Source organism: Heteronotia binoei, chromosome 12, assembly GCF_032191835.1.
Source record: "Heteronotia binoei isolate CCM8104 ecotype False Entrance Well chromosome 12, APGP_CSIRO_Hbin_v1, whole genome shotgun sequence".
NCBI classification, from domain to species: Eukaryota; Metazoa; Chordata; class Lepidosauria; order Squamata; family Gekkonidae; genus Heteronotia; species Heteronotia binoei.
Window position 1 is genome coordinate 37,046,483 of NC_083234.1, and position 72,089 is coordinate 37,118,571.

Sequence of the window (72,089 nt, forward strand, 5' to 3'; positions counted from 1 at the left end):
GCACACAAAGGAACACAGAGAGCTCTGTGGCTCCTTCATGTGGGAGAGATACAAAGGTAAACCTGCTTCTCTGTCTCTCTGCCTCCCTCTCTCTTGTTCTCTCTCTGCTCCCACTCTCTGTTTGTCTTTCTGCCCCTCTCTCTGACCCTCTCTCTTGGCCTCTGTCTGCTTCTCTGACTCTCTCCTTTTTTGCCCCTCTCTCTTTGTCTCTTTGCCCCCTCTCTTTGCCTCTGTTTGTCTCTCTGCCCCTATCTCTGTCCCTCTTTCTTTGCCTCTCTCCCTGCCCCTCCTCTCTGTTTACCTCTCTGCCCCTCTCTCTTTGCCTCTCTCTGTCTTGGATCGCTCCTTTTAACTCTGAGTGTGGAGTGATTTCAGATGGCAGCTGATAATAACACACATGGGTAATGATGAGACAGGATAACTAGCTCTCAGTTCAGTCCAGGAGGATGCATTATCAGTTGCAGTTCAGCAGTCCCTCTTTCTAATCTCCCTTTGAAATTCCTTTGCAAGAGCACTGCCACTCTTATGTCAGCAACTGAATGTTGTGGTTTCTAATGTTAGACTTATGTCCATTTATTCTTTGCATCCTCCTGGATGTAATTGAGGCCTAGGTTTCCTGTCTCATTACCAGTGTTAAACCTAGAACCTACAACCTCTCTGCATATCACACAATCCAATCAAGCCTGCTATTTTCATTCAACATTTGAAATCACCTTTATCAAGTTTCTATCTTTGGTATCTTGTGTTACATTTTATGGCACACATGGCCCAGCCCAACAAAGTGACATTTATGTCAGATCCAGCCTTCATAACAAATGAGTTTGACACCCCTGCAAAACATATCAAGCTACAGTATCTAAAAAAGCTGTCCCCTTCAGTACTGCCTTTGACCTTATCTTCTTTACTGCAAAGGCAAACAAGGAATCTCTGTAAGATAAATTTAAATTATTTAAATGATTTTATCATGTTGTATATTGCCCAGAACCTGGCAATAGCAAGGACTGGGCAATTCGTAAGACTGATATAATAAAATAAAAATAAAGTAAAATATGCATCACATTTAATTTAAGTTAATTTATTTATTTTATTTATACCCTGCCCTATCCCACAAGCAGGTTCTGGACAGCTTACAACATTTAAAAAACCTTACAAAAACATTAAACAAAAACATTAAACACATCCAAACTAGACAATATCTTAATTACAAAATCTGTAAAATTACAGAATCACAGAATCTAGTACACTAGTACATTTTATTAATTTTAAAAATTTAATCAGAATTTTAATTAAACTGTTAAACGTAGTTTTATTCAATATTGTATAATTAATGTATGAATCATGTTGTTAGCCGCCCTGAGCCTGCTCCGGCGGGGAGGGCGGGATACAAATAAAATTTGTTGTTGTTGTTGTTGTTGTTGTTGTAGAATCTTGTTATTAGATAACGAATACAGTCTTCTCAACATCTGAGTATAGATTTATGGCAGGTAAAATTTCTGCCAGAAATTTATCTCTGAGATCATATATCTTATCATATTTTTGTATATCTTATCATATTTGTTTTAATTCCAAAAAGAAATCAATAACATCCAGTATTTAGTAAATAAATCAAGTTATGGTTTTCATTTTTATGCAGACTCTTCAGGGAACCAGACCAAGGCAACTTACAAAGTAAAACACAATAGAAACATAAAACATTAAAAGTTGTTAATTAAAACTTGATATTGAAAAGCCAACCAGACCATTAAAAACCAGGTATCTGAGAAGCTTATTATGAACACCAGTTTTCGGACTAAAAACAGACTGCAGAAATGGTGCTAAATGATCAGTCCCTTACTTAAGCCTTGTTGAACAGTATCCTGGTGCCTAAAAGAGAGCAATGTAGGTGCCAAGCAAATGTTTAGGAAAAATACATTCCATAAGCAAGGTGCCGTCACTGCAAAAAACTGTCTCTGGGTACTACTCACCTTACCTTTGATGTACAAAGCATTAAAAATATCAACTCAGAAAGCAGACTCAAGATGGGGAAGGGCAGACCTAGACAAAGTTCTGGAACATTGGAGCTAGTCCTTTCTCAAGGGGTTGGCCATATTACTTCACAAGGTGTGTAAATAGATCAAGACAGACAGCCATGTGGAAAGAAGAGGCAGGGGCTTTCAAAATAGTCCTATGTGAGCAGATGAGCAAAGAGAGATGGGAGCTGTTTCTGTTTTTTTTTTTTTTTTTTTTATCTACTGGTAATTCCGGAATATATCCAGGATTCTCTCTGGATTTCTGCTCCCCACCCCCCCAGTTTTCCTGAGAAAATTTGGATACATTTGGGAAGCCAAATATATCCCCCAAAATACCCATTAGATATTTATTGGGTATATTTTCAGCTTGGATAGATCTGAATGTGCACCCCTAGTTCAGACTGCATGGTACACATGACAGATTGTTATAATTACATTTGTATGCGTAGGCCATCTTTTCACCCCACAGAAACAATGAAAACTTGATGCAGAAACTGTTGAGACTGACTCTGAGCTTTATGTTACACATAAAGTAAACAATAGGAAGTGTGTACTAGAGAGGATTTTAAATTTCTCAAATACACCATTGCAACTCAAAAGCCCAAATTTCTTCCTTTTGCAAAGTGAACCCATGATTCCTTCATTTCCTTTTTTTAAATCTCACCAGATTTTCTCAACATTAGTTGTGATCAATATATTGGTGCTACATGCATACATTATATGAATAAACAAGGCATATGGCACATACAAAAAATGAGGATACAAACTGTACTTAATATGAGCAAGACTCTAGTAGCACCTTAAAGACTTAAAATTTCTGGCAGGGTATGAATTTTCATGAGTCACTGCACACCTCTTCAGATAAGAAGTGAGCAGTGATTAACAAAAGCTCATACCCTGCCAATTTTTTTTGTTAGCCTTTAAAGTGCTACCAGACTCTTGCTCTTTTCTACTGCTACGGGGAGCCAGTTTGATGTAGTGGTTAAGTGTGCGGACTCTTATCTGGGAGAGCCGGGTTTGATTCCCCACTCCTCCACTTGCAGCTGCTAGCATGGCCTTGGGTCAGCCATAGCTCTGGCAGAGGTTGTCCTTGAAAGGGCAGCTGCTGTGAGAGCCCTTTCCAGCCCCACCCACCTCACAGGGTGTCTGTTGTGGGGGAGGAAGGTAAAGGAGATTGTGAGCCACTCTGAGACTCTTCGGAGTGGAGGGCAGGATATAAATCCAATATCTTCATCTTATCTTCTTCTGCTACACAGACTCACATAGCTACCAATCTTGATCCATCTTGTACTTGATATGTGCACAATCCAAAAAAACCCCAAACCAAACCAAACCATCAAAATCAACAGCAGAAAACTCCATCTATAATGGATTAATCTGTCACTATATGGTAGGTTCAGTCTATGATGACCTGAAGTCAAGGGGAAGAGAGATTCATGATGCTATGGGATGAAGAGATGTATAACTAAACCATTGCATTTTCTTGTATTTATAATTTCATTATACTTTAGTAGATGGGGAAGAGGACTGGGCACTTTACTGTTGCTTGATATTTTAATTATGCATTGCAAGCCACCTTGAGCGAGGGTAAGAGATATAAATGTTCTAATCAATAAATCACTAAAAATAAACCAGAGACCAAGGGAAAAGTGGGTAAATTGGATGTAAGGAAGTCCTGACCTAACAACCAGAGGCCACAAAACCATGCAAAGTGCATCATGTTGGTGGGATGGTCTCATCCAGTTTGATTCATGCTCTCTGTCCCTGTTAACAGCCATTAAAAATTAATTCTTCATCCTGGGGTTTGGCTCTTTGTAATGGTAGCATTATGCCTGTCCAGGATCACTGGGTCATCAAAGTTTTTTTTTGTTGTAAGGTAACATAATGTCAGAATATAATGTAATGTCAGGAGCTGGAGATTTTATGTTTGCAAATTTTATTTAACATGAACCCATAATGAACTGCTTGAATTACAGAACACCACATAGAAAATACCTTTAAGTCACAGAGCTAGATATTACACTTAGACTATACTATTATTTTTTTGAAAGGGGGGAAATACCTGCAGTCAGGGAAAGCTGGTCAAAACAGCAGCATGATTAAATACAATGAAAGACTGAAAGGTCTGACCGTGCTCACGGAAAGTAAAAGAAATATTTACTGCCTCCTGGGACAAAAGTGGAAACAACCATTTCCCAAAACGTGGTTAAAAATTGATCTCTCCGTGTGGATAGAATTTCCCCCATCTGAAATGATCCTTTAACTTCACCTTCTGCCTTGCATTTGTCTCAGGCCAGAAATGTCAGGAGACAGCCTCTTGGTTTAATTCATCAGTTTCACAGATGCTGGTATGGTCTGAAAGGGGACCGAGTTGCCTGACAAGATCAATCATTTTCAGACAGCCAGTCACCATTTCATGAATATTAAGAATGATAGTCACAATGGCAATGCTTTTTTTTAAATCTGGAGTGTGGCAGAGGTGGAATTTAAAACTGCACAAGTCAAAATGTGAAGAGATCAGCATTGCAGCTTTCATTAGGACCTGAATGCCACTGTGCATAGGTGATAAGAGAGAGTCAGCTTGGCTGACAAATGGAGATGAATGGAAGGTCAGAGATCTCCGATACAAAGATCAGACAACTGTTAGCAGTGAACACTCATGAAATAGAGTGTCACTTAAAAAAAAAAAGGATGCCCACTTGATTTGGTATTTTAGAACTTGAATAAGTCTTTCCTAAACCATGTACCACAATAGGAACTGAAATGTGCCTTCCAAAATTAAAACATCCAATTGGATATACCTGTTAGGACTGTACCATCAATCAAAGAAGCTGATTTTGTGGGAACATGAGAGAGGGCCTTTTCAATGGTATCTCCATGAATATGGAAAAATCTCCCTCACTCTCGATCTTTAGGAAACAGCAGAAGACAATTTTGATTTGTTCTTCCACCTGCCAGCAGTTTTAAATTAGTAATTTTAACTAGTGGTTTTTATAACTTTGATTTATTATATTTTATGACTGTATACAGTGTAAGCCAATACATGAATATTGTCATATCCTAATGGAGAGAGTACAGATGTTTTCTGGGTTCATTCACAGAGTCTACCTCTTCAGCCCAGAAAGCACAGTTCCATCTCTGAGCTCTGATAGCTTGGGCAAATGGACAGGTTTAAGTGTAAGAGACACTATATGAGTGGTACAGCATATGCTATGCATGCAAAAGTATCCAGATTCAGTCCTGGACAACTCCAGCCAAAGTTGTTGAAGAAGACCCTTCTGTGAGAGAGACCCAGGAGGGGCACTGTTTGTCAGAATAAACAATACTGAGATAGATATGCCAACAGACTGCTTCAGTATAAGATGGCTAAGAGAGCCAGTTTGGTGTAGTGGTTAAGTGCATGGATTCTAATCTAGGAGAACTGGGTTTGATTCCTTACTTCTCCACATGCACCTGAGTGACCTTGGGTCAGTCACAGTTCTTGAAAAAGCTCTCTCAGCTCCATCTGCCTCACAGGGTGTCTTCCATGGAGAGAGAAAGGGAAGGAGATTGTAAAGCACTCTGAGACATTGAGTGAAGGGTGGGGCATAAATCCATCTCCTCCTCCTCTTCTTCTATATTCACTAGTCATCCAGCAATAGCACATTTGCAGTGCTTTTATTCATGGCTTTTATTGACACCCTAACCACCCTAACCATAACTAGGGATGGGAATGAACTGGGTCATAAATTAAAGTTTGTGGTGAATTTTGGCTGGTTTGTGGTTTGCAAGGCAAAGTTCGTATCAGGTCAACTGGCATGAACTTTCTATGAATATTCAAGCTGTGTGTGAAGGTTCATGTGGGTTTGCGAATGGATACATTTCCTGCCTCTGCTCAATCCAAATGTTGCCCAAACTTCAAACAACATGGGATAGAAACTTCAAAGCAACAGAGATGGTGGAATTCTCCAGCCTTGGACTGTGTTTTCTCTCTGTGTGTCTTCAGTTTCTGTGGGTTTCCACCAGAAGGCTTGCCCATATGTCAGTTTCAAAGCAGTCTTGCCAGTTTCAAGAGGTCCCCCCCTCCCTTTGCCAGCATTTCTTTGGGTTCCCTTCCCATTTTCTTGCACAGATGTTGCAAAATCTCCCCATCCTGCTTGAAGTGCTATTATTTGCTAGGCATCAGTCCTGTTTAGCTGGCATTGCCACAATGCCATTGAATTCTGCTAGGCAGTCTTAGATTGGACTGGTACTGCTGGGCACTCTGTACGTTGCATTGGTACTGCTGGGCTTGTAAAAATGCCCCCACCCCACCAGTACCTTCAGTTTCTACTGCAGAGATTCTCTGACTTGATCTTAGTCCTGTTGGGTTTGCATTGCCACAGTGGCACTGGTTTTGCTAGGCACATTACACTGGTTCTGCTTGGCTTGAAAAAAATCTCCCTCCTTCAGTTTGTACTGCAGGGAATCTCTGGTTTAACATTAATCCTGTTTTGCTTGCATTGCCACAGTGGCACTGGGTTCTGTTGGGTACTAGTATACTGCACTGGCCTTGCAACCCCCCTCCCGTGCTTGGAGTGTGATTCTGTACGTCACATCAGTCCTGTTAAGCTGACATTGCCAAAATGGCACCAAGTTCCACTGGGGAGATTTACTAAAAGAAATAACAGTATTGTCCATTGGAAACAATGGGAGGGCCCTGAAAGCCCACTGGAGATAATGGGAGACAGGAATGTCAACTGACTTGCATGGGCTCCATTTAAATACATTACAGCACAAAAAAAGTCACAATGAAAATACAGAGTGAACTGTAAATTAACGTCTCTAGGCCCAGATAAACTGCTCTGGGACTCAAATAACAGGTCCCAGAGTGGAAAAATGACCCCCAGAAATAGAATTAGTGCTCTGGGACTGGAATGACAGCCCTCCCAAGTGGAACAACAGCCCCTGGGAGAAGTAGTAGAAGTGTTCTGGGAGTGAAATGACAGCCTCTGGGAGTAGCAGAAGTGTTGGGTTTGCGGGTTTGCACTGCCACAGCAGCACTGGATCTGCTGAACAAATTGCATTGGTCTTGCGGGGTTTGCAAAAATGCCCCACTTCAGTTTCTATTGAAAGATTCTTTGGTTTGACCAGAGAGCCAGTTTGGTGTAGTGGTTAAGTGTGCAGACTCTTATCTGGGAGAACTGGGTTTGATTCCCCACTCCTCCACTTGCACCTGCTGGAATGGCCTTGGGTTAGCCATAGCTCTGGCAGAGGTTGTCCTTGAAAGGGCAGCTGCTGTGAGAGCCCTCTCAGCCCCACCCACCTTACAGGGTGTCTGTTGTGGGGGGAGAAGATATGGGAGATTGTAAACCGCTCTGAGTCTCTGATTCAGGGAGAAGGGTGGGGTATAAATCTGCGATTCTTCTTCTTCATAGTCCATTGTAAACAATGGAGAATGGGGAAACCTTTGGTGTGGCAAAACAGAACCCATATATCCCATCCTCACCAAACTTGGAAGGCTGGTGGAGGAGAGTGAGCTGGAGATCCCTTGTGAGATTGGTGTCTCTATTATGCGGGGGGGGGGGGGGAGGCAAGGTGTTCTATCATGTCATGAACCTTGTGGCCCCTAAAAAATTGTGATGGTTTATGGTTCATGAACTGGACATGCCATGAACCAAACTGAACCATATTTTCCTGGTTTGTGCCCATCCCTACACATAACACTATTTCAGGATCCTGTCAACTGAGCATTCCATGTTCATTGTTCCCAGCAATTTTTGACAATTATCATGCACATTGGATTGGGATTATGATGTCTTAACCTTTGCACCATTGCCTGGACCTGAAATGGTCCAAAAGAGTCATTGTTTGCTCCATTGGGGAAATTTGTTGCAGCCCATCTGTGTGGACAACATTAATCGTATTTAAACGATAAACTGCTTGGGCTTACTGAGCAGCTAACCACTGGTGTCTGAAGTTATCTTTATATAATGCACAGATAACATATGTATAAATATGGTTTGTTATACATATAAATTATCATGTTTATTGTGCGTAATACATAGACACACAATATAAATGAATCCACAAAGCCAACACTAAAACTCCGCAACATCAGCACTCAAAACCATTGACAAAAATATGAATGAGCGTAAGAAGGGAAAAAAATGGGGACATGCTCTTATTACCACTGTCACTTTAGGGTCATTTCAAAGGAAGCTTAGATCATAAACATGATGGAATACAGTCAATAGCTGTCAGATTTCTTGAGTCTCAGTACTTGGTGGGATCTGACAGAGCGGGGGGTGCAGATCCAGACAGCACTTGCTGATTTTAAAAAACAGATCTCAGGCCTCTCCTAGGAATGAATTTCCAGTACAGAATTATTTGTTGCCCACCTCGTTTCAAGACAGCTTGATTATGTTATGTCTTTTCTTGATGTTCTCTTGTCAGTCATTGTATCCTGCAGGAAGACAGTAGCTTGGGTAAAACATGTTGAGAAAAGCTGGTGGTTTAAACTTTAGAATAGCAGTGGGGGGCACATTCTAGGAATAGACATAATGGAGCAAAGTTTGCTTCCACGTTTCTGTTGTCAGAGATTTTGCCCTCCTTTTGGAGACCCTGAGAAGGATTCAATAGTAGCTTGACCAGGCTTGTTGCCCCCATAAGGCCACAAGTTACATTGCTTAATGTAAGAGCCACATAGAATAAACATCAGGTGTTTAAGAGCCACAAGACATGAGTGGCAGATGTTTGAGAGCCGGAAGGCAGACAGGCAGGAAGTCAAATAGATGAGAGGAGGGAGAAAGAGGTGAAAAGAAAGCAATTTTAACTTTAAATGTGTTCTCCAGGCTGCTGACTGGCTTCACTTGGAGAAGTGATTTAAAGAGAGAAATGCCTTCTCCAAGCCAGCCAATGTAGTGGTGGGGGCTTCAAGAGCCGCACAATATGTGTAAAAGAGCCACATGTGGCTCCTGAGCAACAGTTTGGCCACCCCTGGTTTATATTATGTCTAGGGCCATTTTGTTCTGCTGGGAACCAAGGCTGAGCTTGTTGCCTTGGACATGGGTGACAAACGTCCTTAGGTGAAGGCTGTATTAAGGACTGAGCTGAAAAGAGAAGACTGTGTTAGAAGAACAGACTGATGATGTCTGCTGCTCAGTCCTCCAAAACTACAAACACCATAGAGCTTGACAGATAGATAGGTTGATATCAATCTCCTTCCTGTCTGGTTCTGCTTTCATTCACCCTCTCTAACCAGTAGACTGTAATTTCAGGAACTTCCTTCCTGTTTGTTCTCATCCTCTTCCTTTTCCTTCTTCTTTCCTGATTGCATCAGGAGGAACAACATGGTGTCTCTCCCCCTGAACTGAACTAAGCAGATGGCCTACTCCAAAGCCATCCAATTAGTTAGAATAGTTTAGTCACTCTTTTCTCTCCACTACACTTTCATGTTATGTTCAGTGTTCCCTCTAAGCTGAATTAGCATGAGCTAGCTCACACATTTTTAGACTCCAGCTCACACATTTTTGTCTTAGCTCAGGAAGAATGACCCCAGAGCACACTAATCTATGCAGTAGCTCACAACTTTAATGCCAGTAGCTCACAAAGTAGAATTTTTGCTCACAAGACTCTGCAGTTTAGAGGAAACATGTTTTCTTTTAAATAAATACACTAGTTACAGGAGTGGCCAACGACATGGCCAATGGCTGGGGCTGATGGGAGTTGTTGGCAAAAAACATCTAGAGAGCTACCGTTGGCCACCCCTGCACTAGTATTGGTTTCTTAATTTTAAGCAAAAGCTCTCTGTGCATTTTGTGAGATAGTGTGATGACCATTAGAGAAGAAGAAGAAGTCTGCAGATTTATACCCCACCCTTCTCTCTGAATCAGAGACTCAGAGTGGCTTACAGTCTCCTATATCTTCTCCCCCCACAACAGACACCCTGTGAGGTTGGTGGGGCTGAGAGGGCTTTCACAACAGCTGCCCTTTCAAGGATAACTCCTGGCCATGCTTCTGTGCTGAAGCTCAGAAGGAGCACTCTGCTAGGTGAAGGTAAGGACAGCTGCCTGACCAGACCAGCCATCCTAAACCAGACCCAACAGACCGGGCTGGGAATGGACTAGGAGAGAAGATGGAAGAGAAAGAAAGAATGTATTTATGTATTTATTTACTCAAATTTATATCCTGCTCACTGTCTCATGAATAGGACTCAGGACAGCTAACTGTATATAAAATACACTTGATAAAAGCAATACAAAGGACATACTAAATACATTTTAAAACATATAAAATGATTAAAAATACATTCCTCATTAAAATCTATCCACTGTCAAGCAGGATATGATGTGTGGATGGTGAAGACACAGCTGAGGCATACCAGCTGCCTGGTGGATCACAATTCAAAGGCCACCCGAAAAAGAGCAGCCTTGCATGCCCTGCGGAACTGAGGAGGTTCCACAAGGCACACACCTCTTCAGGTATCTGGTACCACAGCAATACTCAAAGCAGTGTCTATCTTGAACCACAATTTAAAATTCTGGAACAGAAGTTTCTCATGGAATGGATTTCCTTCCACAACTAAAGTTTTGGCAGGATTAGCCAAGATAATTGGGCCTCTTTTTAAAGTGCTGTCTTTTGCCTGGCACCTGTGCCTCCGCATTGCAGATGTGACCAGGGAGAGGGACTTTTCTGCAGTGGGACCTTGCAAGTTCTTCCCCACAGTTGTTGCCGAGCTCCTAGGCCACATTGTTTAAATGAAAGCTATTTGTCTTGTGTTCTGGTTTGAGTGTGCCCTCCCTCATTAGTTCTATATTGTCAGCTGTGATCATTGGTTTTTATTAAGTACAGGATATTTTATGGTTAACTTTTGCTACTCGCTGTTGTTTAGTTATTGCTTTTTTGTTACATTCGAATGGATGGTTTTATTCTTCTATGTAAATTGCTTCAGGAACAGTCAGCCGCATTTTTGATGCAAGATTTAAATCTTTCAAAATGAAGGCAGCAATAATAAATAATGTTATTGCTTTTTTAAATGTGTTGTAGCTTTTTGTTATGCTTTTATTTTGCTGTGAAGCTTTTTTTCAGCATAAATGTGCCCAGCAGAGCACTAAGAATACTATTCAAGTCAACTTTCCTTTCTGGAGTGGAATTTTATAGATAAAATATTTTATTTTCCTATTACATTCCCAGATTCACTTCTTTTGAAGAGCAATGCATTTCTAAAATAGGTCCTGGTTAGGAGACAGAACATTCACTGAACAAATACCCAATTTGTTCTTTGATTTTACTGACAGACTCCTATATAATCAGAGGTTTCATGAACCTTTGATTGCTCAGCTGTAGAAGTATTTTTGACATTTTGTCCTCCTTTCTATCCAATGCCATTATCTAAGCTAGGATATAGAATTCCATAACAAATGTAAACTGTGAAATAGATTACTGTGTAATCTCGCCTCTGAATGTTATTGAAATAAAGTGTCATTTGAGAGAGAAGTGACCTAGCAATACAAGCATACACTTTTGAGAGCAAGGACATTCCAGCTGTGCTTAAATATGTGCTGTTTTAGTGATCTTGGATCTGCCGGTGACCTCTGGTTGAAGCGATGAGGACCCAGAGGCTATTTCTTTCAAGTGGGGGACTCCACGTCTATTTCATGTATTTGCTTCTGTCCTTGCAGTCAGCTATGCTGGGTCCCTGTTTTAACTCTAGCATATGAAATGATAGAATATCAGATTCCATAAGACCACAAAAAATTGTGGCATTCAGAGATCATCTGCTTTGAATGTTTTTTTTTTTCATTCTGGTTTCAGACTGAGCTATGAGATGGAGTATACCCTAGTAAAGGATGGCTCACAGACAAAAAATCATGATAAATTTTGGTTGGTTTGTAGTATGCAAACTGAAGTTCATGGCAGGTCAACCAGCACAGACTTTCTACAAACTTTCAAGCAGTTTGTGGCTGTTTGTGTTGGTTAATGAATAGATACATTTCAGGACAGACTCTGCTTGATCTAAATATTTACCAAGATTCAAAGCAAGAAGGGCAGCAGAACTTGGAGGGCATGTAGAGGAGCATCCAGGGGAAATTCCCTGCAACTTTGATGTCTCTAGCTTCTGTACACTCCTGAACCTCCTGAACCTATTCCTATCATTTCCCCAGAAAACAATTTCCTGGGGGTACCTTCTTTGGGGGGCTGTAACTCAAACATCATAAATCTAATCCTCACTAAGCCTGGAGGGCAGGTAGAGGACAGTCAGCAGGGTATCCCCTGTGAGGCTTGTGTCTTCAACATGCTGGTGTATTCTACTGATTCATGAACCTCACAAACCAACTCCATTTCTTTGGACAGTATATGTTAGCCAAATTGATGAGGTATGGGGAATTTATAAAGGTGGGCAAAGTTGGCAAAATGTGCGAGGTCAATAACCTATGTATACAGGAGGCAGTTTACCCAGCAAATTCTGAAATAACGTAGAAATGGATGGTAAACTAAAAGGATTTTTATTAGAAAAATAGATCAATCATACAGGAAATAAATCACACTAGCAAACATACAATCCTAGGAATAATAGCAGGAAAATTGAATAGAGAAACACATAGGGTCAAAACATAGACAGGGTAAATAGTTTACCAGTCTCGGCAAATCCAGGAGCATGGACCAATAGTGATGATGATAAGGGAAGGGGAGGGGGAGAAATGGCCAGCGTAACTCACCAATAAAAGGGCCCAATACTGATCAGGTATCTGGGGGTAGCTCAAGCAGCAAGCTAGGAGTACCACAAGAGACACACCTGAATGGCCAAAAACGAGTCTTCTTATAGCTAAAGTTGTATCCTCAGGTGCTGTCAGGTAATACCTGACATCATTACATATGACCACTGACATCACCTAAGGGGGAGGCTCCCAAGAGGCTGGAAAAAGGATTAGTGGGCCATGATGGGTTGACCTATTATAAACTTTTGCCAGGACCGGATCTACATGTTTTTTGAGGGGGGGCAAAATTAAAAATGGCGCCCCCTTATGGGCCATTCTATCTTATGGTCCCATAGAATACAATGGACTCCATTCCCAATTTGGCACACACCCCCTCTGTCGGCGCCCGGGACAAGCACCCCCTTCTGCCCCCCTACATCCGGTCCTGAACTTTGCTGAAACAAAGAAGTATAATGGGATAATCTAGTGCCAAATCACTATCTTTTGTAACACCAGAGCCAAGCACCATGGGGAAGATCAACGTGAATGGAAAAAGGTATCTGCAAAACAATTTTTCTGGCTGGAAAGGTATTGTGTGAAATATTGCCTTGGCTGTCTGGGAGGATGATTCTTTTGTCCAGGTGTGAGGACATTACAGCATGTCTTTTGTTGACTGTTGGCTTCTCCATTCGCATCTCCATAACACATCCAGAGAATGTGGGGCTCTTACCTCTCCCTCATGGCTCTGGGCAAGAACCAGAGTTGTCATTTTAGGACATCACAGAAACATGGCTTCTGGGGAGGCTGTTTCCAAGCACTGTCTTCAGATGACAGGAGCACAGTTTTCAGTCTGCAAGGCTGGGCAGCTCTTCAAAGAAGCATGATCTGGAGTCCTTCTTGGCATGAGAAGCTCAAGCAATCATTCTAATAGCAGAGTCAGACAAAGGAACTGTCTGGAGAATGGGTTGCAGTCACTGTGGCATAGTTCACATTGAGCAAATGTTCTTATTGGGTAGGCTTCTAAACCCAAATGCTCTGTATCTAACAAAGCTGAATGTCCATATAAACAGGCTGGTTCCAGATAACATATAGCTGGATCCCATTTTCCAAGTTCATGCCCATCCTTAACCTTGTTAGCTTTAGTTGATGACCTCCATCTAATGTAGACAAAAGCCATACTGTTTTGATACTACTACTGGATTTATCTGCATGTAAAGTGTGGTTGCCAGGCAACTGCCAGGAGAGTTGGGAGCAGGGACATAGTGAGGGTGTTGTTACAAGCTTGATAACATCACTTCTGGGGACAACCCTGAAGCAACCAAGGCAGTTGTAGGAACTGCCAGAGTATTTGGAGATTCCTAGAGCTATTGCTAACACTTCCAGGTTTTCCCCCCAAGGGACATCATCAAACTCACAGTGCTGGTGAGGTTATCATCACCATCACTATCATCACCATCATCATCACCATCACCATCAATCATCACCTTCTTCTTCCCCCTTACACTGCTTGGAGTGGTAGTGGGCAATGGGAGCTCAGGGGGAGCTTGGCAATCCTAATATTAAACCTTTAGGAGAAATCATTTGTAGCTTTGAAACTGAATGCCATCAATATGTTGATGACAGCCAGCTCTATAGCTCTCTATCCCCTGGTGATGCAATTCAGGTTTTGAGCCAGTGCATGACTGCTAAATGGCTGAATTGCAATTGAACCCAGAAACAATAGAAATAATGCTGCTTGGGAAGCATGAGGTCCTAAATGATATTGTACTTAAAACTTTGGATGGGGTTCACCTGACTCTTGCTGTTTTGTTTGAGAGTCTAGGGGTCACTGGATACAGCATTGCTGTTGGAGAAGCAAGATAATGTAACCGCACACACCCCAAAAATACAGATTAGTTTAGCCTGGAAGATGCCCCCTATATTGATTTGGTAAATCTAGCCACCTGGATCCATGCCATGGTTACACACAGACTAGACTACTGCAATGTACTCTGCATAGATCTCCCCTCAAAATCACCTTGGAGATTTCAATTGGTGCAGAATGCTGCAGCTAAGTTATTATTGGGAGCTAGGTACAACATGCATATAATACCATTCTGCAGTCACTCTATTGATGGCTCTTCTGTTTGAGTTCAACACAAGATATTGGCTGTCACATACAAAGCTCTTCATGGCCTTGGACCTTCTTATCCGTGGGGCCACCTCTCCTGCATGATCAACCATGACAACTTCACTCATCTCAACAAAGCCTTTATTTATTTATTTTTATTTATTTATTTAAGATTTATATCCCGCCCTTCCCACAAGTGGCTCAGGGCGGCTTCCAATAGTAGATCCATCAAAATTACACATATAAAGGGATCCATATTTAAAACAGATAAAACAGATAAAACAGATAAAACCCTAGTTATTAATACACATAAATATTTCAGCTATATATAAAAGGAATCCAGCAAGTTACAGTAAAATTCTCAAGCTAAGTATAGGCTAGCCGGAAGAGGGTCGTCTTACAGGCCCTGCGGAACTGAACAAGGTCCCGCAGGGCCCTCACCTCTTCCGGCAGCTGATTCCACCATGTAGGGGCCATAACAGAGAAAGCCCTTTCTCTGGTGGACTTCAACCGGGCTTCCTTCGGCCCAGGGATAGTAAGGAGATTTTGTGTTCCCGACCTCAGTACTCTCTGGGGAACGTGCGGGGAAAGACGGTCCTTCAGGTAGACAGGTCCCAAGCCATATAGGGCTTTAAAGGTGATAACCAGCACCTTGTACCGGACTCGGTATATTACTGGACGCCAGTGCAGGGTCCGAAGACCCGGCTGAATGTGTTCCCGCTTTGGGAGACCTAATAACAGCCGGGCCGCGGCATTCTGCACCAGCTGCAATTTCCGAGTTCGGGACAGGGGCAGCCCCATGTAGAGGGCATTACAGTAGTCTAACCTCGAGGTGACCGTAGCGTGGATCACTGTTGCTAGGTCGTCGCGCTCCAAAAAGGGGGCCAGCTGCCTTGCCCGCCTAAGATGAAAAAACGCGGACTTGGCAGCGGCTGCTATCTGAGCCTCCATCTTTAGGGAAGGCTCCAACAGCACCCCCAAGCTCCTGACCCTGTCCGCCGCTATCAGCGGCGCACCGTCAAAGGCTGGTAAGGGGATTCCCCCTTCCGGACCACGGCGACCCAAGCAAAGGACCTCTGTCTTCGCAGGATTAAGCTTCAGCCCGCTCAGTCTGAGCCATTCAGCCACGGCATATAGTGCCCGGTCTAGATTTTCCGGGACGCAGGTCGGCTGGCCATCCATCAATAGATAGAGCTGGGTGTCATCAGTCCGGCTTTCGCCCGGGACATGGGACGGAGACGGTCCCAACTGCGACCCTTTGTCCCCGACCTTCAAGGAAAGAGGAAAGCCACTGTAAAGCCAACCCCTGAATCCCTGCGTCGGCGAGGCGACCCTTCAGTAGCCGATGGTCGACCGTGTCGAACGCCGCCGACAGGTCCAACAACATCAGCACCGCCGAGCCGCCCCGATCCAGATGCCGTTGAAGGTCATCCATTAGGGCGACCAGCACCGTCTCCGTCCCATGTCCCGGGCGAAAGCCTTCTAATGCTGCCACCCAGGGCTTTTTTTTTTGAGCAGGAATGCACAGAAAAACAGTTCCGGCTGGCTTGGTATCATGGGGTGTGGCCAAATGTGCCAATGTGTTCCTGCTGGGCTTTTTCTACCAAAAACGCCCTGTTGCCACCCTGCAGATCAACAATTGCTGATACATGGGCCTTCTCTTTAGTAGCCCTCCCCCTATGGAATGGCGTACCTAAGGAGGGCAGGAAGGCTCCCATGCTCCTGATATTTTACAAATGATGAAAATTGTCCAGGAGGGCATTTTTTTTTAATGAAGGAAATAGGGCTACATCATATCAGATCATCCCAGGAAAATGTCTCTACTGATGTAATAACATGTCCTGCATTGTTTAGCATTTCATGTTTAATACTTTTGCTTTGTTCAGATGACAGCTTCATTTCAAAATTCTGCAGTTCTTAGTCCTATTGTATTGCTTTTTAGATGTATAAACCTATTGATTGCATGGATTTTCATTGTGTAAACCACCTTGACTCTTGGTGAGAAAGCAGACTCTAAATAACTCGAATAAAATAAATATACATTTATAAATGAGTGCAAACGTATTCATTGCAGACAGAATGTGTATTAAATTGTTTATTAAGGTAGTTGTTTACATGTTGCTTTTCTACCCAATTCAGATCCAAAGTGTCTTACAAAAGATTATTTCATTTATCTTATCATCTCAGCAATGCCATAAAGGAGGCTAGAGTGAGGGAATGACTGGCTCCAAGGTCATCCAACAATTTTTCATCATGAGAGAGTGACAAGTTGATCCAGGGTCTCCCAGATCCTAGTTTGGCACTACTCCTATGCCAGGCTGACTGGTGTAGCTGTTCCTTGATGTTGGTGGGAGAAAGTGGAAATACCTTCAGTTCTAAGTTCGTTTAAAGGTTATCTTGAAAGGAACTCTTGACTTTATTGAGAAGAAATACAATTTTTAGAAACACAATGTGTATTGCATTCTGGAATTTCACACTTCAAGACGAAATTTGTATTCTGATGTGTTTTAAGTCTGCTTCTTCTGGTTTGTTATCATTGTGTTGTATTTAATTTTATATCTTGCTTGATATTTATAATAAGTAATAATTTTTAATATGTGTGACTAATTGTATTCAGTTCAGTTTAGATGTGATCTGGACAGACCTGTGATTTCTCCCCCACTGCCACCTCCAGTACTGCAATACCTGTTTTCTTCCTGATTATTCTCACCAAAACAACTGATTTAAACTATGTTTTTCTCCTTGTACAGTGCTCAGTAACCTTAAGAATGAAAGGTGTCAATACATGCTTCATACAAACCTGCCTTGGACTGGAGAAGATCAAAAATATATCTTGTTACGTGAAAGGAAGGAAGGAAACAGACTAGTGTATGCCTTCCTTTCACACATACATATAAATAAATAAATAAATTCATCTATCTATCTATCTATCTATCTACATGACTATTCAGAGATGTGCAGTGAGCAAAATTAATTCTTCATCTAAGTTGATGAAAAATATATTAGGGTTAAATATGGCTTGTAGTTCAGTAAAATAATTTAGAATAACTGGTGTCAAATAATCAAATTTTGGGTCAAGAAATTTTTTTGAGAGCAATACTAAGCAGGTTTACTTAGAATTAAATGTCATGTAATTCAGTGGGATTTACTTCCAGGAAAATGTCCTTAGGATTGTGGCCTCCATTGTCTAATGGACACAAGCCATATATTCTAAAGTTACATTTGTTTTTACAGCATTTGGTTTTATAGTATATTATATTTGCATTTGTTGATAGACTTTTGATGCTACTGTGAACTCCTACCCCACAACCTGCTCACCTAGTTTGAATGATGCAAGATAAAATGGTCACCTTTTGGAGTCAGGGTTGCCAACATGACTGGAGAAAACCTTCCTATCCCTTTAATAGAGATGTGGAAATGGGACACTTGAGCTTTTATTGTCATCTCAATTCATTTTCTTTCCTAGCATTAGCTAGGTGGTCCTGGCAGGCTGATGTTGACTGAAGTCCTCGCTTCAAACTTCCTGCTGAGCTGACTACTTTCACTATTGCTGCTGGAAGGCCTACACAAATGCAACATGAAATACACTCTTTAGTTCCCAGAATGTGCTGCACTCCAGACATTACTCTATTGCCAGAGTAGTAGTTTTCATTCTTTAAGCTCCCTTTTCTTGAGAACATAGGGAGGGCTGAGGCTCAGTGGTAGAGCACCTGATTTTCATGCAGAATGTCTCAGGTTCAATCCCCAGTATCTCCAGTTAAAAAGGGATCTAATTAGATTATGTGAAAAACTTCCTGGAAAGCTGCTTAGGGTTACCAACCTCCAAATGGAGTTCTCCCAGAATTTCAACTGATCTCCTGAGGATCGAATTAGTTTCCCTAGAGGGAATGGCAGCTTTGGAAAGTGGATTGTAGGGCATCACATCTCTGCTGAGCTCCCTCCTCTCTTCAAACTCTACTTTCCACAGTCACTGCTCCAAAATTCCCAAGACTTCTTAAAGCCAGAGTTGGCAACCCTAGAGATGCTATCACAATAGGTAATAGTTGTCATGGTAGACCAGTGGTCTGACTCAATAAGGCATCTTCATGTGTATGCAAACAACATTTGAAGTTGCCTTATATGGAGACAGAACTTTGCTTCATCTACCCCAGTGTTTCCACTGGGAAGGTTAGTAAGTTTCACAATAACTCTGGTTCAGTTGGTAAGTTCAAGTTCCTTTTGTATTAACATTTGATTGAAATAGTGCCATTAAAACTATTTTTGCATAAATTGCACATAAGTACAGTGATAATGACATATGGCATAAAAAAACAGTGAAAAGAAAGAAATAAAACTTGGAAATTTGTCAAAGAAACTATGTGGAGCAAAAGGGTTTTTTTCTGACCATATAGGAAAATTGAAACAAACAAAAAAGTGTATATTTGATCTGCCCAGTCTAATTGGCAGTGACTCTCTAAGGATTTTTCCATGACCTACAACTTTGTTTTAACTGTAAACATTAGAGACTGAATGTGAGATTTTATGCATGCAAAGAATATGCTCTGATAGAAGTTGTGAATTATTACCTTAAATTGTGTTGAGGGGCTCAATAAGACTGCTGCTAACCCTCAGGTTGGGGCTGGATTCTTCCAGGAATTATAACTACAGAGATGAGTTCCCCTGCAGAAAATTACAACTTTGGAGGGTAGGCTCAATCATATCATATCCTGCAGAGCTTCTTCCCCTCCCTGAATTCTGCCCTCCACGGGCACCCAAATCTCCAGGAATTTCTCAGGGTAGTGTTGACAACCCTAACTCAGTTCCTTCTGTCAATTTATATTGTGAATTTCTGTGAAATTAGTTCTTGAGCTAGAATTCTTAAGAAAATTTGAATGAATTAATGCTAGAATATATTGCATTCATCTTTAAAATGTTCCTGTTTAATTTTGCAAGAAACCCAGATTGCTTAATAAGGAATGGCATCTTCACTGGAGGAGGCATGAGAAGTTCTCTACCCAAAGGAAGAATGGATATATGAACACTTTCTACTACAAGCACTTTTTGCCTTTCAAGTTTGGAGTTTGGACTTTATAAACTTCTACGGACATTTGAGCTGAAGCACCTTAAAAATGTACTTTATGAATCATTGACTGAATAATTGTTTGTGAGTGAGTTTGTAAGATCAATATATAAGAATTTTGAATGAGTGTCTTTTTGCTTCATTATGGTATTTTTTTGTTGCATAATGCTTAATAGGGAAGTCAGCATCATTCTTCTGTTCTCCATACCTTCCAATCATAGACTGTTTCCCACCACTGTCTTTCTTTAGCCTCCTGTCTCTGCAAAGCAGCTGCATCAGGAACAAAGTACAGTTTGGGGAAAAGAGGAAGCACCTGACAGAAGGGCACCCAGCAGCTATTTGACAGTGCTCATATCAGTACAACTGCCTAGGCAATTGTATCAGTCACCCATTGGATGAGCCACTCATGCCTGCCTCCAAGCTATTTAACATTCATAAATGAAATCCCAAGTCACTGAATCAATGCAAGGCTCCATAAATTGCCTTTAGGGACATGTGTGATCAAAATGCAAAATACAATCTGCCCCCCCCCCCAAAAAAAAAAAGGATCTGAAAGTTTTGCCATCAAGAAACACTTGGTAGCAATTATATGTTTAAATTTTTTTTTTGCTTCACTTTAATCAGTGGCAGTCATGTGTTGCTAATCATTAACCTTTTCACCCATATTCCAAATGGAATAATTACTAGCCGTAATTAGAGGGGAAACTGTTCTAAATGTATGGGCTGATCTTGCGGTCTGACTTCTGGTTGCCTTGCAACAATTTGCACATTAGTAAGAACAAATGACACACAAAACGGTGTATGGATGAGACCTTCAGAAGGTAAAGGCTAAGTGTGTTACAAATTTTATACCACAGAAGAGGAAAGCAACATGAGAAATTACCAGTCGATGAAATGCAAATTTGAAGTCACATTAGACTGAAATGTATGAGGTCAACCCTGCTTGCTATTTTATTATGGTGATTCTTCACAGCATTTGCCCATTGCTCCTTGAGAAGATCCAATACCCCTCCTGAAGGATCAAGACCTCTCAAAAGAGGATTTATTTTTTGCAAGAATCATTCTCTGAAGGACGTCAGATGCTCAATCCTGTGCAACCCGTACTAGGTGAACAGGCCAAACAGACCTCTGTATGAGAGGCTAGAAGAGTTCATGGTCAGGCAGGCAGGCAAAAGTGAATGCTATAAAAGTAGTTCAGGCAAGAAGGGAAGGGGGAAGTGGAGAACCTAGGAAAGTAACAAAACAGAAGCAGGCAAGAGTGCAACCAAGATACAGGATCTAAACAACCAGCAACCTACAGTGTTCACAAATAATAGTTAGGAAAATATTCTGTACTTGCAAAGCATATTTTCTGTTGGGTCAAGCAGCCCACGTGGATGGTTTGTTCCTAATTTAAAATGAGCAGCATTTGTTCCAAGTGGTTTTGTAACTATGATTTAGTGGCATTTAGCATGACAGCTGGCTAGGTAACCATATTGGTTGCATATTTAGAATTTACTGGGTTGCTAAATTATATATGCCCTAAGATCATCCATGAATGTGTCATGCATCACTTAAAATCAGCTGCATTTTTAGTGCATATGCTGCTTTTATACCTGCACAATTGGTAGTATTAACCATGTTAGCTCATGCTCAGGGCATACTGGACTGAACTACAGTTTCCAGGGGATAGCTGCTACTCATTTGTGACCCAACTGAGCTGAGTACATTCAGTGAACATCTTTAGCTTTTGCACTCAGGGGTGGAAATCGGCAACGCTACATAAAACACAAAATTCTAGTCCCACCCCGCCTCTTGAGGGAATCAAGGCAACCTAGACAAGCACTTCTGTTATAAGTTATTTTGTTCTTGGTTTTGGGTGGGTTGGACACTTGAGGGAAGGGGACAAGGATGAGCTCAGGAATGCAGCTCCAACATTTTCTCATAAAAGGAATCTGCTTTTCAAAATGAAATGGGTATCCTTGTATAGTCAGGGTACGAATGGACATATATGCTATCAAAACACAACCAAGTAATAGTGACCCAAGCATGGAACATTCAAGGCAAGTGAGAAGCAGAGGTGGTTTACTGTTGCCTTCTTCTGCAAAGTCTTCCTTGGTGGTGTCCCATTCCAGTACCAACCTGCTTAGCTTCTAATGAGATCCGGTTATATCATGCTGCCTTCCCTTCTATATATAGTTAGGGCACAAAATAAGAATAAAATGTTAGTCCCAGTGGTAATTGTGAGAAAATGACCCCTCTGTCACACACACATGGTTGCCAGGGCGCCTGGAGAAGTGAGCTTGCACCCGCCTGGCCAGTGAGTGCGAGTAGAACTATTCAGGAACTACATAGGACTCATGTGTACCAACCACCAAGTATATACGTGCTTGAGACAGGCACAGAGTGTCTGCAGACGCACACGGACGTTTCCCCGCTACCGCGTGGAGTCCGCCATGGCGAGGAGGAGGCTACGCCGCCAAGGAGCTGTCCAGGCGAACGGTGTTGAAGCGCTAAGCATGGAAGCCACTGTGCCTCGCTAACACCACATGTAGCCATCTTCCTGCCTGGTTGGGCTTCATTCCTTCTTAGTGGGAACCTCACGTACACACCTTGAGTCATTCCTAGCCCACAAGCAACCTGTCTAGTTTATGAATGGATTAATGGCTCAACTGTTGATCTTGATTGCTAAGTAATATCCTGAACAGCAGTCCTCACCCAGGAGATGATGAGAAAGAGGAAGGATCTCTCCTGCTACCTCCAAGCCCTTTTGTCTACACCGGAATACCTAGGTTCATATCTGATTCCCTATTGTCACCTTCCCAGATAATCCCATCTCATCCCAATCACCCAACCATTTCCATACTGATATCACCGGAGCCGCCCCAGGCCCTGTCGCAACTTGGAAGTTTCCAGGATGCCCAAGATAAAGGTAATGTTCATTGGTTGAAGCATACACCCAATCAGGTGTTGCCATGGACTCACCATTGGTCCAGCCAATGTCCAGCCTTCTTGGTCATCAGCAGAACCTCCCATTACCACTCCCAGTCACCTCCCATCCCCTCAGGACTGAGGTGACTCTATATAACCTGTGGACTAGCTACCCACAGGTGTGCTCTCTATTCAGCAACCCCCTCATTCCGCTGTATAGATCCATCCCCGATTCCTGATCAGTTTCGGGTCCATCCCCCATTCCCTCATTCGTCGCCATCGGAGTCTTCCTTGGAGTCTGCGAGAGGTAGTATCACCCTGTATGTCCATCCTTTTATGTACCCCTATCGATCTCTCTATATTTCTTTAGACCTGTGTGAATGTGTGATTGTTTTTGTACCTTGTGTGAAAGAACTATTGTTTCAAATAAATTACAATTGATTTTATTAAATTAGAGTCCAGTTTATTGAGCATTGACTATCTGAATGGTTGAGCCTGGTATACACAGATAACAAAGATTCCTATTGGGCCAGCTGTCTCTCAATCTAATTCCCCAATCTCATTTTGAGAGCAGTTACCCTAACATAATTATCTACTAGTGGAAGGTCGTTCCATGTCTTTCCCACCACTGTAGCCCACTGAGGTCCTCAGAATGCTGTTCTTGGAGGACAGGTAACCGCCTGGGACAGCAGGAGTTGTAAACTGGGAGTCTGCAGTGTAAGGAGGGAATTGGCAGCAATCACCACCTTCCACCAGCAGAATATTACTGTTCAATCCAACTAATTTTATTTAATCGCACTATACCAATTGCATATAAAAGTACAGCATGTTTCAACCATAGCATAGAAAACCAAATGTGGAAAAGCAGAAACCACTGTCAAAAAATAGCCATGATTTTAAAAAAGTGCAGTAGGAACATTCACTCATCGCTACATTTATATGGAATGTAACTTTAAACTGGATGAGGATTTTTTTATATGCAATGCATTGCTGCCCAAAATTCTCCAAAGAATGATTAAATAAAAGAGAGAAGGGGGGAAATCCAAGAGCTGCTATTATTGTCATGAAATGTCATGAATCACTTGGCAGAACTAATTAAAACAAAGAGAGGTTTAATACTGCAGATAAATCCGAGAACGGAAAGCTTCTTTAAAAAAAAAAATGATAAACTGTGAACTGGGCATTTTTCTTCCCTGACAATGCAATGTAGGTTAAGAGCTATCAAGTTCTGGAGAGCTGTTGAGGAAGAATGAAGCTAGAGCATGACCATAAGAAAAAAATACATAAAACCCATGAAGAATTAGAAATGAGATCAGTCTTCAGTGCTTCAAAAGAATGAGGTGTGATTGCTTTGCGGGAAGTGACGAATCCACTGCATTATTAGGGAACGAGGGTTATGTGCCAGAGGCAACTGTTATTTTTCTTGTGCTGACATGAGATTGGCAATGGAGAATCCAAGAGCCTTGATTTTCATCTTGCAGAACAGCCACTGTACCATCACAGGCTGCAACTGTAAAAATGAGAGATAGGCTATTAGAATGAGCACCAGCAAATGCAATGATTGGTTTACATTCTAAAAAGGCAAACCTGAGATAGCTGGAAAACCCAACTGTTTAAACTTTGGAAGATCCATGAGGGGGTTCTGTTACTGATCAAACAATGGAGTTGGAGGAGACTTTGATTTCCATTGTGCAAGTATCCAGCTCCAATAGAGACTGGTTGCTAACCTCTTGGTGGGTCCTGGACAGGGCTTTTTTCTTTCTTTTTTGGTAGCAGGAACTCCTTTGCATATTAGGCCACACACCCCTGATATAGGCAATTCTCCTGGAGCTTACTGTAAGCCCTGTTCTAAGAACCCTTAAGCTCTTGGAGGATTAGCTACATCAGGAGTGTGTAGCCTAATATACGAAGGAGTTCCTGCTACAAAAAAAGCCTTGGTCCTGGCAGGGGCCATTTTGTAGAAAAATAGGTGGTGGAGCTCATCCAGGGATTGTTATGCAGCTGCACCTACTATTCAATGGACAAGTTAGGTAGGTGGGGAAGAAGAAGGGGAACCCTCAGTAAGGTTCAGGAGCTGTGCTCCTGTGAGCTCCTGCTGAATTCAAGGCATCCTGGATATCTCCTAGAATTACAACTGATTTCCAGACTACAGAGATCAGTTCATCTGAAAAATATGACTGCTTTGGAGGGTGGACTATGGCATTACAGCACAATGAGGTCCCTCTCCTTCCCAGACCTTGCCTTCTCCAGTGTCCGGCCCCCACCTTCAGGTCACCTGACGCAGGCTCTGTGCGTCTTCAGTTTTCCTTGGTTTTCTGTTAACCCATACCTTACTGTCACAGCTACCAATTGCCACTGGCAAGGCCAGAGGGAGGAAAAGCATATTAATCCATTGGTGGACACAGACTTCACTAAGGATCTCATATTTTATTTGATATTACTATTGTATTGTTAAGAGAAATTATTTTAAATTCAGCTTCATCAGATTTCTCCTTGAAATCCACCAATCCATTTCTTTCCTTCCTTTTAGGAATTGGGAGTCCATTTTGAATCAATTTTCTTTTTATCAAATAGGAATTCAAAGAAAGGAGGGGCAGGAAGGCAGGTTCAGTGTTTCATTCTGTAAATACTCGGTGGCAAATAGTGTCTCCCCAAACCTTTCATTCCTCTTGCTTAGAGCACCACCACATGTTGTGTAATATAAAACCAACCACAAGGGCTAAAGTTACAAAAGAGAAAGAGAAATAAAAGAGAACACCCTCTTTTAAAGAGAATAAGAGGTATCAATACTACATCTAAAAATTGCATTTTTTGGAGGGGGGGATATTTCCTTTCCCATAACAATGCTGCTTTAAGTGGCTTTGGGAGGCAGTTTTGAGTTGAAAAGGTAAGCTGTCATGCAGCAAACATGCATTTGCATCATGCCACTTTTCTGCTTTCAGTTGCCCCCTTCCTACTGTTGTTCACTCTCAAGTGGAGTGCACCTATTGGGTGTACATTTTTTAATTAGGATCATGGGCGGTGGAAGAGAAAACAGCATAGCAAATTGCCTTATCTTGTCAGACATTAGAAGCTATGCAAGACAGGTACTTGGCTGGGGGTTTACCAAAGAAGACTCTGCAGAGGAAGGCAGTGGTAAACCATTTTTGCTTATAACTTGCCTTGAAAGCTGCTTGCTTGGGTCAGGTGAGACATGACAGCACTTATGTACATAATAGAAGATGAGGGAAAAGATTTTGTTTAACAACATTGGTGGAACTCTCTGCCAAATAACATCTATGCCCTGTGGGATCTTATGCAGTTCTTCAGGGCATGTAAGGCAAAGATGTTCCACCAGGCTTTTGGCTGAGGACAGCAATGGGTACCACCCTCTCTGGAAATCCCACTCCCCACTTGCTTTTTCCCACTCATGAGACAGTGATGCATACTGTATTTGGCACCAACTAATGCTCTTTAATTTTAACTTGACTGTTTTGAAGTCCATTTTATATTGCATTTTTGTTGTTCATGTTAGCTACCCTGAGCCCTGTGAACTCAGGGAAGGGTGGGATATAATTGGAAATTATAAATGAATTAATGAAAGCATTGATTATATGTTCCTGCTTCCATCACCATTCCATCAAAATCTGTTTCCTGCCTGCTTGAATCCAACATTTTTAAGAACATAAGAGAAGCCATGTTGGATCAGGCCAATGGCCTATCCAGTCCAACACTCTGTGTCACACAGTGGCCAAAAGAAGTACTTCTTCTTATCCGTTTTAACCCGACTGCTCAGCAATTTCATCGAATGCCCACAAGTTCTTGTATTGTAAGAAAGGGAGAAAAGTACTTATTTCTCTACTTTCTCCATCCCATGCATAATCTTGTAAACCTCTATCATGTCACCCCGCAGTCGATGTTTCTCCAAGCTAAAGAGCCCCAAGCGTTTTAACCTTTTTTCATAGGGAAAGTGTTCCAACCCTTTAATCATTCTAGTTGCCCTTTTCTGGACTTTTTCCAATGCTATAATATCCTTTTTGAGGTGCGGTGACCAGAATTGTACGCAGCATTCCAAATGAGACTGCACCATCGATTTATACAGGGGCATTATGATACTGGCGGATTTGTTTTCAATTCCCTTCCTAATAATTCCCAGCATGGCGTTGGCCTTTTTTATTGCAATTGCACACTGTCTTCACATTTTCAGTGAGTTATCTACCATGACCCCAAGATCTCTCTTTCGGTCAGTCTCTGCCAGTTCACACCCCATCAGCTTGTATTTGTAGCTGGGATTTTTGGCCCCAATGTGCATTACTTTGCACTTGGCCACATTGAACCTCATCTGCCATGTTGACGCCCACTCACCCAGCCTCAACAGATCCCTTTGGAGTGCCTCACAATCTTCTCTGGTTCTCACCACCCTGAACAATTTAGTGTCATCTGCAAACTTGGCCACTTCACTGCTTACTCCCAACTCCAAATCATTTATGAACAAATCATTTTTGATCTTCTCACAAACCTATTAATCTGTGGATACCCTTGAGCCTGTTCTGCCTGGCTTTTTCAAGCTGTGTCTTGCTTCACATTATTTTGACTTACCTTACCATGGTAGTTCGTTCCACAAACCTGAGCCTACAGAAGAAGAGGAGATCACATCATGAATTTCCCATGTCACGTGTTTTAGCCTTTTCAATAAGATTATTGTTTGTTTGACGTTACAGCTTCAAAAAAGCAGGATCGAGGCTTGGGAATGTAACATTAGCATAAGAGAGTTTAGAAAGTTTGTATGCAAATATGTGGTTTGGTAATAGGTATGTCAGTCCCCAGGTGGGCATGGGCAATGTCCTGATTTCACAGACTCCTGCTTGGCACCAGCCAACTGGCTGGCAAGGGGAAGCCCTACCCACAACAATGATCACTGGTGGCCACCCCTCCTGCAAGATTTAAAGGGCCCTCCAGCTGATCAGTGGGGGCACATGGCCTGTCAATCAGCTGGAGCATCCTTTAAATCTTGCAGGAGAGGAGGGAGAGAGGTGGCTGCTGGCTGCACACCTAAACTCACTGCTTGGAATTCAGACCCCAGTGGCCCCCCTTTGCAAAAAAAATAAAAAATAAAGGAAAGTTCCTTTTTTCTTTTCTTTTTTTTAAGTGGGGGCCATTCACACCTGAATTCTAAGCACATATATGCGGCTTGGAGTTCAGGTATGCACAGTGCCCAGTCCTACTTGCAAAAACCATTTGAAGGGATGATTCCCTTTAAATGATTTCTTGCAAGTGGGGTCACCCACTCCTGAATTCCAAGTGGTGAATTCTGCTGCTTGGAGTTCAGGCTAGTGCAGTGCCCACTTGCAAAAACCATTTAAAGTTAAATGGTTTTTGCAAGTGGGAACCGTTGGTGCCTTCCAAGGAGTTGTGCCCCCAACATGATAATGTCATTTATGTGTGGGGACACCCTCGCCCCCTCCTGGAATGCCCCCCAAAGCCCCCAACTGGCAACAAGGTAGGACTTAGCAACCCTATTTGATAAAATACAGATTTTTTTTTTGTTAACTGAAAGATTTAATCATATTAAAGAGTTTAAAACAATCATAAATATTGATAACAATGTATCAGTTATTTTGGCTGGGTCCTCAAAAGTTGGAAGCACCTTGCAGAACCTCTGAGAGGCCCTGAGAGCAAGAAACAAACTGAAAAGGAATGGCAGGATGGAGAAGATAACTATGACTGAATCTATTTGTGCGTAGATGTTCCAAGCAACAAATACCTAATCATCGATGAAGTTTCCACATAAGCAAACATCAGCTACTTCGTTTATTTATATATATATATATATATAAATAAACGAAGTAGCTGATGTTTGCTTATGTGGAAACTTCATCGATACATCTGTTGTACAGATATATATATATATATATTATATCTGTGTTTATGGTTTTTGCTTTTTGTTGTTAAGCTTGTAGGTTTGTTTGTAATGTATACACCTGTTGTACAGATTTGGAGCCAGGTGAAACATTCTGTCAAGGAAGACTATATATATATATATATATATATATATATATATATATATATATATATATATATATATATATATATATATATATATATATATATATATATATAAATTTCCAATTCCACCTTCTTGCTGAAGATTCCTGAGTTATCCATCAAACTATTCCTGTCCCCCAAAACCAACATTTTGGGCAATCAGTGGACTTCAACAGAAGAAAGGATGAAGGAAAATTTTGTTCCCTGATCAGCGTTTCTTCTTTCAGTGGAAAATGTAGTCTGTGTACTGATAACATGTAATATATACATACAGCTTCAGCCATTTATGTGTATGAATTATGTGATATAAATTCACTTCCAGCTTATGGTAAACTTATGCATTAATTACTTCCAAAACATCCTATCATTGACAGCCTTGCTCACGTCTTGCAAACCAAAGGTTGGGGCTCCCTTTATTGACTCATGTGCATATTGTGTGTAATATATGCATGATACTGATTTATTGACAGAGAAATATTATTGAAAAAATGCCTACATTTTACAGGAAATTGATTTAAGGCTACAGAAAATGGTATGAAAACAGCTGGTTGAATTCTCACATGGAGAAGTGGCAGCACAATACAGATATAAGGTGTCAAAACAGCAGGAATGAGAAATTTAAAATCAGTACTTACACAAAAGGTTTTAGGGAAAAACTTGTTTTGCTGCATTCTCCATAAAATGGCTAAATTAGCTTACAAAAATCAAGGCAAGAACGGCTGAGTTAAAAGCAAGTTTCTGGAGAGGCAAAGAAGGAATCTATTAAATAAATACACATGTATAGGCGGCAGCATAACATCTGAAATAGTAAGATTAAAATAGCAAAAAGAAAAAAAGAGGATAAAACAATCATCCAACTGTAAACAATAAAACAGAAGGCAAAAAGACTTTAAAAGAAACATCTTAAAGGCAAGGGCACTAAAATTGACCGAGTGACTGGCTGAGTTGCCTGGTGTGTTTGTTATAAACACGGAACACACCAAGGTTCTGCCCTGCCTTGGAGGACACACAGGGCGAGGCACACTGTTTGTCCTGGTAGAGGAGCTCCCAACCCCAGGACAAAACAAAGTGTCTGATTTTCCCTTGGGCTGCCTTGGCATTGCCTCCTCCATTATAAGGTTGCCAGCCTCCAAGTGGGGCCTGGAGATCTCCCACTTTTAAATTGATCTCCAGCAGGCAGAGATCAGCTCCCTTGGAGAAAATGACTGCTTTGAAAGGGTGGAGTCTATGGCATTGTACCATGCTCAGGCCCCTCCTTTCCCCAAACCCTGCCCTCTCCCAGCTCCACCCTCAGAGTCTCCAGGTATTTTCCAATACAGACCCGACAACCCTAATAACCCAAACAGCATGTTTAGTTGTCTAGGCATGATAAGGTTGCCAGTTGATCCTGACAGCCCTATATTTTCACTGACAGTTTAGAAAAATTCTGGAAAAATACTGGTCATTTAAATGTCCAGTATTTTTTCAGGGTTCCCCCCCCCCCAACAGTCCGTGCATATATCAGACAGCTTGAGTTAATATGGCATACCTGGCAAGCCTGAACTGGACAAATTAAAAGTCTTCTTCTGCCACCTTAAGCTTGACGTACTACGTGTATCAATGGAAGTTGGTATGACACAGGTATTTTCCGCATGACGATGCTTTCCTGCGGAGGCCCCAGTGTTGCTGCAGCTGGCAATGTAGGGCTGTGTCAATGAGTCTCCCAGATGGCAGCTTCCCCCACATTTCCCCTGCCCCAGCCCCTTTGGCCTCTTCCTGAAGGTTTGTTGGTTTGTTTGTTTAAAAACCCTAAAACTGGTAATGGACATACAGATACACCATTGTATTGATACATTAAGTTATTATTTAAAAATTCAAAAAAGCCCTCTGGGAGCAAGTGGGGGAGAGGGTGGCTGCCAGTACTGGCAATCCAAACAGGACTGGCACAAGGTGTTCCAAAGCTGATCTAGGATGCTTTCCAAAAGAGGAAAACAGTTGGTGCAATGTGCAGACCCAGTCTAATGTTACTGGACATTTTTTTTTTTAAAAAAAAAGTTGCAGTATATCCTACTTCGCTGATTTGCTGTACTGCCCTGCTACATCATTTTAGTATACTGTCCTGTCGGACCATTTTGTTGTACTGAATATTGTAATTAGGTTTTTTTATTACTATGCTGTTGTGATTTTATTGTGGTTTTATTATTTATGTTGTACTCTGCTCTGAGCCCCTACGGGGGAATGGGCGGAATATAAATACACTAATAATAATAATAATATTGTGTAATCCATATTTTAAGAATAGCAAAACCCATAATATTCTTATGTAGCTATCTGGAGAATAATGCAGTGATAGTGTGGCATACTGGTCAGTGTGTCAGATTAAGGTCTGAGAGAGCCAGGTTCAAATCCCCACTCACCCATGGAAGCTCAGTGGATGACTTTGGGCTGTCACTCTTTCTCTACGTTTGTCTAAAGGTCATAATAAATAACTACTACTACTACTACTACTACTACTACTACTGTCACTCTTTCTCAGGCTAACCTACCTCACCATGTTGTTTTGTGAAGATAAAAGGGAGGTGAGGGAAATGATGTGAGCTGCTTTGGGTCTCCATTGGGGAGAAAAATGGGGATTAAATAAATACAAACAGTAATGCATTGTTTCTCGAATACGGCACATGCCAGTTCAGACCTTTGCAAAAAGACTTTTCTTATATTCTCTTCTCTCCTTACTCTATTCTAACAAGCAGAAAAATCTGCCTTTGGTATGATCACCTCCTTAGCGATCAATGGTTCCCTCTGGAGCAGCATTTTGTATACGTGTGAGTCTTTCTGAACTTGACAGTCCTTGGGAATGTTCCACCCATCCTAATATGAAAATCAATGGATCCCAAGGGGAGGATGTCTCTATCATTAGATCTGTTTGCTCCATAACCTTCACACAAAATGACTTGATGTATAAGCAGTCTTATCATATGTAGAACAGTGTTTTGTTTATAGGACTCCTGTACTTAGATTTTACTCTCTCTGTCTTAGCTACATTCACATTTTCAGTCAGAGATATTTATACCTTTAAAAAAAAAACTTAATTTTGATAATACTGAAAACCTAGAGTAGAAATAAGGATACTTCCACAGAAGGTGTATTATGGGAAAGGGGGGCACTGTCCTTTGGTGGTTCTACTCTTACTTCACCAACCAGCTGCAGAAGGTGGTGTTGGGGTACTCCTAATTGGCCTCATGGTATATATATTATGCAGAGCTGCAAGGTTCCATAGTATCCCCCAAGGTATTTATTAACATCTACATGTAATCATAAGGAAAGGACATCTGGGGGTTTAGAGTGCGATACTGGATGACACCCAGCTCTATTTCTTAGCAGCTAAATCAGAGGTCTGAGGAAGGGCAGAATTGGTGCCTGGAGAAGGTAATGGGATGGTTGAGGGCTCACTCCAGACAAGACTGAAGTGCTGTTGGTCAATGGAGAAGCTGCTCAGGTGGTGCAGGTTCCATCTGTGCTGGAGGTGCCACAGGATCCTGACTATGGAGGTTTAGGTATCCTTTGTGTGTGTGCCTTTTATCAGCTCTGTCTAATCTGCCAGCTATGAGCATTCCTCAGAAAGAGGGATCTGGTCACAGTGATTTATATTCTGATCACCCAAGTTAGATTACTACAACACACTTGTGGCCACTGGGCAAACCCAACAGGGCCTGGTCAGCAGCCAGGGGGCTCTTGTGCCTTGGTCAGAATAAACTTGACCAAGTTGAAGTTGCAGGCTGATGTTACCAAGAGGATGGAGACAGGGACACTGGCTGGGATGTTTAGGCCAGCATAGGGAGCAACTCATGGAGGTGAATGCTGCCTGCAATGGCCTGTCAAATGGAGGCTAGGCTGTGGAGGCTACCATCTGTCAGGGCTGGGAAAGGGGAAAGAGGCAGCAGGCAGAGCATAGGAGGTTTGGGCTGGATGGTCAGCTGGTGGGGAAAGTGCAGAAATGCTTCTTCAAATACGGCAGACACAGAGAAGCCAGGCGAACCCAGGGGTGACAAGATGGTGATGGAAGGACTGGTGACCCTTGTCCTGAGAGACTCAAGGGAAGGCCTGATATCAAAGACTAGGGGCATAACAGTGGGGATTGATGGCCTAAAACCAAAAGACCCAGTTAGGGTTCCCAGTCTCTCACTGGGGACTCAGTTAGGGTTCCCAGTCTCTCACTGGAGGTGGGGTTTTCCCTGATTTTGGGGCCTCCAACCCACTGGCACAGAATCACCTTAAGCATGACACAGAAGATGTGGCATAGAAATATCCCAAATAAAAACAAATTCTCATGTACAACAGGACTCTGCTTTCTCTTCTGTTGTGTCAACATTCACACACCAGGTGCAGAGACAAAGAAGTGCCTCCATATGCATTTGCAAAGAATAGGAAGTCACAGATCAGGGTCTCTCTCTGGCAGCAGGATTCAGTTGTCTGATTCTATTCTGCTTTATGCTTGTCAACACCATCACTGGAAATGGCTAGTAGCTTGTTTTGCACTTACTTAGTACAATCAAAAGGTGGCTGGTTGAACCTTTTTTCTATTGCCCAGGCCTACCATCTAACTAGGATGGCCAAAGTCAAGATGGGACCTGAAGTTCTCCTGGAATTTCAGCTGATCACCAGACCACCAGAATTTCAGCTGATCACCAGACCAACAGATCCCTTGGAGAAAATATCAGCTTTGGAGGTTGGACTCTATGACATCACATCCCTGCTGAACTCCTTACTCTTCCCAACTTCTGCTTTCCCAGGCACCAAGTAGTGTATCGAGATAATGATATACCGCAATAACATAAAACCAGCCAGCGCGACCCTCAGCACGAACTCCCAGCCAATCACCTGCTGTGGCGGGAAGTTCAACAGGCTAGGATTGGACTGGCCTGTCTGGAGGGAGGTTCCTGGAGGTGTACATAAGCAGGACCCGGCCCGCGGGTTCTCTCTCTTGTAACGTGCCTCCATTAAAGCATGTTGCCCTACCAACGTCTCCTGTCTCAGTACGTTACAGTGGCGACGAGGATGGGATTCTAGCCACGTCGGCTACATCAGAGACATGGCAACCCACGGGCCACGACCGCCGCCATCGCCACCATGGCAACCCAGAGCGGTACCACTGGTCACATCGAGCCGTTCAACCCCGCGAATCCCGAGGGCTGGGAGTCCTACGCAGAACGGGTTGAATGCTACTTGAGGGCCAATCGAATCAAAGAGGACAGCATGAAGAGGGATGTTCTCCTGAGCGTCTGCGGGGCGGCCACGTTCGAGATCGCCAAGGGTCTCTCGGCCCCCGCAAAACTCACCGAGAAGTCCTTCGCGGAGATCATCAGGCTCCTCACTGGCCATTTCCTGCCCCAACCATCTCGAGTGGCCCGCCGGTTCCTTTTCCACCGGCGAGACCAAGCAGCAGGAGAATCGGCCGCCGACTATCTGGCGGCCCTACACCAGATTGCGGGAAACTGCGACTTTCCTCGGCTGGAAGAGACCCTGGCCGATCGGTTCACGTGGGGCCTCCGCGACGAGAGGCTCCAACAGAGGCTCTTCGCGAAGGAAGAGCTCACTCTGCAGAGCGCCTTCAGCGAAGCCTTGGCATTCGAGAGAACCGCGAGGACCTTTCCCAAGGCAAGGGCCGATGCGGTCCACCACGAGGAGCTGGACCCCGACCATCCGGAGGGAGAAGCGTTCCAGCTGCGCCGCCCAGCAGGGGCAACCATCCGCACGCCACAACGACCCCGAGCAGCCGAACGATCCCCAGCGGCAGAGAGACTGCCGGCCCCCAAGTGCGCCAGCTGCGGCGACCCCCACGACAGAAGGGACTGCCAGTACCGGACCTGGGACTGCCGGAGCTGCGGAAAGACTGGCCATATTGCAAGGGCTTGCCGAGCCAAGCCCAACCGCCAGAGGCCGACCACGCACCACGAGTCGGCGGAGTTCCACTCCACAGCCTCCACAACCCTACAGGTACTGAACTTGCCCCTCGCCACCCCCGACAAGATCAAAATGGCGGTCCTCATCGAAGGGAACCCCTGCCAAATGGAGGTGGACTCAGGTTCCTCCATTTCCATTATAGCAGAGGAGACCCTGAGGAAACTGTGCCCCCGCCAGCGGCTTCAATTAAGGCCGGCGGACTTCATACTCCGGGACTTTCAGAAGAATCCGGTGCAAATCGTGGGGTGGGCCCGGGTGCACGTCGAGCGGTGGTCCTTCTACGGCCCGCTGGACATCCTGGTGGTAAAGCGCCAGCTTACCACCCTGCTAGGACTGGCGTGGTTCAAGCCCTTGGGGATCCGCTTGGAGGGGGTGGGGCAAACCCTAACACCCAGGGGGTTCGGGGAGGTATGCCAAGAGTTCCCCGACGTGTTTGACGGTTTCCTGGGGAGCTACCAGGGGCTGGCCATTTCCCTACCGCTCGACCCGACGGTCAGGCCGATCAGGCTCAAGGCCAGGCGGGTCCTGTTCGCCTTAAAGCCTAAAATCGAGGCCGAACTGGACCGCCTCATTGCCCAAGGGGTCTTGGAACCGGTGGACTAGGCCACGTGGGAGACCCCCATTGTAACCCCGATCAAGCCAAACGGGGAGGTGCGGATCTGTGCCGACTATAAGTGCACCATAAATAAGGCACTACAGGATAACCCCTACCCAGTGCCGGTGGTGAGCCACATCTTGGCTGCCCTAGCGGGGTCTAAGATCTTCGGGAAGCTGGACCTGGCACAGGCCTACCAACAGCTCCCGGTAGATACTAAGACGGCGGAGGCCCAAACTATCGTGACACACAGGGGGGCCTTCCGAGTGCGGAGGCTACAGTTCGGGGTTAGCGTTGCTCCAGGGATTTTCCAAAGTATAATGGACGCTCTCCTTAAAGGGATCCCCGGAGTCCAACCGTTCTTCGATGACGTTTTAATCGCCGCCCCGGACTCCGAAGAATTCGGCAACCGCCTAAGAGAGGTGCTCCGCCGGTTCCAGGCAGTGGGTCTCAAGGTCAAGAGGGAGAAATGCTTGCTGGGGGTACCACGGGTGGGGTTCCTGGGTTTCACCGTAGACGCAGCGAGAATCCACCCAACAGAGGAAAAGACCCGCGCCATCGTGCAAGCCCCGGCCCCCACCTGCAAAGCGGAGCTACAAAGCTTCTTGGGGGTGCTTAATTTCTACCATTCATTCCTCCCCCACAAGGCAGCCCTAGTAGGGCTTTTTTGTCCAGCCCTACACCGGTTGCTGGACAAAAAAGCCCCTTGGGTTTGGGGCAAACAACAAGCCGCCGCGTTTCAGGCAGTCAAGGACGTCCTGGTGTCCAATGCGGTGCTCCACCATTTTGACGAGGGCCTCCCCGTCATCCTGGTTTGCGATGCGTCACCTTATGGTCCTGGGGCACCAACTCCCGGACGGGAGGGAGGTACCGGTAGCGTACTACTCCCATACACTCACACCGGCCGAGCGCAATTACGCGCAGATAGACAAGGAGGCTCTGGCAATCGTGGCGGGGGTCCGCAAGTTCCATGATTATTTGTATGGGCGGAGGTTCACAATAGCTACGGACCACAAGCCGCTGTTAGGTCTGTTGGCCCCAGACCGCCAAACCCCCCAAATACTTTCACAGTGCGTGTTGAGGTGGAACCAATTCCTCAACTCATACACTGGTCCACCGGGCCGGCAAGGCTATGGGCCACGCGGACGCGCTCAGCCGTTTGCCTCTACCCGTCACAGAACCTGACCCAGCCACCGCACACCTGGTCATGTTGGTCGAATCCCTCCCAGAACAGCCCCTCCACGCCGCGGAGGTCGCAAAGGCTACAGGGAGAAACAAAACACTGGCAAGGGTTCTTGACTGGGTGGTGAGGGGGTGGCCAGAAGGGAACATGGGGGAAGAGTTTAAGCCCTACAAAATGAGGAGAGAGGAGCTAGCAGCCCACAAAGGGTGCATCTTATGGGGAAGCAGGGTGGTGGTTCCCCCCCCCCTGCCCCGGCATAGTCAGGATGAAGGCTCTAGCCAGGAGCTACGTCTGGTGGCCGAGGATGGATGAGGAGATCGAGAACTGGGAGCGGAGGTGCAGCACATGTCAGGAGTCACGCCCCGAGCCACCAAGCGCCCCGGTCACATGGTGGGAAACCACTAGGAAACCTTGGTCCAGGCTCAACTTAGACTTTGCGGGGCCCTTCCAGGGACAGATCTTTCTGATCATGGTGGACACCTACACCAAATGGCTGGAGGTCATTCCAGTAGCGTCCACGTCATCAGCAGCCGCAATACGGGCTCTGCGCCGGGCCCTTAGCACCCATGGTATTCCGGACACTATTGTCACAGACAAAGGGGCGGCTTTCACCTCTGGGGACTTTCAGGCATTCCTGCAGAGGTACCTGATTAGACACATAAGGTCTGCCCCGTTCCACCCGGCCACCAACGGACAGGCGGAGCGAATGGTCCGAACGACCAAGGAAGCCCTGGGCCGGATAGTGCAGGGTGACTGGGACCACAGACTAGCTGCCTTCCTGTTCGACAACCGGGTAATGTTGGAACTCAGTCCTAAAATGGCTGACTGACTCCATCTTAGTAATAGTAATGTTGTTTCTGCAATGTCATGCTGAGTCATGCTGCATCATGATCCAGCTGTTACCTGTTACTGAGGTAAGGTGGGATGACCTCACCTGTAATTAGGCTTTGTGCTGACTCACAGAGCTGATGCAACCCTGATGATTGGTACGTGTACTTAGGGAAGCTCAGTGAGCCTGCTCAGTCTGCCTGTAAGGATTGTGGGTTCTGTGAGGCCCACTATCTGGGTGGCAGCGAGACACTGCTGGTGTTGGATCCTAGGCTACTGTGCTTGGATCGTGCTGTGTATACTTACTGCTGTATACTGTTATCTACTGAAGTGTGTACTGATTACTGTGTATGACCTTGGCCTGGCAACGACTCTGAATATTGGATACTTTCCTGGTAAATATATCTACCATTGAATACAGCTGTTTCTCTTGTCTATTAATTCCTGTGTTTTGCCTGTCCCTCTCCTTCAGCTCTTCTGCTGCGTGCAAAATACTCTAACATTGGTTATGGGCCCAGAGCTCCCAGTGCTCCCAGTGTTTCTAGAGGTGCTGCTGTTCTGAAGACAGAGGAGGCAACACAGTGTTTTGGAAGAGACGGAGGCAGACTGCCAAGTTGCCCAGGTGTCCAGTGATAAGTAGCAGAGATGGAAGCTGCAAATGTTGTTTCCTTCTCTGGGCTCAGCATTACTAAGCTGAATGGGACTAACTATGCTACGTGGTCCCAGAAGGTCAGTCTGTTATTAAAGCACCAAGAGCTGTGGGAGGTGGTGGCTGCTCCTTTACGGGGGTTGTTGGCAGCTGCTGAAGACAGAAAAGCTGTAGACCTTTTGCGTAAAAAGGATGTTAAAGCTTTGTCTTTAATAGGTCTTTCTCTAGACGACTCCCAGCTGGTGCATATAGCAGGACTGGAGAAGGCTCATGACTGTTGGAATGCTTTGAAGGAAATTTACGTCCGAGGAACTGTCGGTTCTCAGATTCGTTTGGTGAGAAAGCTTCTGCATACCAGGCTGGCAGCTAATGCTGATATGTTATCTCATATAGAGTCTATGCGTAGGATGTTTCTAGAGCTAAGAGAGCATAACCAAATGTTTTCTGAATCACAGGAGGTGTGCATACTTTTAAGTTCCTTAGATGCATCATATGACGCTGTGATAACGAGCCTGGAGGGTTTGCCTGAGACAGGGTTAACCATGAACGTCGTAACTGGACGGCTTCTTGATGAATATGGCAAGAGACAGTCCAATTCCTCTCTACGTGCGGAGAGAAAGCCTGTCTGTAAGCCAGAGAGGGGCAGTGGATTTACTGTTAAGGAGGATCCTGACTGTCAAACAGGTAATGTAATGGCTGTAAGGAAGAAATGCTTCCGGTGTGGCTCATCTAGACATTTGTTTAGGAATTGTCAAGGCCAGAAAGGGAAAGAGAGACGGTCTGAAATGAGGTCTGCTGATAAGAGTGGTAATGTGCATCTCGTTACTACTGGTAAGTCAACTAACCACACTCAATCTTTCCTAATTGACAGCGGAGCGTCGGAGAACCTCTGTAGAGAGAGGAGTTTGTTTACTTCTTACACACCTGTTGATAACCAGTCTGTTGTTTTAGCAGATGGAGTTAAGGCAACTGTTTTTGGCAGAGGGAAAGTCTTCCTGCCAAGCCTAAGGAAGGAGCTTCAAATGGGTTTTGTTCCTTCACTTAAGATGAATCTGCTGTCTGCGTCTGCTCTGTGCAGGGAAGGTTTCAAACTGCAATTTGACACCTCGTGCTGTGAGCTGAAGAACACCAGAGACGGTGTGTGTGTAAAGGCAATGCTGAAGGAAGATTTATACTTCTTGCATACCAAGGTACAAACGTGTAATAACGTCTGTGTGAATAAACCAGTGCATGATAATTGCTGTCATCTTTTACACAGGAAATTAGGCCATGCTGGTTTTCCTGCTCTAAAGAAGACTGTTGAACAGGCAGAAGGCCTTAGTCTTAAACCTTGCAAGGAATTTCTTGACTGTGAAATCTGCAAGCTTGTGAAGTCTACAAAAGCTCCTGTGCGTACTCCAAGTAAATTTACTAGTAAGAAACCTCTTGACCTAGTGTTCTTAGACCTGATAGGGCCCTTTAAGGAGTCAGTGGGCGGGGCCAAATATGTCTTAAGTATAGAAGATCACTATTCAAGGTATGGGTTTGTTTACCTGTTGAAAGCTAAAACTGAAACCTTTCAAAATATGCAGAATTGGCTAAGGTTTGTTAAGAGAAAAACTGGAAATGTGCCTGCATGCATTATTTCTGACCGAGGCTCTGAGTTTGTTAATAAACGTTTTCAAAGTTTGTTTGCAGAGCTTGGGATTGAGCACAGATTGACTGCTCCATACAGACCAACCCATAATGCTTTTTGTGAGAGAAGAGGCCGTACATTGTAAGACATGTGCCAGTGTATGTTACGTGATGCAGATATGCCCTGGAGATTTTGGGCAGAGGCTATGTGCTGTGCCAACTACAACCTGAACAGAGTTTGGTGTTCATCTACTGGCAAAATACCAGCAAGCCTATGGCATGACAAGGTAACTAACTTGGCAAATTTGCATGTATTTGGAGTTACAGCTTTTGTTCATATTCCTCAACAGCTCAGACGTAAAGGCAAACTGAAGGCTAGACGTATGAGGTTTCTCGGGTATGAGAGAAACGGGAGCTGTTATCGTTTTGGCACGCTCGACAGTCGTGAGGTGGTGATTAGTGCTTCAGCCACGTTTCTGGAGAGATCAGAGGGCTGGGATCGTTGCACCCAATCGCCAGCGTTCTGTCCTGAGGATGACCAAGGAATCCGGTTACAAGTCAGCTTGATGCCTAGCAACCCAGAGGAGGGAGAGGCGGCTGAGTTAACCCCAAAAGAAGAGATGCCTGATGAGGAGGAGATGGAGGAGAAGCCTACTCGTGAGGAATCATCCGGGAGGAATGTGCCAACTGATGAGCCTGCATTGAGGAGATCTACACGTGAAAGAAGAGCTCCTGAGAGATTTAGTCCTGTAATGTCTGCTATACATGAGCCTGAGAAATATACTGACATTTTCTCTTTGTCCAAGGAAGAGCAGTGTAACTGGAAGGCTGCTATGGATGATGAACTTTCTTCCCTGAAACGTTTAAATGTTTATGTTGAGACTGATACTGTACCTGCCGGTGTAAAACCCATAGGCAGTAGATGGGTATACAAGGTGAAAACAGACCAGTCTGGGGGAAAAAAGTATAAGGCGAGGCTTGTAGCACAAGGTTGCAGACAGACTAATGAGACTTATGACGAAGTGTTTGCTCCAACGTTAAAAAGCAGTTCACTTCTGACTGCGTTAACTGTGGCAGCCAGAGAAAAACTCCATTTTACCCATTTGGATGTCTGTGTGGCATACCTAAATGCTAATTTGGAGCACCAAATTTATTTAAAGAGACCAGAAGGTATTCCTGGTACTGGAAAGGGATACTGGTTGCTAAATAAGAGCTTGTATGGTCTAAAGCAAAGTGGTCATCAATGGTCAAAATGCCTAGTGGGTACACTTAAACAGCTAGGGTTTACCCAGAGCATTGCTGATCCATGTGTGTTTACCAAGGGAAATGGTGAAACACGATGTATTGTTCTTACTTTTGTGGATGACTTGGGGATTCTAACCAAGACAAAGAAACAAACAGATGATATTGTTTCAGCCTTAAGTAAGAAGTTTAAACTGAGAAATCTTGGTACTGTACAGACCTATGTGGGTGTAGATATTGCAAAAACTACACAAGGTTTTAAACTGTCACAAAAACCTAAAATCATAGATTTGTTGGACAAGTACAAGATGACTGATTGCAAAACTGTTTCAACCCCTATGGTGACTGGCTTTGTAAATGATGTTACAGATAGCCCACCATGTAATGTTGAAATGTACAGGTCGTTAATTGGTAGTCTGAGCTATATCAGTAATTGGACACGGCCAGACATATCAGTAGCCTGTAATCTGTTGGCAAGAGCTACCCAGAACCCTAAGCAGAATCACTGGATTGCTGCTAAGCGAGTGTTGAGATATTTAAAGAACACTGCTGACTGGTGTCTTTATATCGAACCTAGGGGGGAGCTAGCACTGAAAGTCTATACAGATGCAAGTTTTGCAAGTGACTGTGAAACCAGAAAGTCAACAACAGGTCTTTCCATATATTTGGGAGAGGTGTTAGTATGCTGGAAGACACAAAAGCAGCGTGTGGTTGCATTGTCCACCGCCGAAGCAGAGTTCTGCGCCCTTTCTACCGCTTGTACTGAGGTAGAATGGTTTAGACAGCTACTAAAGGACCTGCATATAGAGGCAGAGAAGCCTGTTGAAGTTCTGGAAGACAATCAAGCTGTGATTGAGATTGCAAAAGCGGAAGGAGTAAAGACAAGGAATAGATACACTGACATAAGGTACCAGAATGTCAGATCATGTATCATGGAAGGGTTGATAAACATAAGGTATTGTGATACTGGCCACAATACAGCAGATATGTTTACGAAACCCCAGACTATGGAAAAGCATAATGAGCACTGTAAAAGGCTCGGATTGAGAAACGAACAGAACTATTAAGAGGAGAATGTTGGAACTCAGTCCTAAAATGGCTGACTGACTCCATCTTAGTAATAGTAATGTTGTTTCTGCAATGTCATGCTGAGTCATGCTGCATCATGATCCAGCTGTTACCTGTTACTGAGGTAAGGTGGGATGACCTCACCTGTAATTAGGCTTTGTGCTGACTCACAGAGCTGATGCAACCCTGATGATTGGTACGTGTACTTAGGGAAGCTCAGTGAGCCTGCTCAGTCTGCCTGTAAGGATTGTGGGTTCTGTGAGGCCCACTATCTGGGTGGCAGCGAGACACTGCTGGTGTTGGATCCTAGGCTACTGTGCTTGGATCGTGCTGTGTATACTTACTGCTGTATACTGTTATCTACTGAAGTGTGTACTGATTACTGTGTATGACCTTGGCCTGGCAACGACTCTGAATATTGGATACTTTCCTGGTAAATATATCTACCATTGAATACAGCTGTTTCTCTTGTCTATTAATTCCTGTGTTTTGCCTGTCCCTCTCCTTCAGCTCTTCTGCTGCGTGCAAAATACTCTAACAGGTAACCCCCAACCCGGTCACGGGGATGAGCCCGGCAGAACTCCTCATGGGGCGCAAACTCATCACGAGGCTCGACAGGCTACACCCTGACCAAGCCTCGGACATCCGAGGGTCCCCGGAGGTCCGGGAGGCAGCCCGAGGGTTCTTCGCGGGGGACCCCGTGTTTGCACGAAACTACGCCCAGGGACCCATGTGGGTGGCGGGTCGGGTGAGGCAGGTAATTGCGACCCATCATTATGAGGTATCCACAGAGGGGGGCCAAACTCTTCGGCGGCACATCGACCAGCTGCGCCGCCGCACTCTACCGGAAGGGGCGATCAATGTGGAGGAGGGGGAGAGCCGGCTAGGGGACTGCCAGCGGCCACAACGCCAGCACCGACCCGGCCCGCCAGCGAACTCCCCAGACCAGCAGAGGCCGAGCGACCCACAGAGATCGACCAGCAACCCACAGCAGCCTCGGCCCCCGGAGAGACTCCCGCGGCCGAAGCAGCGCCGACACCACAGGCAGCTCCCAGACAATCCACCCGGGAGCGCCGACCTCCCACCTACCTAAGAGACTATGTACAGCAACTAGGGGGGGAGGGGTGTAGTGTATCGAGATAACGATATAACGCAATAACATAAAACCAGCCAGCGCGACCCTGCGCGGAGCGACCGGGCTGTCCCCGGGCTGCTCAGCGCAGGGCACGAACTCCCAGCCAATCACCAGCTGTGGCGGGAAGTTCAACAGGCCAGGATTGGACTGGCCTGTCTGGAGGGAGGTTCCCGGAGTTGTAGATAAGCGGGACCTGGCCCGCGGGTTCTCTCTCTTGTAACATGCCTCCATTAAAGCATGTTGCCCTACCAACGTCTCCTGTCTCAGTATGTTACACACCACTTCCAAATTCCTTGCATTTCCCAAGCCTACATCTAACTCATTCCTGTTTGGACAACCAGAGTGCCATTCTGACAGAACCACTGGCATGCTCTTGTTGCCTAACATATCCATATTATCTTCTGTAGCAGGTCTGCTTCTACCAGTTTACTCAGAGGCTGTGGTCAGACAAGCTGTTTGATCTGATGTCATTGCTTCTCCCCTCCAGCTAAAAAATGCTTATTCGGTGATATCTGTATCTTCTTCCTCAGTTGTTGGGACCCCGTTCTCACCCTGCAACTTTCCCGACATGGGAGAAAGTCTGATCTTTTTGGACTGAACTGATCTCTGAACTCTGTCATGCAAAATCAAGTCATTTGGGAAGTCAGATTGCATACTTCTGCCTGTGAGCCATTTTTAATCCAGTTAGCAATGTGTGCATAAGTGGATCTTTGCCACAGTGTTTTGAATCATCACTTGTGCATTTGTGCACCTGAACATTCTGTCAGGATCAGGAGCCTTTGGGAGAGTTGTTTTTGAGCAACAACCCCCCCCCCCTCAAAGAAAGAACCTTCTATCCTGTTTCTTGGGGCTGGAAAGCTGTGGAAATAGTCCCTAGCTAAGCTCCCATACTGGCAGGGAGCCTGGGGGAGCTGGCATCCCTAATTCAGAGAGATGGGTAAAGCTGGAAAAAATTTAAAAATCCAGGCAGCCTTGCTTCTGAGTAAACTTGGCTGAATATCTGCCCCCAAAGATTGTGCAATGCTTTCTGGGCATGAACCTTAGCTAAAGTGGGGGTGGATGTAGACTAGACTAGAGTTCAGTTCCCTCTCCATGTATTCTAAGGAAGAGAGGCAAAGTAAAAGTGGCTAAGAGGTGCTGCAGTACTTGTTGGAGGGTTTGTGGAGCAGTCAAAATGGAGAGGTGCTTTGAATGTTTGTTTCTGTGCGTGCATGAAAGACAATTTTTAAAAGAATGCCACCTGACCACTCATTCAGTGGTTATTGCACAGCAATAATCTGAATGGTCAACCATGGAGGGAGTGCGCGGTCAGGCAGGTTAAGAGTGGCATGTTTGGACGAACCTCTCCAAAACAAATAATACCCAATAAAATAGAGGCGCTGGCAAACCACACCAAGTCTGTCTTCTGAATGCAGCTAGAGAGTGAGATCCAAATCAAATTGAGGCCCTTGCTATGGTTTTATTATCAGGAATGTCCCCAGTGTAGAAGATACAAACATTTCACTTCCACTGTGCAAGCATCATTAACGTCATTTCCCCGAAACTGCAGTCTGGTAGCTGGTCAGTTTATGTATGTGGAGATTGGGAAGGAGGATGTAGAAGCAGTTCTTGTAAAATGAAAGGATTCCAGTGAAATATACAAGCACAATGGTTACAGGGTTCCCAGCTGGATAATATTTTTAGAGTTAGTAGCTGAGTAGTATAAGAACAAAGTTTTCAGGAGGGCTGAGAGGAAAAGGTTTGAGAGGCACTATGCGATATCCTTGTATGCATCCATGATGTAACTATATTTAGAATATTGTGCACAGTTTTGTCTATGGCTTTTCAAAAGGGTTCCATAATACTGGTATAAGTACAAAAAAGAATCACACAACATATCAAAGGGTTGGAGCACATTCCCAAGGGAGGGGAAGGATATTTAAAGGGCGGGGGGGGGGGGTTAACTGAAAAAAAATACATTTTAGTGGGAATATGAAAGAGTAATAAAATTATGCACAGTGTGGAAAAGACAGAAAGAGAGAACATTCCCACTCCCATCATACTAGAAAAGGGCACCAAATCAAGTTAAAGGGCAGTTCAGGAAAGATATAAACTAGTATTTCTTTACACAAATGCTAGATTAGATGGATTTAAAAGCAGACTAGAAGCTATACTAGACTAAACTGGACAGAGCTGGCATGGAGTAGTGGTTTAAGTGTTGGACTGGGATCTGGGAAAACCAGGTTTCAAACCCCACTCTGCCCTGGAAGCTTGCTGGGTGACCTTGGGCCAGTCACACACACTCAGCCTAACCTATCTAACCAGGGCTTTTTTTTGTAGAAAAAGCCCAACATGAATTTATTTGCATATTAGGCCACACACCCTGACACCAAGCTAGCCAGAACTGTGCTCCTGTGTATTCTTGCTAAAAAAACAAAAAACACCCTGTATCTAACAGTGTTTTTGTGAGGGCAGAACAGACGAGAGGAGAATGATGTAAGCTGCTTCTGGTTAACACCATTAAAACAAATTCTTTTAATTCTGCTTTATCCATTTTCCCCAAAAATCCAACAATTTTTTCATCTTTTTAAAAAAAGGAATTTGGAGTTAGTTTGCAATTGATTGTTTTGATCAACATCTAAATTCAAAGATAGGTGAGGCAGGAAGGGAAGTTTTGCGAAATTTCAGAATTCCATTGTAGATGCTCAGAAGCCATCAGCGTCTTCCCAAACCTTCCCATCCTCCCATCTGAGCAACACCCTGCAATGTGTAATGTCAAAAGAACTCTGCAGGGGGGTGAAGTTAGCCAGGGGCAAATGTAACAGAAAACTACAGGGGGGGGGGAGAAAAAAATAATAATTTGAAAGAGAATAAGAGGAATCAATGGCTATATCTAAAAATGATTTTCAGAAGACTGAAATTGCACTCTCCATACCAATGCTAATTCTGGCACAGAGGGGTGAAACTTCAGAAGAGCAATTCTTCCCGTCTTCAACCTATCCTGTCCTATAGTATATTGTGCTTTCAATCAGCATGGCTTTGTTGATTCTGCTGTATTTTTATGTTCAGAGAATCTTAGTTGTCATTGTTTCCCCCTCTATATCAATGATGGTTTGTATATTCTGTTGATACCAGCATTCTAGCAATATTTGAGCCCCTTTACTCAAAACAGTAAAATGTTACCTTTCATTTCATGATCTGTTTACATTTGGGGGTGGGGGAGAAGAAACCTCCACTAAAACCCCCTCAAAAATAAAGAGAGAACAAGCATTTTGCTGCAATTCTAAGATGCAGGCAATATGATGATTGGCATGTTTACTGTGGGGAAAAATAACAGATAATTGGAGCCCAAATTTGGCTGACTCTCTGCTCTGTAGAATTCAGTAGTGTGATGTTAAATTCACTGTAGTTGGATGAGGACTGGGGACTAAGAGGCAGGTAGCTTGTTGCTGGGAATGAGTATGAGTGGTCAGGCATATTTATTAGGGCCTTATTTTCTTTCTAAATTAACCAAGATTGGACAGTAAAATGCCACCCAGATTTTCATAGATAAAAAGAGGTACATTATTGTGCGCTTGTAGCACTCCCAATGTTCACACCAAATAAATGCTGCCTGGACTAACACCCCAGACATGGAATGCTACGAACTTTTCAGAGAACAATCACAGTCATTTGTGAGCTGAGCTCTGGATATCTTCATCTCACCACTAGCTGAGCCAAACAGTAACTAAACAGCTTTGTAGCTGTGCAGGTGGAGTTTTGTTTCCTTCTGGAGTTTTCTTTCTTTCTGCCTTCCATCAATATAGTAGGTAGAATCAATTATTCACCAGAGCTATGACAGTCAGGTCAGATAATTAGAAGGTACGTATGTGGGGAGAGACTATAATAATGGCTGCAGGAGCCAGTTTGGAATAGTGGTTAAGTGCGTGGATTCTTATCTGGGAGAACCGGGTTTGATTCCCCACTCCTCCACTTACAGCTGCTGGAATGGCCTTAGGTCAGGCATAACTCTCATAGTTGTTGTCCTTGAAAGGGCAGCTGCTGGGAGAGCTCTCTCAGTCCCACCTACCTCACAGGTTATCTGTTGTGGTGGGGGGAGGTAAAGGAGATTGTAAGCCACTCTGAGATTTGGAGCATAGGGTGGGGTCTAAATCCAGTATCTCCTCCTCCTCTTGCTCCTCCTCCTCCTAGACTCCCATCAGTTGTGTGAACATATATGCTTGGAATACTTTCAGTTGTACTGCATTATACTGTACTGTTTGAATACAAAGAAAGTAACATAATGAATACATTCCAGCTTCTCACTGACAGCTGAACTACTCACCAAAAAATGTCTCCCTGCTTATGATTGGTCAGCAGAATATAAACTGAATCAACTAGTAGTTCAGAATCCCTATTTGCAGTAGGCCCAGTTGGGTTTCTTCTAAAGTAGGGCCCTCAATCCTGGGTTGGTGAGGCTTGGAGCTTGAGATATAGGCTGGAGCTGGAATCTTGTAACTTGAGTGGAGGCTTAAAGCTAGGGCACAAACTTGTTGCTCCAGTAAGGCTGTCTTCCCGGGCCTAAGTAAACGGAGAGATAATTGATTCCAGCTGAACTGCAGGCAGGTGCTGGAGCTCCTGGGGCTACACTGCGTTCTGGCCAGAATCCTGCAAGGAAGCATGCAGCCAGACTGACAGGTCACCTCCTCTGTGCCACCTTGGCTCTGGCCTTCTTCCACCACCATTTATGTGGAGCGGGAGAGGATGGGTGGGGCTACAGGCCAGGTCCAAGTCCTGCCTAGCAGAGACTTGGAAGCTGTCTCCGGGGGTGGTGGCAAGGGTTTCTTTTCAAAATCTGGCAGGGTGGCCTCTGGCAGAGATGGTATATTGTCAGCTGGTGCCTCTGCAATGTTGGTCCTTCTGGACTGCTTCAGCCACCAAGTTTGGCTCCTCAGGCTCTTTGCCTTTTATTTCTCTCTCTCTCTCTCTTTGGCATTTTTGTATTTTTATGAGCAATTTGTGTGTCCTTGTGTTTGTGTGTGCATGTGCATTTGGAAGTCATGGTGATCTCTAGTGACTGACTCCTACTGGGGGGCTGGAGGATCTTCAGAGAGGTGGCTGAATAAAGTCTGCCTCTGTCCTCATAACTGCCAGTATTTCAAGGAGGTCTCCCATCCAAGTACTTGCCAGAGTTGGCCCTGCTTAGCTTCTGAGATCTGACGACATCTGGCTTGCCTGGGCTATCCAGGTCAGGGCCCTAGGCTCTTCTCCTGAGGACTCTGAGTCGAAGTCACTGAGCAGGTTGGAGGGGATTGCCGACTCTGTTGCCCACTTGCCTCTATATGTTGCTGAAATTTCTTTTCTACCTGATTCCTTTCCAAAGCTATAATTGGCTCTGAGAAAGGGAAAAAAGACAGGTAAAACATTTGAAGCTGTCTTTTTCCTCCTGCTTAGCTAATTATATCAGGGTGGTATTGAAATAATGGAAGAGGCATGAAAGGAAAGATTAAACACTCCTTCCCCACATATTCCTTCCCCAGTCATCAAAGCAGCCACATGGGGTTGCTAATTGGCTTTAAATAAAAGCGTGAAGATCTGGTACTTTTTTTTTTTTTTTTTGCTCCTGGGTTCCTCTCATTTGTTGCCTCTGATTTGTGTCTCACAATTACAGCGATGTGCATTTTTAATAATATATTTGCTTTACATTTTGCTATCGATATTTTATTGTGGTTTAGAGGTCCTTGGGGAGCATTGTGTTTTGAAAAGCAGAAAAGAATAGTTTGGATAAATATAATCCTTTCACATTACAATAAGTTTGGCCCTACCCAGACTAGAAATGCCAAGCCCCTAGTCAGGGCAGGGGATCCCCCATCCCCTGTTTCTGTTTCCCTGCTACCACTTTGAGAGGCAGCAGGAGAAAAAAATAACCCCTCTTTGACACTACCTTTGACACCACCCTTTTTGACACCAGCTCTTTGACACCACCTGCCATGTCATATCACTTCTGGAACGAAAAATATATATAAAGGTATCATAGGATTGCTCAAGAAATCACCAGAAATTCTATGGGTTTACCATAGAGTTTTTGGTGATTCCTAGAGCTACCTATGCCAATTATGTCTTTTTATTGGAAGTTACATGACTCCTCAGCCAATGTCATGGCCCCCCATATTACCCGCAACCCTCTTACAGGCTACCAGGCATTGCCTGCCAACCCTAACCCACAGATGGCTGTCTGTCCTATAACTTGAACATAAAAGGCTATTATCCTGACCCTAACCAAAACACTAAACTCCTGTGAGTTATGATAGTAGCATTTTGTGGTGTCCATTGTGTGTATTACTCTTTGAATACACTTGTTGTGTAGAAGCTGCTGCAACAGGAAATCAATGAAGAAAAAACCCTTCTTCTCTTGCAACAGGATGACTATGAATTATGATGGACCTTCAGCAATTGGCCAGTGAAACTGGCTGGTTGCATGAAAGGCAAATGAAAACCTCATAGAAGGCCAATTTATTTGCAATTCAGCCATGAGCTGAACTTCATTAACCCAAAATGGATAATTGCACCAGTGGATGCCAAACATAAGAGGGAAAAATATGCCTGTGTTTATGTACAGGGTTTCCCCCCACCCTGCTTCTTCTTCTTGTCAATCCAGACAGCACTTTTCCTTTTAATACTTAATGTGAAACATATTCAGATGCCCTCTTGATTATATAATGTAAAAGTATTTTGGGAAAGATTTATTCTTCCAGCTACTCTGGTTATTTATGGAATCAACTAAGCCCCAGAGCAATACCTGGTGCATATGCTCTCATACAATGGCCTTGTAAAACAGGACAGGTGTACACATCGGAAGCAAAATATTTCACTGGGCACAAAGGTGGATTTTCTTATCTGATGTGCAAATGAAAGCACTCTCACTAGAAAAGGTAAGTCTTGTGTATACTAGAGAGGAAAGTTTGATAGCATCCTAAATTATAATTATCACAGATTGGGGTGGAGCTTGCTACTGTGATCCCATTTTCCCCTTTGCACATTCATCGTATCCATATTTAACATCTGAACAGGGTTTAGTCAGTCTCAATGCAAGTCCAAGCCTACTTTGCTTCACAAATAAAATTATATTCCAGCCTCTCAGACCATTCTTCTCATCTGTGACTCAACCCTTTAACACATGAAGCTGCCTTATACTGAATCAGACACTTGGTCCATCAAGGTCAGTACTGTCTACTTAGACTGGCAGAGATTCTTCAGGGTCTCATGCAGAGGTCTTGCCTCATACCTGATCCTTTTAACTGGAGATGTCCAGGAACTGAGCCTGGGACCTTCTGCAAATCCATTTATTGTCTCCCTATAACATTTGTGCTCACATTGATCAGAAAATTTAAAGAACACCATTGCAACTGTTTCTCTCTCCTGTTCTTCCCTTCCCCTGGTGTATTTTGTACTGGCAAAATTTACAATTCAATTCAGATTTGGAGCCTCCCCTTCTTTCAAAGAGCTCAAGGCAATCAAGGTGGATGTCTCGCATTTTATCTTCACAATAACCCAGTGATGCAGGTTAAACAAAAAAAAGTAACTGGTCTGAGGTAACATTTGGTGCCATCCTAAACAGTGTTACATACCCTTCTAAGACCATTGATACCAGTGAGCTTAGAAAGGCATAATTCTGTTTAGGACAGCCCTGTCTGTGAGCTTTGTATCTGAGCTGGGTTTTGAACGCAGGTCTCCATAGTGTACATTCAGTACTCTATCACCAATTCTACCTTTCTTAATAAACCTTAAATGATTTATTTGTCTCTTGCTTGCTTTTGAGGCTGGTGATGGAAAGCAAGCATACCACCTTCACTTCTCTCTTGTAACTACTTTGGGGAGCTTGCACTGTATCACACCAGTGATGGATGAGGCGTTAGTTGTGTCATAACTGAGGCCCAAGCTAGATGAGACACTCTGTGCTGTATACTTTCCTGTAAGCATTTTTTTTTTAATTTAAAAAAGCAACCTAATGCAGTCTTAGGAGATTGTCAGTTTGAGGAGAGGGGCTGTTAAAATATGCTTGTTTATCACAAATTCTTTTATGCTCTCTGTCCCAGGTAAATTACTTTATCCTATTTTGCTATTTTTGCTTGTTAGAACGGTTGTGTTGTTGTTGTTATTAGCATGAGACGGTAAATTTTTTAATCACCAAAATTCACTTCCATCCACAATTCTCTAGAACTTAAATTTTGAAGTGGAGGGGATGGTAGATTTGGCATTTGAATAGTAAAAGATTTGATCAGTGAACCAGTAAAATGTTGATTAGGTATTATCTAACAATGATCAAGAATTTTATATTTTTGTTTACTAAAAAAAGTTTAATACTTATAGTAATTACAAAATGACTAATTACTATCTGAAGTGTCTGAGTTTTCTTCAAGGGCAGCCCATGTACATCTTCCCTATAATATAATTCTCTAGACAGACTGGTCTATGATCTCACTGGCTGAGCTGCCAATCTCAATCTCAATGAAAGAAATCCTTTCCTCAATTGGCTGAGGTAGAGAGGATAATGGAAAGAGTTTAGCAGCAACCCCCTACATTTCAGCAGCAGCTCCCCATGACAGCCAGTGTGGCATAAGAGTTAGGGCTTCAGAGCGGAGTCTGCCAGTCCCAGGTTCTTGCTGTGGAAGCTGACTGGGTGATTTCAGACCAGTCACAGACTGTCAGCCTACCCTACCACGCAGAATTGTTGTGCAGTTCAAAGGGAGGAGAGGAGAATGATGTGAGCTGCTTTGGTCCCCCTACTGTGGAGAAAGACTGCTTTTCTTAGGTAGAGGCTGCAGGGAGAGAGGAGGAGATGGAAAGTGAAGTCAGAAGTGCAGATAAAAGGGAGGAGATAGGGTTGCCAACTCTAATTTAGGAAATTCCTGGTGATTTGAGGGGTGGAGCCTGGAAAGGGTGGCATTTGAGGAGGGGTGGGGCCTCAAACAGATACGATGCCATATATCCCCCCTCCAAACCGGACATTTCCTCCTGGAGGATCATTGTTGCTAATATCCAGGTGAAGGTTGGAGATCACTCAGCATTATAATTGCTCTCCAGATGGCAGAGATCACATCCTCTGAAGAAAAGGCTGCTTTGCAGGGTGGACTCTGTGTCATTATACCCTGCTTAGGTCACTTCCCTCCTGCTTTGGCCCACACTGTGATTTTGGACCAGTCACAGACTGTAACCCTTACCTACCTTACAGGGTTATTGTGCAGATCAAAAGGGAGAGAGGAAAGTGATGTAAACTGCTTAGGTCCTAACTATGGAGAAAGACTGTACTTTTCCTAGGTAGAGGCTGCAGGGAGGGGGGGGGAGGAGATGGAAAGCTGAAATAAGATAATTTCCCCTACAGAAAATGGACACCATGAGTAGGTGAGAAGGCAGCAAGGGTGAGGAGTCACTTGCCCAGAGCTTCTTTCTAGACCCTGTTGTATTTTTCTTCACAATGGGCCTTATTCTTAATAAATTTATATTTGTCCAAACTAAAACATAGGGGAACATGGATCAGCAAGCCTAGATCAGCTGAGCCTAAAAGTGTAGATAATTGCCAAGCAAGATATAATTTACAGAAATTATATAAAATTATTTTGTTAACAGCAAGACTAGGAACAGCAGTATCTCTGAGTTTCTACAGAGATAGCCTAACCCCATCCAGGGGGTATATGCAATTTATTACAACGGATAAACAAATAGCGCACCAATAACATTAATATATACAGATGTTGTGGGGGAAATTTATTACATGGGAAATGTGATAAAAATAAAGACTCACGGGTTTGATTTGCATAATGAGAAGGAAAATCGAAACAGACATTTCAAGTCAAACCAGTGGAGATGAGAAATTCAATATCCCTAGTTAATTGACTGGCCTGTCAACCAAAGTGGAGGCATCTTGTCTCTTTCTCATCCATATCCATATAAATGTATATACAGAAACACGACACTACTTTTTTCAGACTTTATATTTGATCACTTCTACAAAGAGTATGGGTTGCATAGTCATCATTTTATCTAAAAGGGGAAACATGGTTATTTTCACCCTGTACCACAACTCTGGAAAACTGCATGTATCAGAAGGATTACATGTAGCATGTGCTCCCTGTACACATGATCAAAAAAAATCTGAAAAGAGTTAAAAACACCATACAACATACACCTTGCCATTGCACACACTGCAGTAACTGAAGTCTATTCTGAATGGTTGCCCATATTTGGAAGAATAATGTTCTTCATCTGCATATTGATTTAAAAGAGAATCACCCTCTTGGCTTTGGTAGGAGTTGTTGGCCCCAACTTAGCCCCACCCCAGTTGTCCAAGCTGAGGGTGGCTAGGGACTTTACTCTCTCTTGTGAGGAAGGCTGGGAGAGGAAGGCAGCTGGGATGCAGGCAGTTGCTTCAATGCAACTGAGAACAGAGCCAGAAGCCAGGAAGCAGCAGGAAGGGGCATTGTCAGAAGGCAAGGCTAAGCCTGAGCAGCCGATAGGAGGAGCAGGACAGGAAGATGGGCATTAAGAGGAAGAGCCTCTTCCTTTTCTTTTTATAGCCACCCAGGTGGAGCAGGGAGAAGGGATTGGATACAGACCAGGTAGGGATGGGGCTAGGAAATCCCACAAAAGAGAAGGCCCACAGCTGGCCAGGGAGAATGAAAGGGAGTCCTAGAAGAATTCAGGAGCTCCTAGAAGCAGAGAGAGAAGACTAGAGTGAGCCAATAAAGGGAATCAAGAGGATCAGGGTGCCAGGGGAGACTCACATAAGTACAGGAGTACAAAGCCAATGCATCCTACAACATATGAAGTAGAAACTTCAGTAGTGTTATCAATGTGTGTGGGGGGGTGGGGGGTGGGGAGGCAAACATTAATTCCTGGCACTAGAACTAGAGTGTTAAAGCATCAGTAGGATGGGACATTCAATAAACAGTGCAATCAGATTAGGAATATAGACGTTTAGAACCAACCAGAAATTGAAACAAAAAACAGAACTGAAGCAAAGCATAAGTATGAGTATGGCAGATCCAACAATGCCAAAATTACATGGTAGGACCCTACTTAAAACAAGCATAATGTCCTTCAAGATCTCTACTTTCCCAGCCATCTTTTCAGGGTTTACTTTCAATTAACCAATTGAATCTACTACATCACCAGGAGATTTGGATAAGGATCAGGGATGGGCACAAACTGACTTACAAACTATAGTTTATCACAAATTTTGGTCAATTCATGGTTTGTGAAGCAATGTTCATGAACTGAACAACCACCATAAACTTTCACAATTTTTTATATTTGTGTCAGTCCATAAAGAGCAGAAAGCAAGGGTTTCACAAAAAAAAAAAAATTCAGCTCAGTGGCAGTGAGCTTCCAGTGGCTCAGCAGCTGTCATAGGGAGCAGAAAGCAGGGAGCCATTTAAACCAAACAGCTGAGTGGCAGGGAGCTCCTCGCTGCTCAGTTGTTTAGTTGAAATGGTCCCCTGCATTCTGCTTCCTGCAGTTCTTTACAGGGAGCAGAAAGCAGGGGTTTAGATTGCTTGGAGACATTTAAGCCTCTGTTTTCTGCTCCATACAAAAAGCAATGGGGAGCAGAAGGCAGGGTTTTAAAGTTTAAATGGCTCATGAACCAATATGAACCAGTTTGGTTTGTGGACCATCCTCCTATTTTGTATAGGTTCATTCCCATCCCTAATAAGGATATCTTGGGTGATTACAGACTGGCACTTTGGGTCAACCCAAAAAATCCTTCCAGGTGGCAACATCTGCTGCCCATCCTCCTCCCATCCTCACCCCATCCTCCTGGCACCTGAGACCAGTTCAAAAAGCTACCACTTCCAAAGTGGTAGCAAATCTTTGAGCTGGCCACCACCAAGTTTCACACCACCAAGGGGCACACCACTTGGTGGTGTGAAACTGTCAAGCTGCCCCAAGTCATTTCTGGATTTTTTAAATGACAAAACCATTCAGAGCAATTGAGCGCTTGTGCACATGAGTGCTTGACCTGCATAGAAAAAGAAGAGGAATCCAGCTTCTGAGGCTCCTTCCCATGTGGAGAGGCCCAGTCACCTCACAGATGGAATGGGGATGGCTTGTGGAGGTTTTGACCATCTGGAGGTTTTGGGATGGCTTAAAAAGAGCCATCCGAATTCAGGACACCTCCCAACCGCCCCAAATTGCCCATCTGTTATCATCCCTTGTGCTGATAGATGATAACCAATCCCCACCCAAACTATACGTTATTTCTCTTAAGGGCTTTACATAGAGATTGAAAAGCATGGAACTGCACCCTGTGGAACTCCACGAGATAGGTCCCACACTGATGACAACTGGTTTCCAATAGCAACCCTTTGTGTCTGATCCATGAGAAATGATTTGAACCAGTTCAATGCACATTCATTGATACCTACTTCTGCCTACATGAGCCTCAACCAGATGGCATGATCTACTGGATTATCAAAGGCTGCAGATAAATCCAGTAAGGCCAACAAGGAGGTATGACCTTTGTTTACATTCAGTTGGAGGTCATCAACTAAAGATTGCAAAAAGTCTCTGTTCCTGTATTCTTTCTCTCAGTCTCTCAAGGCAGCTATTGTTTTAAAAAGTAGCACTGAAGGAACTAAACAGGTCACTAACAGTGCAATCCTAAACAGAGTTATGCCCTTCTAAATCAATGGGCTCAGAATGGTCTAACTTCGCTTAGGATGGCACGTCTTTCTGTTAGAAGCTAGAGTAGGTAAAAAATGACAGACAACACAGATGGCTGGTGTCATAAAACTAGATTTAGAAGAAAAGCAATTGCCTTTATAACCTGACTGATCTGAGCAGCAAATAGAAAATTTCCCACCCATCCCAAAATCCTCTTTATCTGAACTTTAATTATTGGATTAAAGGTTCATTTTAATTTTAGAAATCTGAACCTATTCATTAATCATTTATTTAAAGGTGGATGAGCACGTTACTTAAGCTCCAGCTGTCACAGACCTTCCACTGCTCAAGTACAAAGCATTTCAAGCTTATTTTAGTTTGGTTCCTTTAATCTAGCATTGCCATCCCCTGGGTCCTGGTAGGGTTCCCCCCTGTTTTGGCAGCTGCAACCCGTCTCCTGGCTCCTGTCAGCTGGCCAGTGGGTGGAAGCTTCAGAGGCTTCAATCTGCTAGAGGCCATCCCTCTCCCTCCCCTCCTGCAATATTTAAAGGACTTTTCAGCTGATCAGTGGGGAGCACATAGCCCACTGATCAGGTGGAGGGCCCTTTAAATCTTCTCAAAAACATTTAAAGGATCCCTTTAAATCCTCCTGAGAAGAAGTGAGAGAGCATACATGCATGCAATCCAAGCTGTGAATTCACGGCTTGGAGTGCATGCATACGGGGGGGGGGGGGCACTTCTTCTCCAAAGCATTTAAAGGAATCCTTTATATGCTTTGGGGGAGAAGCAGGGGGTGGTGCACACCTACAGTTCAAGCCACAGATTTGTTGCTTGGTGTGCAGGCATGGTCTGGAACATGATGGCATAATTTCTGTGTGATATTTTTATGTTGGGGTGTTCCCATCCGCTTTTGTCATGCCACCCAAAGTCTCCCCCCCCCCCCGGGGATTTGGAAGGACCTGGCAAGCCTACTCCAATCCCACTTTCTCCGTTCATTTTGAGTTTTACTCCACAGAAAGTGGAGCTCAGTACTGAACCGAAAGAGTAACAAGACAGAAGAGACAGCCCTTGAAGATTTAAATCAACAAGCAAGCTCTCCAGGTAACGCTACCCAAACGTTACAAAATTTCTGACCCATTTGAAACTTTCTTTCTATCTTACAAGTTAAAAAGCACATGTGTTGTGTTCATATACAAATGAATACCTTTGTATATGGCAGCTGTTGTTTATCAGCAGAGATTAAATTAAAATGTGCAAATCCTTAAATGCATGCCTATCTTCTGAGGCATCTAGTTCCCAAAATCTTTTAAAAATCCCAGGGCCAAGGGAGGCTAGACTGAAAACAACGAGGGAGCAAGCCTTCTCAACAATGGCTCCCCAATGGTGGAATCAACTACCAGAGGAGGTATGAGCCCTGCGAGACCTAAATCAGTTTCGCAGGGCTTGTGGAACCGCCCTCTTTCAGCTAACTTTTAAGATGGAACCCGGTTAATTGACATCTAGCCATCCTATACAGATTCTGAATTGTAGCACCTTAATTAATAATCTACAGTGGTTTAACTGTTTTATCTAACTTTTAACTTAATTTATGAATGTAACTCAACTATATTTTAATCTGTTTTTATAGTAATGATTGTATTTTATTGTAATCATGGTATATACATGTCCTGTGAGCCACCCTGAGCCTGCCTCCGGCAGGGGAGGGCAGGATATAAAAATAAATTATTTATTATTATTATTATTATTATTATTATTATTATTATTATTATTATTATTATCTTTTAGGCTATTCTTTCACACTGTGAAACACTAACTTTTGTGGTGAAGCCATCAGGTGACAATTGGTGACAAAGTGATTCCATGGAAATGAAGTTGTAAATGCAGAATTTATATATGAACCCATCTGATTAACTTGAAATATAATTTGAAAATGATTAGTCAGCTACAGGAATAATATAATCTTCCTGTGGAAACATTTCAACATTATGTCCAAAGTCTGAGACTTTTTGTCAGTTTAGTTTCTTTCATGCTCCTATCGTTTTACAATGCTGATTCGGCACATTACATAAGACAGATGTATTCGACAGCTCAGATTTCCTTCCAAGCCTTGAGTAGATTTTTCAACCATAAAGTGTATTTTTATGACCAAGTAATAATAAACCTATTACAGCAGTTGTTACAATACACAATGTCGTAAGGCCTGTGACTGCACACAAATCCATGTGATTTATTCTGCCTCTAGATCACCTCAATTATTTGACAAATTGCCTCCTCTACTAAATCAATTTCTTAATTACAGCAAAATCTTAATTTTGCACTTAGGAAATTAACTTAATTTACCAGAGTTTTCTTTGTCAGAAAGGAAATAAATAGCCCTTGAAAATCTATGATACATAATCTTATGCAAAATGGAAATTATCGCAAGGGATATGGAGATCAGAAAGGAATAGATGGCTTATTAAGGTTTCTTCTGGAGCGCAATTCTAAATGGATTTACACCCATGGAAGCCTATCAGTTACAGTGGACAAACAGTGCAATCATGAAAATGCTTTTCTGGAAGTTGGCCCCATTGAATAGACCTGATCAGGATTCTGATTATAACTGCTTTGGGTGGCTGAAGAAGAAGAACAAGAAGGACTGCAGATTTATACCCCGCCTTTCTCTCTGAATCAGAGACTCAGAGCAGCTTACAATCTCCTATATCTTCTCCCCCCACAACAGACACTGGGTGAGGTAGGTGAGGCTGAGAAGGCTCTCACAGCAGTTGCCCTTTCAAGGACAACTCTTGCAAAAGCTATGGCTAACCTAAGGCCAGCAGCTGCAAGTGAAGGAGTGGGGAATCAAACCTGTTTCTCCCAGATAGGAGTCTGCACACTTAACCACTACACCAAACTGCACCAAACAAAACTGTTTGCTAGGATTATACTGTCAGAAATAACTAACATTGTCAAATGGATGGGGGAGGGTGGGGACAGCCTGGTCCTGTAGGATTGCCAACCATCTGAAGAAGAAAAAAAGTCCTTTCTCTTTAATAGAGGTAGAGGGATGCAAGTGGATATTGCCAACCCAATAAAATGATCAATATTTCCTGTACCCATTCCTAATTCTGATACTTCCACTTCTGATAATAGAATTTCAGAGTATCTTTTCCTATAGTTATTGAAATGACATCTCAATACATTAACAATGCTCCTGATATGGAATTAAAGGGATGTGATTTACCAGCTGATATTATTTATCTCCATGCCACAAAAGTTTCAGTTGCCCATTTCTGCTTATTAAGTCTCAATTAAAGGGATAGGAAGTTTTTCTCCAGGCTGGTCAGCAACCCTACTAGCCTGTTCCTTTGCCCTTTATAAGAGTGTTGATGTGTAAAAATCAGCCGGTGAAACTTTTCATGACACAGTGCTTAACATTATTCCCTGCTAATTGCTTTAAATGACATCTCTGCTTAAAGGACAGCTACAGGGTTGGTTCTAAAGCCCATTTAGAATGTGATTTCCCCTGACATTTGGTGATGCTTTACTGAGAGCTCAACTGTGCATTGGGGATCCATGACTGGATCTCCTAGCACACATTTTAGCACAAAAAGCAGCATGAGTTGCAGCAACTGTTTTGCACTGGGACCACCTGTGCTGGGGCAGGTGTTTTTATAGCATTGCCTGAGACTTCCCAAACTGCTTTAGACCTAGTGAAGGGGCACAAAATCAGGTACCCATGCTGAACTATTGGCACAAATAGTGTGGAGGGGATTTCCCTCAGGAAAAGTGAAAGTTGTCAGCCCCATGTCCCTTATTTAAATTGCTGCCTGACAGGTTTTGAACCTTAAATTATACCTTGAAAAATTGGATCACATGTCATTTTGCTCTGTTTCTCTACTCCTTTAATCCCAGTTTTTGTGGGTCTTTAGCTACCTTGGCAACTACTGGGTAGAGATGAGTATTTTAAACAAATAAAAAAAATAACCCTACAAGCAGCCCAATCCTATGCACAAATCCTACTGATTTAATATGAGTTTATTCCCAAGTAAATGTGAACAGCCCTGCAATCCTAGGCATGATTACTCAGAAGTAAGCCATGGGGAGGGGGAGCCACTGGTGCTTTCAGTTATTTGGTCCAGATTTAAGGTGCCCTATACTTTTTGAGTTCAGTGCTTTTCATCAGGGGCACAACAAAATCTGGGGGTAGTTTTCACTCACACATATTTATGGGCTTTCCCCCCCTATTTCAGCTAAAGAAGTATATTTTTACAGATCTTGGATGGGTTCTTCTTTGGTTGAAATATGCAAGCCCATAAAGATTTATAAACCTTTCCCCAGTTTTTATTCTGCTCTTGATGGAGAGCATCTTTTCCCTCCCCTGATTTCCTGCTGCTCAAGAGGAAGACCTTCTGCTTCCCTCCCCTATTACACTCAGCAGCAGAGCCATTAAATTCAATGGGGTTTACTCTCTGGAAGTGTGTTTAGGATGTCATCATGGAAGATATTGCCAGTGATTACTTTTAGGGTTGCCAGATTTTAAAGGCGTCCCTGTAGCTGTTCCTTTAATATCTATTTAATCTTCAGCAAATACCAGGTGATGTTATTTATCTTCATGTCCACTGCCCATTAGCACACATTAAAATTCTATCAAAAGGACAGGACATCCCCCCCCCCCTTGACAGCTGGTGATCCTATTAGCCATAACGGCTCAATGGAATGTTCTAAAATGCTGCACTTCCAGATGCCAATAGCTGTGGGGTGGAGGAAGTGACAACAGGGGAAGTTTAGCCTTCTGTGCCCTGCTTGAGGGCCTCCTGGGGAATATACATACACCAGACAACTTTATGCCAAGTCCTCCTGTTGGTCTATGTAATTGACATTGTGACTGGCAGATGCTCTCCAAGCAGAGCTGTTTTCCACCATGACCCACCTGAAACTTTATAACTGGAGGTGCCAGAGATTGCACTTAGGACATTGCGCATGCAAAGAATGTTCTACCATTCAGTCACATTTCTTACCCACTAGATATCTGACTTGTTGTTGTGGAAAACAAGCTGTTAAACCACTGGTCTGTTCCAACAGGACTTCTTATATTCTTATCCAAATGACTAAATTGAGGCTATTGTACTTTGGTCACATTATAAGAAGGCAAGAGTCACTAGAAAAGACAATAATGCTAGGGACAGTTGAAGACAGCAAGAAAAGAGGAAGACCCAACATGAGATGGATTAACCCAATCAAAAAGCCATGGTCCTCAGTTTGCAAGCCCTGATCAAAGCTATTAAAATGGGACATTTTGGAAGACATTAATACATAGGATCACAATAGGTCAAAGGTGACTTGATGGCCCTTGATGGATATACACACAGACACAGGGTATTGTATAGTGGGTTCTAAGCATTGATGAGTCGAAATATAAGTGATAACAAGCTCTTTATTTCGTGCAGCATAGTAGGTGGCTGCACTACAAGACTGAAGACTAGGCCAATGGTGCCCAACTTATATATATTCCTGGATTCCTGCACAAGCACATTATTGAATCATTCAAACCAGCAGGGGCTTGTTATTGGTCCATGGCAGCAGAGATTTGGATCCTGGAGCCCATTGTTCCCAAGTCCCCAAGCTCAGTCCATATGGCTCCAATGAGCCAGGCAGGAACACCCAAAGTTTTCACTAGAGTCCACACATATAACAGAGAGGGAGAGAGGGAGAGCGCCAGCCTTAAAGACCAACAAAATTTCCAGGCTATACGTATTTGAGAGTCAGACCTCCCCTCATCAGACAGGATATCTGACAAAGGGAGCTTTGACTTTCAAAAGCTTATACTCAAGAACTCTTGTCTTTAAGGTGCTATTGGACTTGAATCTAGCTCCTCTACTGCAAACCAATATGGCTACCTATCCAAAACTACTTTCATATTTTTATGCAATTCTTGGATATAATCCTAACTAAACACAGTAGCACAATTTTGTGTGAACATGGATACAGTCAAACTTGCAAGAACAAAGCAAAAATGTATTAGCTCAATTCATACACACACACACATATATATGTATATATATATGTGTGTGTGTGTGTGCGAATGTAAATTATATATAGCTAATACATTGTTGTTTTGTTCTTGCAAGTTTGACTGTATCCATGTTCACACAAAATTGTGCTACTGTGTTTAGTATTGACTGTATCCATGTATTTTCTCACTCTGTGTGTGTGTGTGTGTGTGTGTGATATCTTTCTGCCATATATATAAAGGTAGTTCCCTGTGCAAGCACCCGTCATTTTTTACTCTGGGGTGACTTTGCTTTCACGTTTTCACAGCAGGCTTTTTACGGGGTGGTTTGCCATTGCCTTCCTCAGTCATCTACACTTTCCACCCAGCAAGCTGGGTACTCATTCTTACTTAAGATTTCCATCTCCTCTTTTCTCTCAGCAACCTCTACCTAAGAAAAGCCCACCCTCATCATGATCTACCCTTCAAATCTCCAGGAATTTCCCAACCAGGAGTTGGCAACCCTATCTACTTTTCAGTAGCAGTAACAATGTTCTGGAGTGCAGGTGTAATTCTGAGTGATCTCCAGCCTTCACCTGGAGAAGGATTTTGAGTCATTCACCTGGAGAGTGGCAACACTGGTTCCTCAGAAGAAAGTGGCTGGTGGAGTCTATGGTATTGTACCTGTCTGAGGTCCCACTCCTCAAACCTCACCCTCTCCATGCGCCACCTGTCAAATCTCCAGGAATTTCCCAACCTGGAGTTGACAACCCCATCTCCTTCCTAGCCAACCATCAACCAGCTAATCATGGAAGAAATACACTCCCCAAATTTTGGGTTCTAGGTCCTGGGGTTTGAGCTGGGTGTTGATGAGTCAGTCAGGACATCTGTTCAACTGTCTGCTGTCTCCGTTAACTGATTTTTTACCTTAAATCACAGAGCTCCACAGCTGACCAATCAGAGAGTGGTGTGTACAAGCAGGTAGTAGCCTGCCAGGCACACAACAAAGCTTTACCCCCTTGCAAAAACACCTTTTACACTTTTTCACCCCCTTATGGATGGAATTTCTAAAAATCCCTTTTGCCTGTAGTTTGTTAGCTGTTGAACTGCCTCCTTTAGCCATTCCTTTAACAAAAATGTGCTCAGCTGTAATTAGCAGGTGAAAATGTGTAGGTCTGTTTCATTAAAAGACTTCCCCTGCTGATTTTGGCATCTCCACCCTCTGTTAAGTGGACATGAGCAAGCTCGGGCTGGCTTTATCCTGGCCAGCTGGCAACCTTTTTTGCCTTTCCAGTGCTAGATCATTATTTAGCTTTTGTAATTTAAATGATAAAAGCAATGTGTGTGTTGGTTCACCCGATGGGAAGGTTTACTGATTAGCACCCTTAAAATAGGTTGATGTTAGACATTAAAGGATTTTTAAAGAAACACACAAAGAACAGTACAAAGAGGCGCTAAGCCCCCACCACTATTACCCAGTGCTGTACTGCAGCCAGGGTTTAGTTGAATGCTGCCCAGCACCAGGGTAGCTGGCCTAGGGAAGATCTTAAACCTGGAAAAAACCCTGCCAATCAGAGTAGACATTACTAGGCTAGATGCACAATAAACTGTTAGTTGGCAGGTTGAACCAATTACCTTAAATCTTGGAAAGCCCCTACCGATCAGAGTAGACATTACTAGGCTGACTGAGTCAATGTACTGTTTCTGTATAAAGCAGCAGGATGTGCATAGTTCTCCCTACCCAGAAAACACTCTTCCCATAAACATTCATATTAGGCATGAGGATCAAAATCCAAGACAGAGGTTTTGCTCAATCTGAATAGACTACATGGCTCAATTTCTCATGACCTGTACAGAGAGCACTGCTTCTTGAAACTAACTTTCTATGTCCGTATATTTGTCTCTAGTCTAGATTTCTGCTATCAAGGAATATAAGGCATCATGAAATGGATTTCTGTTAGAGATGTCCAATAAAATGTTGACTTGCTTAGATTAGCCAAATAACTTCATCTAGGGCTGCTAGTTGGGGTGGGTGTGCGGGTGGGATCTATCCTGGATAGTAGAAACTTTTTCATGGCATGGAGGTAAATAACATCACCTTGTATTTACTACAGATCAAATTGATATTAAAGGGAAAAATAGAGAGACCAGATTGAAGGTTCATAACTCTAGATGTCCCTTCAGATTGTATCATGAGGCCACATACTTGTTAACCATGTTTGGGTGCAATACAAGCACATTAGGTGCAACACTTTTTTCTTATGAAAGGATTTTCCTTTCCTTTTGCCATAGGTTTCTAAGTGAGAAAGATGTAGTACAAAGAGGGGAAAGAGTGGATACTGAATGGCACCATTGTCAACTACTGTGACTAAAAGAAACCCCACATATACATAGAGGACCCTATTAATATGACCCACTTTCTAATTCAAGTCCAAATCCACAGTGATGTAGCATGATAGTAAGCAGGGGTGTTTTTTTTTTTTTTAAGAGCCCAGCAGGAACTCATTTTCATATTAGGTCACACTTCCTGATGCCAAGCCAGTCAGAACTGCATTCCTGTGCATTCTTGCTCAAAAAAACCCCTGATACTGCCTTCTCATTATTAGGCCTAAGGGACTGCTAGATTACATTTTATACTCAGCTGAAGGCTAAACTACATGTTACAAATATCAGTGCTACTGAATGAGCAAACTGAAGCAATCAAAATAATGTCAAGAATTCAGTATCATACTCATTGCAATAGCCAGCACTAGAAGCCCAGTTGCTCAAAGCTTCCAAAGAATTTTGGATTTCATTCCCCTGACGCTTCCCCTACTGCTGTTCAAAATGCCCATTCCCTACACTGGAAGAATAGGAGTGCTTTGCCTCACCCAAATGGCTAGATTTGAAAGACCATCCCTTAAAATGTCATTTCAATTTTGAATAACGTGTTCCTTGTTTATGCACTTACAATCAAACTGTTAGTTTTGCGCTGCTGCAGCCCTATTGGTTTTTCTTTAAGTTATGAAATTTCCTTTATGTTCTGACCATTTTGAAGGCAAAGGAAACTTCTCCAGATGGTCCTTTGAAGTTTTTGATGGGAGGCAAATTGAGTTAGGAAATCTTAGCATGCGTTGCTAAAACATTTATATTAGATAAAGAGGACATGGAGGGGTCATAAATTTATTCGTTCATATTTATTCTGTATCTCAGTCAGTCACACAAAGAACATTATATCAAGGCAACATGATTTCTAAGTCGGAGAGCCAGTTTGGTGTAGGGGTTAAGTGTGCAGACTCTTATCTGGGAGAGCCGGGTTTGATTCCCCACTCCTCCACTTGCACCTGCTAGCATGGTCTTGGGTCAGCCATAGTTCTGGTAGGAGTTGTCCTTGAAAGGGCAGCTGCTGTGAGAGCCCTCTCCAGCCCCACCCACCTCACAGGGTGTCTGTTGTGGGGGAGGAAGGTAAAGGAGATTGTGAGCCGCTCTGAGACTCTTCGGAGTGGAGGGCGGGATATAAATCCAATATCTTCATCTTCTTCATCTAAGTAAACAAAGTTTTCCAGGCTGAATTCTAGTATTGTGTATGGAAATAATACACACAGTCTAAGGCACTTCTGAACTAAGAATCATTTTATATTTATTTATTTATTTACATCTTTTGTAGTCCACCTTTCTCACTGAGACCTTTTCTGAACCTCAGTGTTGTTGCTTTTTCCCAGGGAGTTGAATCCTCAGTTGATGTTCCACCTTTGCAGCACCCCTTCTGCAAGAGGGCATTTTTCAGGGAATTTCTTCTTGAATTTGGATTTGACCCTCCCTGTGTGTTTCACACTTTCTTTGAAAAGGAGAATATACACAATAAAGCTAGCACTCGCTTGTTTAATTTCATCACAATATCTAATAATGAAAGACAGGCATTTGCACCCCTAGGCGGAATAAAGAGGCAGACAACATGAACTTTGGGAAATGGGCCACTTTATTGATTTAAACACAACTAGGCAAGGTGAACGAGAGGACGAGCCCTGGGGTCACACCTGACCCCGCCAAGTCCTACAAGGGCGAGGCACCCAACCCCCGGTCCTAGCCATGCCAATGTGGCTATATCCGGGCGGCAGACCAAACATGCCCTCCCCTTACCCCGCCCCGATCACCAGAAAGGGGGGGGAGCAAACAAAGGGAGGCAAGTACCCGATCCGTATTCCAGGACATTGAGCCGTCAAGCCCATCTGTCTTTCCTACGGATCGCATGCACAACAGGTGCCCAGGCCAGGGTGCTCACCAGCAAGGTCTGAATTCCTTGAAAATTCCGCCACCGCAATGCCAAGCCTCTGCTTAGGCATTCGCGACCCCCGGGAGGCCTAAAGCCTCCCGAAGACCTTGCCGTAATTCAGCCAGAAAGGCCCGATTTCCCTCATCGGACAGATGTACTCCATCTGGCCGATAAAGCTCCGCCCTATAAAAACTAATATCAGGATGCGGTAGGAAGGTGCCCAGACCTCCCTCGAGGGCCAACCTCAGGGCCCGATTAGCCTTCCTCCTGGCCCGCTCGATCCCAGCAGGATTCCAAGCGGCACGCCAGTTCCTGCGAGGCAATATTGCAGACCAAATGATCCGGACCCCAGGCCACCTCCTCACAATGACCCGCAAGTCCGAAATCGCCTGCAAGGAAAGGGCCCTCCCCTGTAAAAGGCCCAAGTCATTCCCACCAAGATGAATGACCAAAACATTGGGCGGGGGACCGGACCTGTTAACAAACAACAACGGTAACAGCCCAGACCATCTGAGCCCTCGGCGCCCAAGCCAGTCGATCGTAGCCCACTCGCTCAGCCCGAGTTGAGACCCAAGTGGCGATCTTCTCGCAAAGTGGGCCGCCCAGAAAATCATGCTGTGCCCGCATATGAGGATCCTCAGCCTCCCATGACGAGCCACAGCACCTGAAACAAAAGAACATAGTTAGAACCGAACAAACATAGCTCCCTCCCCTTAGGGGAGCAACAAAGGGCGCACATAGGAACGGTAGGCGGCGGACCTCCATCGCCCTACCCTCTGGATGGTCGGTCCAGGGTAACCCATGGCTGCGGCGGTCGACGCCGCCCCAATCCTGAAGGAATGGGTGCCAAACCTGAAACCACCCAGTCCTAACTTGCCCAGGGCCCGGGAAGTGACTGCCCAAAACTGGTACTTCGTCAAAGGGGCCCCGCACTCATGCCGAAAGAAGGGGCCCCGGGTGGTTCCCTGGGCTGTAACATACTCCCGCAGGGCCTGGACCGGACAAAGCCCGGGTTCAGAACAAGGGCTGAGCGTAATCGTGGTGCCCTTCCTAAGCTGATCCGTCTTGGACCGGCGGACCCGAAGTAGGGCCTGCTCTCCTTTGAAAGACACGTCGCCGCTCTGCAAGGCGGTGTCCGTAGTATCCAGTCGCGAGGCCTGAACTAGCTCGCTCACACGTAGGGCCCCAAAGAAGGCCGTGAGCGCAGCAGCATGGAACAAGGCAACTTCGTAGCCAGAACTACAGACCACCGGCCAAACACTGCTCAGGCCTCGCAAAATAGCGGGGGATATGGGCTGTCTAGTGTCAGCTCCTGACGCTTGCTCCCTAGACCAACCCTCCAGCATCTTCTTAATTCTGAAATCATCCCCTGTGGCCGGAAAGCCCTGAGCTTTACTAAGAAACGCTAGGGCCGCCAACTGCCCTCTGATAGACTTAACTTTCATACCTTTGGATTTCAGCAATACGCAAAACTGCATCAGATGGGAAACCGGGATGGGCCATACCTCACCCGACCCCGAGGGTTGACGGAATGCCTTAAACTGTGCCGCTGCACGTTCGTAAGCCCTTCGCGTGCTTGGGGCCAGGGCTAAAAGGATTGCCCTCCCGGCCTCGGCCTGCCAAGCTGCCAAAGATGGGGAGGCATCTGTGACGGATGGAAATCTGCCTCCGGGGCGAGAAGGCGGAACCGGTCCATCTGTCGACGAGACAGGACGTCCGCTACCCCGTTATTCACACCCGGCACATGCTTGGCCACAAACACAATGTTTAACAGGAGGCAACGCAAAACAAATACCCGAACGAGCGACATGACAGGCTTGGACTTAGAAGTCAATGCATTGACCACGTGCACCACCGACAGGTTGTCGCACCAAAAATGTACGACCCTGTTGGCCAATTGCTCACCCCATAGAAAAACCGCCGCCACAATCGGAAAGAACTCCAAGAAGGTCAGATTTCTGCAAATCTCGGAGCGGAGCCACTCCTCGGGCCAGGGCTCCGCGCACCAATGCCCTCTAAAAAAGACTCCGAAGCCGGAGGCACCGGCGGCGTCAGATGAAATCTGGAGGTCGGCCTCGACCTTGAGGTCCTCCCTCCAGAAAGACACCCCGTTGTATGCGTCAAGAAACCACTCCCAAACCTCCAGGTCCCTGCGCATGCTCTCAGTTATCCTGGCCCTGTGGTGAGGGAGGCGCAGGTGCGACATGGCGTCGCACAAACGGCGGACGAATGCCCGACCCGGGGCAACGACTCGGCAAGCGAAATTTAAGTGCCCCACAAGCTGTTGCAGCTCGAGAAGTGACACTTTACGCTTCACCTTCAATGCATCTAGCCTGACCCTGAGCTGGTGGACTTTATCGTCCGGCAGCCGTGATGTTTGCATGTTGGTGTCCAATTCAATGCCCAGATACGTGATGCGAGTTGCGGGGCCCTCGGTTTTCTCGTGGGCAAGAGGTACGCCCAACTCCCCAGCCAATCTAGTAAATAGTTCGAGGAGCCTGCCGCAGCGACCCAACCCAGAGGCGCCAGCGAACAAGAATTCATCCAAATAATGCACCACCTCATTGCGGCCCAACCTGTGCTTGACCAGCCACTCCAAAAAGGAGCTGAAACGCTCAAAGGCTGCGCAAGACACAGAGCACCCCATGGGTAGGGCCCTGTCAACGTAAAAACTGCCTTCAAACTGGAAACCTAACAACTCAAATCGCCCGGGTGGACCGGCAGCAGCCGAAATGCCGACTTGATGTCGCATTTTGCCATTTCCCCTCCCGGCCCACAACCCCGGACGACCTTAACGGCCTGGTCGAAGGTCGTGTAACGAACTGAACATAGGTGATCAGGAATGCCATCATTGACCGATCCCCCTGCGGGGTAGGACAAATGATGAATCAGCCGGAACTCCCCGGCAGCTTTTTTAGGGACTACGCCTAAAGGTGAAACCCTCAAGTTGGGGACGGGGGGGCAGCTTCAAAAGGACCAATAACCCGCCCCTCAGTGCATTCCTTTGCGATTTTTTCCCTCACCACATGTTCCAAACCAACGATGGAACGCAAATTGGAGGCCGTGCAGGGGACCCTAGGCCCCATGTACGGAATCCGGAAACCAAACATAAACCCATTCAACAAATAGCTCCTGTCCGCAGCCCTCGGGTAATTGGCAATGAATCGCTCAAGGACCTTCAGCCGAATGGGGCTGGGGCCCTTTACCCAGTGCTTGTGACCCGCCACCGCCACCGGGACGCTTGTGCCCGCCCTTAGGCTTCGCTTTGCTGCAAGCCGAGAAGGCATGAGAACCTCCGCAAAGCGGGCACTCGTGCTTGAATTTGCACGCTTTCCTAGAACATACCCCTTGAGAGGTGTACTCCCAACACAACAACCGGGGTTGAACCGGCTGACCCGCCGTAAAGCGGGCTGTTGGGTTACTTGCCTGTTTATGGACCAAGTGTCCACTGTCGGCCCTGTCACCAAAATTTGGTTTAGCCGGGGCCATCAGTTGCAACCACAACTGTTGGTTGATTTGATCCCAGGGCAATAAGGGGTTAATGGCCGCCCGCATGCGAAACGTTTCATCATACTGTAACCAAGCTGACCCCGCAAAATCGGAGTAAGCCCGGTAGATGATGTCACAGTATTGGAACAATGCAGCGGCCCTGCCCGGCTGGGCCCTGGCGATGACCCCAGCATAGATGAGGAAACCTGGAAGCCAATTGGCCCAGGTCCTATCCACCTTCCGCCTCCTGAGTTTCTCCTTCTCCTTCTCGTCTAACTCATCTTTACTCTTTTTCTCCAACTCCCTATACAAGAGACTAAAAACATCAACGTACTCCCCCCTCAGGATCTTGTCCCTTGTAGCTGGGGTCAAATGATCACCCAGTGGCATCGCTGGATCCCCAAACGGGATAGCTAACAGTGGCACAGACCCATAAGGGTTCTGCTGGTATCCCCAAGGAGCACAAGGCACAGCAGGCCATTCAAATTGATAAGCTCCTTGCATGTGGCCTCCCCAAGGTAAAACTCCTGCAGCCGGCATGGGGGTGGCAGGCCCGGCAATAGCCGGCGCCCCGCCAGCCACCCGTGGATACTGGCACCAAGCCGCAGGAGGAAACAAGGCCCGCCCCGGTGCGGCGCCGCCCACGGCCCAGGAGGGCCCCGGCACCGCTGGGGGTAACCCCTGACCATCCTCGGGGGGGCGGGGGCACTGCTATACCCACCAGCCTGGGGTGACATGGTAGGTCCCCAAACCCCCCAAGGCCAGTGTGCTTGCTGTGGAGGCAATGTCACCCTACCTTCTTCTGGAGTGGGAGTCACCGCCACGGCCAGGGGTGGCTCCCCCGGTTGCTGGTCGTCTGTCTCCTCGCGGGCACGGCCATCACCCACCGACGCAGCCGCTTGGCCCAAATCTGAATCCTGTGGAGGCTCCGCTCGTGACCTGGCGACCCCATTCTCCTGCAGGAAAGAAAGCCTGGCCAGCAATTCACGCTCGAAAGTAAGCGTCCCTGATCTTCCCGTGGCGCTATGGCGCCCAGGCCAGACTGCCTGGGAACCAGATGCCTGTTGCTCCTGCTCCATCACCTGGACGCGATCCAGAATAGCTTGGCGTATCACAGTGCTATCCAGGTCCTCCGCAGGAGGGTCAGTATTCCTTCTTTTTGCAGCGGCCTTAGCCGGCTGCTTGCCCTTGGAAGGGCCCTGCCCTTTTTTGGGTGCCATAGCCAAGGATGGCAGCAATATCCAGAGATCAGTGCTAAACTGGAGGTGGGGAGTGTAATACCAAAATTCCCAACCTCCTATGCTGCAACAGCAAAGAAAGGCAACATGGGAAAGTATGCGAGCTAAGGGGGGGGGGTTGCTATCCGTCCAACTGGAAGGTAAACAGGAACCCACCGCTGTAAAATTGCCCAGGGGTACTCCTGCCCTACAGTCCCAGGATAAACCAGCCCCCTTCAGTGAAGCCCTTCCAATGAAGGCAGCTGCGACTGCAGCCTCGGCTCCCCCAACCCTCTTGTTGCCCTTGCAGCCCCAGCCAAGATCAAAATATCAAGAAAACACCCGATGAAGGGGGGGGGGTTGAGCAGGCCACTCCCCATCCCACCACAAAACAACCTCCCGGGCCCGCTGAAGCGCCGCCCATCAGCTGAGTCGATCGCCGCTCCCAGGGGCGGGGGGGGGGTGAAGCAGCCCAATCCCAGGCCCTGTCGCCAGACCAAGCCGGCCAATAAACCCGGGGGGGGGGGGGAAGCAGCCCGATCCACACGCCCTCCCTGCAAACCGCGCCAACACAAGCCTCCACGGTCCTAGGGAAGCGCCGCCGAACAGCTGAGGCTCCTCGTCGCTCCAAACGCCGCCCGTCCGTTCGCTCGGCCCGACGCTGCTGGACCTGCACGCGCTGACGCGACCACGGTGAGTCAGGCCGCCTCCCGGCCTGAGGATCGATGACGCAGCTCCTGAGCTGGCAAGGCAGCAGCACGCTGCTGCTTCAGCCAAACAACTCGAGCGAACTGCGTGCAGGAGGGAGGAGCTGAGGCTTCTTAAAGCCTCAGCCCCCGCCCCGATGGATCCCCGGATGCCCGGGAAAGTAGCCTCCAATCCTCCAGGGCTGCAAAGCACGGCCCCGCGGCGCGCAGCCGCATTGCGGCGCGGCCAGGGCGGGGCCGGAATCTGAACAAAGGGACCAGCCATCACTGTGATGCACTGTTTCGCAAACCTGGGGAAACCTCTAGGTGTACAGAAAAATCTGTTAAAAATAATAATTTGGGCATGAACTCTTGAGACTATAACTATAAAGTCCCTGCATGTGACAGTATCAAAAAAGCAAACTGTTAAAGCTGAGTGACATTATGTGTTGCAGTAGAAAGCAACTCAAAGTGGTATGTGGTAATATAGTGGACAAGCAGCAGCCAGTGCAATGAAGAGGAAAGCATGGTGATGATGAGAAACAGAAGAGGAGAGGCAGAATCTGTGATGAGAAGCAGAAAGGCAGAGGAAGATGTGAGATGGTGCTGCAGTTGACAGCCAAATATAAAATGGTACTTCTTACCTTGGAATAATAGTATACACATCCGACCCACATCTGGCCCTGGCATGCTTAAACTCAAATGTCTGACAGGGATCATTTAGAAAGTATCACATTTGCATTGAAGGAGTAGGCTAAAAATAATAAAGATTTTCCATAGAATGTGTTTTTTTAAACCCTATTCTGTAAAATCAACATATGAGGCAGCTGCA

General features: G+C 44.7%; 1 long non-coding RNA gene across 1 annotated transcript; it reads right to left on the reverse strand.

Annotated features, from left to right (window-relative positions):
• Nucleotides 1-23,509: 23,509 nt before the first annotated feature.
• LOC132580393 (uncharacterized) lies at nt 23,510-47,571 on the reverse strand. The gene is made up of 4 exons (XR_009556049.1): nt 47,328-47,571; nt 29,406-29,508; nt 27,325-27,357; nt 23,510-24,256 (listed from the first exon to the last, which is right to left on the reverse strand). It is a non-coding gene; the product is annotated as an uncharacterized LOC132580393 (long non-coding RNA).
• Nucleotides 47,572-72,089: the final 24,518 nt, after the last annotated feature.